Here is a 72,089-nt window from a genome sequence, read left to right as displayed (position 1 = left end):
TATTTCTCCAATTTGACAAAAAATCGATTGAGAGTCATGGGCTTTGTTTAAGAAACCCTAACTAAGCATGAACATTTACACTAAAAGGAGCAATCACTTCCAAGACATGCAAATGAAATCTCCCTTGTATGATTAACTAGTAAGACTTATGGCCATTTGAGGATCAAGATGTAATGCAAATTTGAAAGGCTCCATGTTTTAGGACCATCACATACCAGTGGAGTTCACCTACACCCCTATGAATTAGATTAGATGCATTTTTTCACAAAATACTATTTTGCAAAGAGTTCTAAGCATGAGGTCTTACTACAAGGCTATGCATGCTCTCTTGGGTAGCACTAGAGCATGTGCACTCCACCAAGAGGGAATGTTTGCATGTTGTTATGCTGAAGTTGAGGCCATAGATCTCACAATTACAAGATAAGTACCTCTTCCTCAAACCACAATGGCATACCAAATCATTGTTAAGAAAAGCATGAATACTTCATCATTGGGAAATTGTGATACATTGACTATGTAAAATATAGAAGCAGCCGTTCAAGCTAACCTTAGAATTTGGACGATCAAGCCAATGGATCTTGAAAATTGCATGACATGTCGTCAACTACCATCTTCAATAGACCTCTCTTTACAATCCCTATAGAACCTCTAGCATTAGCTCGTGACAAATTTAGTGATATAAATAATTGGATACAAACTTTGACAATCACAAAACTCAAACCCATCACTACTATAGGTAAGTGAAAGATTGCATAGTTAACCCACATAGTCAAGATGAAGAGCCTAAAGAATCGGGGATAGAAACTTTCATGATGGAGGTTGAATGGGATAGTGACGTGTAAGTGGCCATCATAAAAGGGTATGAAGCAAATGCAATATGGATCAAGACAATAAAGTTAATAATGCCCAATTCAAAAGACAAGTATGGGAAAATAATCTAACCATATTGCAAGCTGTACTAGTAGTAGGATTCCCAATCCTAGGTCCACCAAAATGAATATGTAGAAAAGTAAAGTTTAAAAAAGAGAGGAGGAGGAGAGCCACCATTGAAAGTCCAAAATATTAAACTGTACATGCATCGACTAACTCCAACTTTAGAATTATCCACACTTGAATGGTATGTACAGGTACTTAGGGGAGTTTGCACCATAGATGAACCCCTTCTTGAAGGTTCTCCAATAGGCAACACCAATGACCACACGAGGCCAAATAAGGAACAAATTCAACAGATCATGAAAATGAAGAAGAATAGAATTCAAAAAAAGGTAGGGCTCAAACCTTCGAATACTCATACAGAAAGCCCCTTGGACAAGAGAGTTCTTGAAAGGAAGAAAGTAGATGCAAGCAACACATCTCACTCTACAATAAATCTAAGGGAGTACGTAAGTCAAAGAGTTAGATGTAGAAGAAATGAAGGGCCTATGAGAACCTTCGGTGTATGAAGGTCCAATACTCATGCGTGCGTGCACACACATAGACACACTCACTCTTCCCTTCTCTCTAATATACCGACAATTTTACACTCTTCCCTTCTCTCATATATTGACTACAAACCCCCCCCACACACACACACACTCACACACTTTTTTTTACCCTTTATCTTGATTGTTTACTCTTAATTTTTTTACATTCCCAACCCCCCGCCCCCCCCAAACTAATTTTCAAATCCCCTCTCTGCATGAATTATTCAATTCTTCCCCCTTTTTTTACACTTATTAATTCCACAATTCCCCTCGCTTTTATCTCTCCCCTTTTTTTTTCCTCCCTCTTTAATAAGGTGATGGTATTTATAAATCCCCAAAGGAAATCCAAGAAGGAATTTGTAAGTTAGAATACTTTTCCTTTTTTATGGGATTTACGGTAAATAAACTCAACCCCTCTTTTTGCCCCTTACTTATTTCATATATTAATTTTTTGGCATTATTGAAGGCATTTTGGACCCTATTTTTTTTAATGCGGTAATTTATTCCCCACCATTTCCCCGCTTAATACCTTTCTATCCACTCTTCTACATTCACTCTTCCCCTAGTTTTGTCTTGGCTTTACTTTTGAGCTCCAAAAATACACCCCTCTTTTTGCTGTCACAAACTCCCCCCCTTGTCAAGCTTTTTGTACTTTATCCCTTTTTTCCCCTCCCTCTTTGGTTAGCTATTAATTGATGGAATTTTTAATTCCCTACATGGGAATTTGTCCATTTAGTTTATCTTCACAAAATCCTTGTGATTGGATTCTTCCATGAAATTCTCACTTTAAAAATAGCACCCCAACCATTTTTCCCTTCCTCCCTTACTTCAATTTTCCCCTTATTAAAAAATTATTTTCCGTGTACGTTATGAATACCCACCCAGACTCAACCAACCCACGTTAATAACTAGCCCTCTCTAACCTAAACCAAGCCCCAAAAATGCCCTTTGTCACTTACCCAACCCACCATTATTAAACCTCGTTCACTTAAATCAAGAGAAATCCGAGCTTTCGCCCGACACCCCACCCTTCCTGTTATTGCCGTGAGCAATTCTTTATAGTCTGGCATTATTCTTTTGCGTTATATATAGTCTCTCATCTTCGCTCTTCCTCGGGACTACTACCTTGCCTCCAGCTGATCGCCCTCAGTCGCTTGTCTACCTCTCACCTGTTGGTCCTTCACTCGTAGCTCTTTGTCCGCAAGAACTTTTGGTTTGTGCCCTTTTTCAGCTCAAAGCCTCACTCCTCTATCAACTCTAGCTCTTGCAGCTGTCACCAACACCTTGTGCCTCTCGCTATCACCTACATCCTCCGTTAGCTCCACTACCTCATCACTTTTCTTGCACGTCACAAGCTCTCCTCATGGCCACCCCCAACACCCAAGTGCTGGTCCTCATGTGCTCGTCATCTTTTTGTCTCTCGCACATACATCAGCAGACACTTTTCCTTACACCTCGCACTGCTCTCAACTTATTTTCTTTAAGCTCTTCATGGCGGCATAGCTACGAATCAATGATTTGTCACCCATTTCTGTTCAAGTCTCCGCATTCGGACTCTTCTGCTTCTTACGTGCCACTTTTTACGTGCCTTCGAAGAGAGGGTCCTCCACCCCTGTATATATATGTATATATTGCCTCTATATACACAGGTAACCCTCCTTGTATGCTCGCCTTTTTTAGCTTCCCTGAGTACTAGTTAGGTAGCTATCATCACCCTTTAGTTCTCTGATTCACTCACATGAGCATCTCGGCTGTGCTTCGATTTACCTCACTGCTCTGCCCTTCCTGGCTCTTTGGGTGTGGCTGTTCAAGCCTTTCTATGCTTCGGAGAGTGCCATTATTGCTCTTGTTTCACTGGAAACCTTTACTTTTTCTTCTCCTTGAGTGGGCTCTCCCTTTCAGTTTGCCTGCCCTTTTTTCATCGGCTTTGTACTTACTGCCTGCCTCATGCGTTTCTTGCTTGTTGCTATACTGCCCCCTTGTCTATATAGGAACGTAAACCTCTTTATATAATTACATGCAATTGTCATTACCTATAAACGTCCTTCTTCCTTTTATATATTTTATTAGCACTACAGCGCTCTCCTTACACTTTTCTTAACAAGGTGAATGATATTTAAAATCATTCAGAAGGCCTTCCAAAGATAAAAAAAGCAAACGAGGGACATTATTTGGCTTGCTCAAGTCTAGGGGAAGTGAATACGACCATTCTATCACAACATGATCTAATATAGCTGTTTAGAAGGCCAACAAGCCACCAAACAAAGTAAGATACGTAAAAATGATTCAACCCGGAAACTTTAAACTTAGGAACTTTCCTTCAATTGTTCCATGTGAACCTTGATAAGGCATCATCTGAAATCATATCAACATATTTAGTTAAAGAATACCCTATGAAGGTCCTCCCAAGCCTTGGTTTTCTTTTGAAACCGATCCACCTTTGGATGAGATCTATCCTGGAGCCTTAAAGTCACATTCTAGTCACCTCCGATGATGGCATTTTGACCCTCCACTTGAGAAAGAACAAAGGACCAAAGCTTAGAAGGTCTTTAGAAAGTCTTGAACCGAGAACTGTGCCAACTAAGAAAGAGCAAGGACCTTTAGCCTCATTTACAAAAAGAGCTTCAGTATGCAAGATTAGAACAAAACCCCTAAAACAAGCAATTAGCATCAATCATATCCTTGTAATGTCATGTGTGCGCTTCACATTCTGTCTCCCCAACTAGCTGAAAAGAGGTACAAACTCCAAAGAATTCATGGAGGAAGGGCCTTCACCATTTCAATGTGATCCAACATCCTTCTTATCTTTTTCATTGACAACCCAACCGATCTAAAGGTGGGAAGATCTAAATCCATCTTGCTTTCATCTATGTAACTTGGAAAAGTTTAAAGGTAAGTGGTGTTCTTGTTTGAAAGTGTTTAAAGATATCCCTGTGTTGCTCACATAAAGTATGATTATTGCCTTGAATAATCAATAAAATGCTTAAGAAATCAAACTTTGTGCTTTTCTTAGCCTAAGGACTCCTAATAAAAGGTTTGGAAGTATCAAATCTAGTATGCACATTGTGCACTTTTATAGTTGTAAAATCCTTCAGGGTGTGGACTAACCCCCCCTTTTTTACCTCTCTCTTAAGGGTGTGGACTACCCCCCTTTTTTGGATCTCTCTTAAGGGTGTGGACTACCCTCTTGGGATTTAAATCCTAACTTCTTGTTTAAGGGTGTGGACTAAGAGGGGACTAACCCCCTTTGTAATATTTCATTAGAAAAAGGAGTTTAATCATTGCACTCTTTTAGCTATGAAATCATGACACTTTTATACTCTAGAATCTTCTTAGGTAAAGCAATGACAAGCCAAGGAAAATAGGCATTACATGTCTACCTAAATTAAGTTGTATTATTCTAATATATGGTTTATTTGGATGGTAGCAAGTAAGTGGACCGTAACCTCGGAACTTTGACTACCCGATGGATTCAACACTTTTTTACACTTCTGGTTTTTTTTTTTGCAAACTCTATATTAGTAAAACTTCTTATTTTGTCAAAACCCTTTGCAAACTCTATATTAAGAAAAACTTTCGATTATGTTACAATTTTGTCAAAATATTCAATTTAGTTGTCTCAAATCTTTTTGGCCATGTCTCGTATATTTAACTTTTTATCCAAATGATTTTATGGTTCATTTATTGATGGGACTATTAAATCTAAACACACACACACACACACAAGAAAGATAAATCTTGCACTAGATGGTGAGAAGGAAAAGCTAGTATTCATCAATGATCAGATAACAAAATATTACCTTAAGAAATAGTTGAGACCTATCAGTTGTCTACTTTGATTACACATGACATTTACAAGAGTCTACTAACAATTTTTATAAATTTAACATAGATTAGTTTTTGACAATATGGATTATTTCATCGTGTCTTCAGCAACAATACTATTGCAAACTATCACATCAGGTTTTTATCAAGTTTCTTGGGTTTTTACTCCCATTTTTCTACCATGGGTTATTTGTATACAAAGACATTCTTGTTAATATTTAAGATTGTATCCACTTTTGGTTAATACAATTAATGTAACATTTTGTTGTGGAATTTGACCACTTCATACAAACTGATAGATATGTAATTGTGGCATTCTTACATGGAACTAACTAAGTGATGTATAGAGTGCTTGCAATAGTCTTAGGCAACTACAACTCTTTCTCATACAAGCTTACCATTAGGGGAGAATTGGGGTCTCAAAAGGGCCTCATAAGGAATGGATTGAGAAATGGATTAGTCCTAATGAAAGGACCAAGTAGGTCCAAAAAGTCCTAACCCCCCCCCCCCACCTAGGTGGGTTAAGCGCAAAAGTGACCCCACCTCTTACACAACTCTTACTCCTAGGTGGGAACCAAAAAATTCAAAATTCAAAATTTGAATTTTGAATTCCCTCCCTCCTCCTCTCTTCTCCCTCCCTCCCTCCCTCCTCCTCCTCCCTCCCCCTCCCTCACTCCCTCCTTCCCCTCCCTCCTCCTCCCCCTCCCTCCCTCCCTCCTCCCCCTCCCCTCTCCTCCCCTCCCCCTCCCCCTCCTCACTCACTCCTCCCCCTTCCTCCTCCTCCCCCTCCCTCCCTCCCTCCCTCCTCCATGCCTACTCCTCCTGTCCTCCCCCTCCCTCCCTCCTCCACACCTTCTCCTCCTCCCCTCCCCCTCCCTCCTCCTCTACTACTACTCCTCCTCCCCCCTCCCTCCTGCTCCTCCCTCCCTCCTCCTCCACACCTACTCCTCCTCACCCTCCACACCTGCTGGTCTCTTCAACTACTGGTCCTCCCTCCCCCATCCCTCCTCCTCCTCGCCCTCCCTCGTCCTACGTGCCGCTCCTTCAAGCCTACATCTCCACACCTTCTCCTTCTCTACACTCCTTTAGTCATGGAACCATTCGAGGACATCTCCAACAAGGACCAAGTTCTCTTAGAGTTGGAGGCTAAATATGCAAGCACACGTAGTCTAGGATTGAGGGGAGCTTCCAAAATCCACAATCTTCGTTCACAAGGAAAGAAGCATCTTGACCTTTGGGTAGAAGGATCCTTGTATCCTTTAGATCTTGCCAACCAAAAGAGCCCTCCTTTCCATACAACGTAAATGTTGTGAACACCTAAATTCTCAAACCATGATGTGAGTTACGGCATGCTAAAATAACATGAAGGAATTTTGTCTAAAGAAACTTGTACATAATCTTGGGTAACACCAAAAACGTACAAAATGTATGGACTATGAAAAATAATAATGAATGCATATTGGTACACTATTGATAGAGGAGAGTCCAGGCTACAAGGTTGGTTATCAAATGTTCCAATGAGATTACACTCTTTTGTGCTACACTGTTTGTGACTAAGTTTTTATTGTGTTCTCCTTTAGGAACTTCATGGAAGATGTGATGGGAAGAACGAATGAGGATGATACTAACTGTTCATATGCTCTAGCTAGTTTATTGAAGTCAAGTGATGTCATTGGGATACTAAGGGGCCCAAGACGCAAGTGCCTATGTGTGCAAGTTGCTGAAGAGGTGATGAAGAACTTCAAGGATATTGTGGATGCAAAGGAGATGCTTGCCGCTTGTGAGACTACCAGTGTAAGTCATAAACCTTACACATCTGTTTTTAAAATTTTCAAGTCTGCTATTTTGGGAAAGTATAAGAAGCCTGCAGTGCCCTTACCCACACCTTGGTCTGTGAGACGTGCACGGCGAGAAACAAACCAATGTGTAAGAGAAATGCTTGGAGGGTACCATTGCATAAGGGGCACAATGACTTGGAAGAGTAAAAAGAAATCTGGCTTGCAAACCTTTGAGATGAATGCTTTCAACAATGTCTACTTAGATGTTGAGAAACTGCAACAAGCAATGGTCGAATTCTATGGCATGAGAGAAGATGGTAAGAGAAAATCCATTAGAGCATTGCACTTTACTTGGTTCATTTCCTATATTATGTTTATCCTAACGATTTCTCTCTTTTGTTATACAAATTGCAATGGAAAGCTCATATTTGTCATCAAAATGGATGAAGCTCAATTGGTGAAAGAACACAAGTTAGAGAGAGTTAGCATCTGCATTATAAATAAAGCCTTAGCCTTTGTTCAAGGGAATGAAGAAGTAGAGCAAGATTTCTCAGTGCAATCAGAGAAAGATATATGGTGGCTTGCAGCATTTAAGACTCCAAAAGAGTGCCATGAGACCTTGAAGTGGGTTCTAGATAGAACAGGAATCCCATCGACGATCCAAAGACAAGAGGAAGGGCAAACATTGATAGTTGAATGGCATCTTGCTGGTGATTTGAAAACCCTCAAGTGCTTGCATGGTTGTGATATAGGGGCAAATGCAATGAACACATGCCTTTATTGTATGTGTTCGCAACGTAAGCAAAAGGTTGGCTTACAATGGGAGAATGGCATTCTATCTTGCAGCCAAATGCACGCTCCCAATCGCGTGACAAGAAGGATCCAAAGTGGGATCCCATCTTGCCCATCCCACTTGAGAGAGTATACATATGTACTTTACACACAGAACTGCGCGTACTTGATAAGTTGTTGTATTTGCATCTTGTTTATGCTTAGAATTTAATTTCGCAAGAAGTATCCGCACGGTGCAGTAGAAGCTGAGAAGTTGCTGTCAAAGACGGGATTCCATGGAGGACATATCAAACCTAAGGAGGATAAGAAAATGTCTGGGGCAACACAAAATCTTCCTGCAAAAGTGTCCATGGGTAGAGGGAGGGCAAGGAGATTCCTATCGAACCACAATCTCGATAAAGATAAACATACATTGTCTCAAAGTAGTTTGGGTTGGGAATACTGGAAAGCATTGTGTGAATGCACGACCAATAAGGCTTCTCATCCTCAAGTAGCAACTCTGAGAGCTAAAGTATGGACAAAGGTAGATGCATTGATAAAATTGCTTTGCTACGTTCAAATCAATGAGATGTATTATGAAAGGTTCAAGATGGCTGTGAAAGAGTTTATGCAATTAATGGTAAAAGCATGGGGGGAGTCGCACATTACGCATTACATGGTAATCTTGGCACCATCGTAATATTTAGCACTTGCTTTATAAATAGTTTTGTTTTGCTGAAATGATTCTCATCATGTTTGCAGCATATTCTCGATGCACATGGACCATCGTTTGTACAAAATTGGGATCCTTTGTCCATTTGGAATACACAATGCATGGAGAAATCGCACTATAGAGTCAAGGAAGCCTACTTCAAGAACTCAAGGCATGGTGGTGGTGTCACTTGCAACAATGCATTGCATGAGATGTTCGATTGGTTTTTTAGATGTTTACTAGGAAGGACTTTGAAGTCTGAAAAGGCAAAGGCATCAGAACTTGCAAAAGCAGTTCAAATTGTATCAAAGAATAGAAGGCATAGTGCTTGGAAAGTATCCATAGGGACTCAAGGAGTCGCACATTGGTTGCAAGCTAGAGTGAGAGAAGGGAGCAGATGGGTCCAACCACCAACAAAAGCTATGGTGTAATTGTATACAAATATGAAATAAATATATTGCTTATTTTGACCACAATTTGTGTACTAAGTGTTTAATATCTTAGTTATTTTGACCACAATTTTTGTACTCACACAACGTTAGGGAAAGTGGGGACATGGTGAAGGAGGGGGGAGAGAAGGGAGGGGCATGGGGTGGGGCAAGGCGAGGGGTGGAGTGGTAGCAAGGGTGGGGGGAGGGGGGGATGGGGGGTATGGGGGAGGGCGACGGGTGTGGGCGGGGCAAGTAGGGGGAGGGCAATGGGAGGGGAGGGCGACGAGGGTGGAGGGGGGTTGGAGGGGTTAGGGCAGGGGCAAGGGGCACGATGAAACCCTAAATGTAAATAAAAGGAATGCCAAAACATGATGGGCCTATATAAAAAGTTTAAAAAATCCCTAACTCTCATTATTCAATGGCAAGAGTCAAGAACACTACTACAGCCACTGGACGCCGCCTCCACCCTTCCTTCTCTAGCTCCACCACCTCCATGGCATCTGTGCACACGGACCTATCCGGGTCTGGTGGCACCTCCCCCAACTCTTGTGAGCCCTCACCCAACTCTCGTGAGGTCTCCAAGGACTCTCGTGAGCCCTCCCCCAACTCTCGTGAGCCCTCCCCCAAGTCCCATGAGCCCACTCCCTAGTCTCGTGAGCCTTCTCCTCCTCCCAAGTCCTGTGAGCCCACTCCCCAGTCTCGTGAGGCCACTCCCAAGCCCCAAGAGCATGAGCCTTCCCCTCATCCTTCCCCCCACCTTCCCCTCAACCTTCCCCTCAGCCTGACCCTCAGCCTTCCCCTCAGCCAGACTTAGCCTGACCCTCAGCCTTCCCCTCCCCATGAGAGCACTCCCCCGATCAAAAAAATGTGTTCAATAACCTCCCAGACATAGAGAGGCTTCCTAAGGGCCAACAGACTGCTAGGAAGAGCACAATCTTCCCTCTCCCGGTGATACAGCCCATTGTAGAGATGATACCTGTGCCCATGAAGAGGGTAAAGCAGCCACCGAGGAAGCCCCATCCCAAAGAAGGACAAAGCTCAAGACGTCCATGAGAGGAGGATTTGGAGGAGGATCAACGCAGACAAGAGCAACAGAAGAAATTCAAGCCAAACAGGAGGCCATGGGATCGTGTTCGAGTACCTATAACATCTCGGACACTTTTCCCTTCTGTGCGACGGTCAAATTCCTTCATGATTTGATAGAAATGAACTTTCGATACCCAAAATTGGTGAAAATGATACTAAATTGGCTAGAAATGTATTAAATTAACACAATTAAAATGATAGTGAAAATATATCATCAACGACTTAAACAAAATACAATGGAATTCATGACGAGCAATGATAACTTAAACATATATGTTTATATATATAAAAGGCCTCACAGGCTATCTTTCTTCTTGGCTAGTTCGAGTACATCAAAAATAGGGGCCTTTGAATCCCCTAGTGGATTTCTAGAGGTAAATCTAGTCACAACAGCACTAACATTCTCCTCTCCTGCTGCCAAAGACATAGTCGTTGCCGTCAATGCCCTGCCATGAATGTTCGATCCAAAGGCATTGATAGTAGCCAAGCGGTGTACCAAAATGACTTTGTTGGCATTCTGAGTAATGTTGGAGTATCCGATAGCGCACGACAATGCCTTGCACTTCAGCAACTCCGAAGGACCTCGAGGAGAAAATTTGCTGTGAAAGACCACGATATGATCTGCGACTTTGCCAAAGAATGATCTCACCCAAATGCGCTGCGAACATTACCCCGTCGAGATGAGAACTCATCAAGCTCAAATGCATCCTGCAACAATTCAACAAACATTAGAAGACCAACAAAACAAATTATACTGAAAGAACATCAAAATAAAAAATATTGTTCAAACTTACCACTACAGTGTCATCGGCTTCTATCCCTTCCTCATTTGCAATGTTGATGGAACCAGGTGTTGTGTGATGTTCCATTTGGGAGGTGGACGCTTTCTCCTAACCTGTGTTGGAGGTGGAAGCTTCTACATAGAGGGTTGTGCATCGTATACAGACATGTCTGAATTCCTTATTGAAACCAACGTCGTCAAGAGAAAGTCTTCCATTGTTTGGTCTTCGGTACCTAAAACCCTGGGATCTTTGACACTTGTGTCAACATTGAACCCCGATAGGACTCCGAGTGCCTCATCCTCTCGTAGTCCAAAAAGAATCTCTATGTCATGGAGGAATACATACTCTTCTCCATTGATGATGAGGGGGGACAAGGACCATAATTCTGAGTTTGGGTCAGTGGTCTCCAGTGCAAATTCTTGCCCTACTGGGGGCTCTTGAATTAGGCTCAATGCTTGAGCTGATTCCATCTCCTCTATTGGATCATCAAGACTCTCTTCCATGTAGTCTAAGGATGACCAGATCAGCAGTTCTACTAGAGGGGGTGCTAGACGATGAGGCTTCTTCCTCTAAATTTCCTTCTTGGAGAAGGAAGATGAATGTCATCTCCCAGGAAAGGAATTTGGTGCATGTATTTCCTATGATCCCCGTGTCTAGGATGTCTGGAACTTCAACTGTCCTAAACCCTTTGTCTGTAAGGTTGTCACAAAAGCGGGTCAAGTGCTTTACAAACTTGGGTTCCTCTACGAACAGATACATTATGTAATCTATGGGAACCCATATCTTTGAAGAGTGGTCAAGTGTATAAGCAAAATTTGAGAAATTATCTTGCATGTAAAGGATGAGATCTGAGAAGTCATCCTTGGCTCACATATATGTGTCTAGGACATCTAAAGTCCTATCAAACACTAAAAATAGCTCTTCTGCACAAGCTGCAAATGCAATTCGTGAGATGAAGTCATGGAACGCAGTTCTAGCTGAATCCATGGCAAATAGCAGTTGATGGAGGGAGTAACTTCTGAGGACGAGAGTTTCTATGGCTCTCTAAACATGAAAGTGAGAATGTGATGTAAAAAGGGCTCTTACCTCTTAATATATATCAAAACCCTAAAAATTAAAATTAATCATAAAATCCCCAAATTTTTTGAAAAACATTTACCATGAACTGAAAGGAGAAAACATTAAAAGAAATAACATTTTAATTTAATTGTTCATCATCTTTTGAAGCAATAACTAGGATTTGACAGACAAAAAATTAAATGATGCACTAGTCAAACACTTTGTTAGCAATCTTCAAAGTTGCAGGAGGAATGAAATTGGCACTATGCATGCACTTCTCCACACAGCGACTGATCCTACCACCATTTAAGGTAAAGTAGAAGGACTTTGACATGCCATCCTCCATGACCAATCAATGTTCTCACACATCCTTTAGAGTCCATTGTGATGTGACATTCACATTCTTGACATCTCCCTCTTCAACATCAATAGACAAACTTACCCCCATATTGTCTTCATCATTAGACTCTAGGGAAAGCCACCAGCCATTTGTTTTCTTCCAACACCTGTATTGAAAAGCTAAATACAACATTTGACGTGACAAATGGTATCTAGTAACCACATTGTCTTTACATGCATGACATTGAAACACATCACCCTTTTGGTCGCTTGATCTAGTTTTCCAATTCATCCCAAGTAGATCTTCAAGGGCATTTTCATCTACATGCTTGCAGGACCACATAGTTTTTGTTCTATGCATATGTATATTCCGAAATAAAGAAGCAAAAATGTGCAGACGCATAAACCAAGATAACCTTGCCCATTTGGATCCAAATGTAAACTTCATGGCCATGCCCACATCCTTTGCAATCTTGTCCTTGTATGATTGCAATGTTCTCGAGTCCACATTGCTGCAATTCATGTGTTGAAGTTATGGTGGTGCAATGGTTTGCAGACGGCCAGCTTGATGATGTCATTGGAGTGATGTATGTTGCATTATACCAATACACATTCTTCATTCGCAAGGAGGCCAACTTCTAAACGGCATGCATTTGCTTACCTAAATCCTCATGAATCGCATTGAACTTGCCTATGAATGATTCAACTAATTCCCACTCCTCGAAGTCCGAAGGGAAAACATCTGCCACCATGAATAAGAGCTCTTAGAAACCAAACACAAAATTTCCAAATGGACTCATTACACTTATAGGTGAAACAGAGGCTAAAGCAACCACTCTTTCATGTAGTAAAGACACACATATTAGCTTTTATCTTATGATAATATTTTTAGATTTTCACCCTTCAAAAGTTCCATTAGAGGGACACAATGGTGACAATGAATGTTTTTCTATCAAAAGTCACGAATCACAAGGAAGTTTGTTAGCACTATCAAATCACAGATCTACATTAATATCTTGACAAAGTTTGTACCCTCAAGAAGTTTTTGAAAGTTAAAAGTTTCATGAAGTTTTCCTTGCAATTGTCCAGTCAAACTTTATATGAATCCTTAAGTAAAATCACATTGAGGAAGCCTTGTAATGTTCAATCGAATGACATATTCTGGTAAGGCACATTCATAATAAGTGGTACAAAAGGAAAGCCTCTAGAAGAGGATGGCAATGTGTAAAAAAGGGAGGATGACGAGAAGAAGTAAAAAAACAGCGTAGAGATATAAAGTTGCAAAAGATATGATAGATGACTAGAGTTGCTACTTTGTGTATGGACCTCACCTTTTGGTAAAGGATATGTTGGCGAGCTAATCATGTAATACTATTGCATGCAATGGAAAGCACAAGACATTTACTAACTGCAATCAACAATACATAGATGAAAGTAATGATAAGAAATTACTCCTAACAACTAAGCTTTATTCCATAAGCATCACAGACTCGACATTCATCTCCTCAACTCCATTGAGCTTGTTGAAGTTACATTGCAATAGATGAACTCTCTACCTAAACACTGAGCCATCAGAGATATAAATGAGATTAGCACGTATCGCCACTCTTCTCACGATCAACTATCATGGTGAAATAATAGCATAATCCATGGAGAGAACCGCGCCATTGATAGTCCGTGATCACAGCAAGACCACAGGCCTCCAAACCAGTCCTCCAAGCTATCCTCGTGCAACTAGCCATGCACTACTCCACGTGGCTGACTGATCTTCCAACCCCCTTGATTCACCCATGCTCTAAACCAGCACTACTTTGAGTTTGCCCTATCACCAATGGGATATAACTCAAGGAGTCTTATAAAAGGACCGAAGTTGTAATCCTGCTCCTTACATTATCAATTAGAAGCTTCACACAAAACTACAAACACTTATTGGCAAATATACATTCTCTTTAGTAACATGCACATGACATTATGAATGCTCATACATTGTGCTAATCGAATAAGCAAGGCAAGACTCACCATTTTTCATTCCATCAATTTGCCAACCTATTATGTAGGTGTTGCATCTGTTGTGCACTTCATGTCTCGACTTCGTTATTTTCTTGATGTGAAGCGCTTTGTTATCTATGTAAATCCAAATTTATCTCAGACGGTAGTTCCTCTATGTGCACCTTTTGCACTAGTGAAAGCATTTCCTTCTAAGTTCCTTCTCCTTTTGCTCTTGTTGGATAGTTGTTGGCTTAGTAGTTTGTTTTCCTTCATATTAGCAATGTCAATGTGTTGGCATTGTTATTTTTGTTTTTCTACTAGGTTATGCCTTGGATTGGATGGTCTCTCATCACCTAAGTGGTTTGTTGAGTTACTTTCTTGCATTTTTATTCTTATTTCATCTAATGCCAAAGTTTGCAAGCCCACCTAGAACCACTTCAATCATTTTGTTATGATGCACAAACCCACATTGAATTTCTCAAATACAAATGTAATTGTTGTCAATGTCTCATATGCAAATATTAAACCATTTCTCCTATTCTATCAAAAGTTGGAGAGTTGCATCTTATACCTATCCCAGGCTCTGTATAAAGGACATAACTTAGCATGAATGTCTACGCTAAAGAAGCAATAACTTCCAAGACATGGAGATGAAATCTCCTTTATTCGATCAACTAGTTAGACATAGCCATTTATACTTAGGCCATTTGAGTGGTCAACGTGTAATGACAAGCATACTCTATTGCAACTACAAGTGACCAAGGGATAGACTCCACCTAGCACATGGGAGGAGCCCCAACTATTCCAAGAGCATGCCCTTCATTTCACCCAAACGGCCACATCGTATGACCAAGATACCTTAGTGTCCACATCTCACATGTTTAATATGCACTCTCCTCTTCCTATGAACTTCTAAGCGTGAAAAAAGGATATCAAGAGCCACAACAAGACTAGTTAGCCTAGGCAAATGCAATCTAAATCAAATACAATCAAAGGGACTCTCTAGATTCAAATCCACCCAAACCAATGAAACTACTCAAGATCCATAATAAGCAACACTCCCTTACATCATTACCACAATCAAACCATCACGTCAACTAAGTATCATGCATTTCTAACCAACTTTTACAAGGAGATCCAATGTTTGTCATCTCTCGTCACTACATGGGTTATAGGGCAAGCGACAAGTGCACTCATGTTAGAGCACAAACACCACCTACCAATACCTTATTGACTAGTAACCAACAATTGATAAGCTGCATCCACTTAAAAAAGGTTGTAATAGTCTAGAGAGAATTTGGCGAACTACTGCAACTAACCTATATGCTCTCTCTCTCTCTCTCTCTCTCTCTCTCTCTCAATGGCACACAAGCATGCACTCAAGGGCATGATCCTCATAGATATTAAAAATCAAAAGAAGATGCAAATACAAAAAATATTTTTTGAATTGATAACCTTGAAGCTTATTCCTATAAGCCTCTTCACAAACCTTCAATGATGTAAATAAATGGCTACCATAGTTCTCCCTAAGATCACATTGTGTCATACCCTTCTGCCTTAGATACAAAGAAGCTTCCCTAGCATAGAGCCCTTATGGGGGTCTCTCACAACCCTAGCTACAAAACAAACAAAATTAATGTTCCAAGAGCTAGCCTAGTATCAACATTGACTTCAAAATGCCAGTGCAAGTCTGCACAAAATGTTCACAAAGCCTAAAGGAAATAACATCTGTCCAAACAGGTCCGTAAATTTGGGCAGTCAAAGGAACTATTTGTCACACAACAAGATACATCATTAAGCCTTCCTCCATTTTAAATAAAGAACTCGTAACAAGCTTTTCCTTCATTTTGTACTTAACTGTGGATCAACCGATAATGCATTAAAAATATTACTGTATTTTGCATCAATCCCTTCCCCAAAAGATGCCCCGACAAAAGTAAGCAGCAAAAAGCTTACCTACTGTTTAACATGTGCACCGGGATGATGGATCTTGCTAGTTCACCCCTCCAATACAATGCAAACTAGGCATCAGCTGATTTTAAATGTAAAAGTGTACAACCCGTGGCATCACAAGAACAACTAGAACAAGACTTTCCATAAATGCGAGTTCCAGTTTTATGAGAATGATCACAAATGAAACAGATTGTTTAAAGTGAGCTGAGCTAATTCAGTCTAATACCCATAAAAATTGCAACTAGGCCAGGACCTTTCTTAGGGCCCCTGGATGCAGGTTCGCGAACTTCATCCATACGGTGATGATCATAAATCAAAGACTCAATACCTTCTTAGGGCCCCTGGATGCAGGTTCGCGAACTTCATCCATACGGTGATGATCATAAATCAAAGACTCAATACCAATAAACGAATCACTGGCACAACACAATTGAAAAGGCTTTCAAAAATAGCTCGAATCAAAGACGATAGTGTGTAGACTTACTACTTGTGGCTAAACTTTCAGATAAAATTATTAACACTGCTCAAAAAGTTAGATCTACAATCCGCACTAGCAGACAAGATCTCCATCTGAATGTTGGGAGGTTAGATGGTTCAAAAAACAGAATTGCTTGCATCAATATTGAAAGGCTACTGTGGCTCATAAGAAAAGATGATCCAGGGAATCAATCAACACCAATGAACAATGCTAAGGGTTGCAAGTTCATAAAATTCAATATTGGTCAAGCAATAGAAATGAGCCAAATTCTACAAACCACCACCATAAAATGACATGGCAACGATAAAAGTGGCATTTCATCATTCAAGGCATGGAGAATATTTCAGCAGGTGTCAATACTGCAAGAGTAGTTGTTGCGCAACTCAGGGGAATGTCGCCCAATAGAATCCAAAAGAAAAATGCAAGTACAGAATAACACCAGTAAACATGAAATAAGGCTTCTTGTAATCAAAGAGTCCTGATATTTATCAAGTGTAATAAGCACAATTTTGAACCGACAGAGTTTCGATAAGTAGTTTACACTTGAATTCTTGTAACTATACTTTCTTGTAATTTCCCCAAATACAGTAAAAGAGGGTGCAAAAATCTAGATCTCCAAATAGTCCTATAGATAACCCGTCACATAATCATTTATGTCTCGTAACGGGTTTTAGCCCGCAAGTAATGCTTAGCAAAAAGCAAGGCCTCAAGTCTTTTTGTATCCATAGAGTCACAGTATACCGAAGGAGAAATTACAACCAGATTGCGATCTTCAGAATAAGAGACTCATAAAGCTGCCTCTTATCAAAATTGTCGATTGCTTTATTTCCCCCCTCTAAGAAAAGAATGGAATTCCAACAAAAGAGTGATCTACAAGTTGTGCCTATACCGGCTACCTCCAAAGCTACAAAACAAGGGAGGATTCCTAAATACCATCAACAATACTGCAAAAGCCTAAGGCATCTGGAATAAATGTGCAATTTACCCCAGAATATGCCGACAGCCACTCAGGAAACATGAGCAGATGAATATCAGACAGACTGGGGCAGGCTGTAGCTTCAACCACAGGGGTCAAGGACTTGCCGTGACCTGCTGTGCACGAGATAATAACAACCCAGTCCTTACAAAGGGCCAAAAACCAATGTCGAGCTCTCTAGTGCACAAACTTTACATTTACAGCAATTCAAATTTTTAATATTTTTACAATCCAGCTCTGTGCACCAAGGCATACCAAGAGATACTTGGGACTAGCAAGTGAGCAGCTCTGACATCCTGGAAACTTCCTTCGAAGGAGTCATGAAGCATATGCAATCACTCCACTGTGATTGGAATGGCAGGTATTGTGACTGGTAATTGTACAATGATGGAAAATGGTTTAGTTGTATATTTTTACAGCCTTCTCAAAGCTATGCCGGTTCTGCAAACATTCCAAAAAAACAAGTCAACTTGGCTTCTAGATCAACACACTTTACAAGACTGCACATGCATGTGTTGAATCTGGATCATACCCTTAACCTTGATTTTCATGGTCTTATCTATCTGTCAGATGCAGAAACTGGGGTCACAGTCGTGCACAATCATGCAAGTACCATGCAAACTCAGTTGCTTCCTTGCCCGCACAAGCCTGCCTATGCATGATTCATATGTTACCTGATTTGCCTGGTGTGACCTCTTTGGAGAAGAATCAGCATGCTCTAATCCAAGATAATGTTCCCAAGCACCATATGTCTCCTTTTTCTACACAGTTAAATAAAAAAGGGGAAAATATATTAACGTATATTACACTCTGACAAATATCACACAACATTGATGGACGAATTAAAATTTTGGGAAGTTCACGGCCAAGGAGAGAGAGGGGATGCCATAATTCCTCTTGAAAAAAAAGGTGAAACCTGAAATCTATTCGCAACAATGTCACAGTCTTGGAAGTACTCTGGACGTCCCAAGGATAGAAAAGCAAATTTCCACTGCACATTGCAAGAAGATTATGAGAAAATGCACTACCAAAAGCAATGTTTTCGCTGCTGACAGCACCACAACTACAAAAATGCAAAGGTTCAGGTTCACCTTGGAAAACTCCTCATCTGGAATTTCCAGCTTCTTTTGGATTCGTGGTTTTACATCAACCAATGTTTCATTCTCACGGACAACTAAGAAGAAGGGTTCTCCAAAGTTTTGTACCTGAATCCCCAAAGATATCACTGGGACAGCCCTTACATTGGCCTAGATCTAATCTAACTAATAGAATGAATTTTTATAAACTATGAAAGAGAATGAATTTTCATAGTATTACATAAAATTGCAAAAACTTTATATGGCCTCTCTAAAGCACGCACCATCTGATTTTGAGTTGCATCTCGAGTGAAGTGATAAACGTGTATTAGACGGTCATGTGTACCCAGATCCTTATCTTCATCAGGGATCTGAGCATGGCAAATAAGAATCCCATGAAGCACAACAGTAAATTTTAACTGCATATCTTGAATACACAAAAAATAAGGTCTTGCTGATACTCATAACACCATAGTCGGGTCAAAACAAGATCATTTCACCAAGTACCTAAATACAAAGAAAGAAGGTCCTTTCTGATACTTGAAATAACAACTGATCAAACACTCAAACCACCTACTACTTAAATACAAAGAAGGGCCTTTCTGCCCAAAGATACATATGCTCGGCATAGGTTTGCCTTTAGTGTGTTGCAAGTAAAAGGGTCCACCCACACACTGCTGGATTTCACCACAAGCTGTCCGAATTGTGAGGCTCCAAGGCCCGGGAAAACTAAGCGCTCAGCAGAGGCGATCAATCAAACACTCCATGCAACAGATATCCCTATTTCACTATCCAATCCAGGATTCGTACCCAGATCACATGATGCAGAGAGCTATGCTCTGCCACCAGCCTAAGATTTCTCTGCTGCTGCCAGCCTTCCTTTCCACAGCATCACAAGGACATGTCCTTATTGCTCTCTTTCCATTCGACTGCGTGTTTCTGGCAGGCCTGTGCAGACCCGCCACTGTCCATATATCCCCAGGCGATCTTTTTGGCATAAGCTGAGATGTTTCCACTGTCAACATGATCAAGTATCTCAAACAAAACTAAAAGTGTATTCCTGCTTCTTGAAAATGGCAGCTGAATCAAAATAAAATATCTGAACTCCACTGCTAATGTCGCGTACTGTGGGTAGCTGTGGGCGGAAGTCACAATCCTTCCCAAAGGAAGCTGGATAACCTTATAACAAAAACTGAAGAGAGACGGTTTTCGATTTCTGATTGAGAATTTGCTCAGCACCTTAGAAGTCAAGGATCACAGCAATGTACCTTCAGGATACTACATATACCTAGATGAATCCAGGAACATTCCCAAACTCATCCTCTAAAAACACAACATAGTGCAGTTTCAATCTGACACGACCCCGTAGGATCCGACCCTATCACTAACCTAGAATCTTGTCCTCAATCCAACCAGAATCATAGCGCAGGTGCCTCAATCCTCCCGACCACCCCCGAGCACGTGGGCTACAGCTCGACTCATCCATAGGCCCGTATCTAACCCAAGCATCCCATACCACCTGAGCCCGTCCAGAGGACCTTCGATACACCACCTATGATCCGCCATGTAGATGGCCAATGAAGTGAGAAAGAGAGAGAAATCCCGAGTATATAAATAGCCAGAAAGGGCCATCAAAAGCTAGGTGAATTTAGGGTGGGTGCTTGATTTAGAGCAAGTGCTTTCCTTGCTAGAGAAAAACAAAAAAGCAACCTGCTTTTTTTTAACCAAAAAACAGTCTCGCTTTTAATAGATCTGGTCCCGCTTTTCTCCAACCAGCCAAAAATAGCCAAAACGCGCTAGATTTAGAGCAAGTGCTTTCCTTGCTAGAGAAAAACAAAAAAGCAACCTGCTTTTTAACCAAAACACAGTCTCGCTTTTAATAGATCCTGTCCCGCTTTTCTCCAGCCATCCAAAAATAGCCAAAACGCGCTAAAATCAGGCCATACGCTCCTTCCCAAAGCCAAGCGCCTGCCCCCAATCATATCGCCCTTGTCTCTGATGCCCGAATCTCCTAGACAAGCCGCTTTCTAGGCTTATGAACGCTCTCTCTTTCCTTCTACTTCTCAACTGGAGAAAATCTAGGTCTCTAGGGTAGGAATCTCATCCTTGAGAACCTAGAGCGAATTCTTTCCCTAACCAGCCTACTGTCACACGTCCCCAACCAGCCAATCACATCAACCCCCCAAGCGTGGGAAGTTATAGGTCAGAACGATCCATCCTCATATCTATTGCTGAAAGCATCAAGTCTTCTCATCGCCTACCCTTCTCAGGGAATCACGATTTCCAAACACGTAGCAACCGAGAGAGCACACAGCCTATGGACTTCTATTTCTTCCACAACCCTCCCAATCATGAGCGCACATCATCAGCCAACGTGAGCGGAAATTCAGTTTTGCAAGAGCAATCTCAAAAAGCGTACCTGGAAGACATCCTTTTTGCATACCTCGTGTTGAATTCAATTGTGATAGGACGGCTCTTATACCAGATGACACGACCCCGCAGGATCCGACCCTATCATTGACCTAGAATCTCGTCCGCAATCCAACCAGAATCATAGCACAGGTGCCTCGATCCTCCCGACCACCCCCGAGCACGTGGGCTACAGCTTGACTCTTCCATAGGCCCTTATCTAACCCAGGCGTCCCATACCACCTGAGCCCGTCCAGAGGACCTTCGATACACCACCTATGATCCGCCATGTAGATGGCCAAAGTCCCGGCCTGGGTCCAAGCCCCATCCATCAGTTGAGGAGCGCTCAACTGATCTACACAATAGCACTAGCCCTCCCTCTATATAGAAGGAAGCCCGCTATAGATAGCACAATGCTATGAATAGCTCCCTCCATATAAAGCGAGCATTATATATGAATCAATCTCTATATATAGCGATCTCGGCTAAAAATAGCCATCCAACCCTATGCTATCCTGTAACCCATGTTCACCTGATATCCAACCCTAGGTACACCATGCACATGACACAATCTCACGAGAGTCACTCATAAAATTGAAAACCATAAACTCCATCACGCATAGCAGGGTACTATGACATCCCCACTAACGTCATCAGCGCCCAACAGTGGGTGTAGACCATAGTATAAAAGTATGCTCTCACACATACAAATCCACACACCCACACATACTTGAGCATCCATTTATACAAAGTCTTCGTACTGAGTTTCTGTCGGCACTCCGGAGGTGAAGGGCAAACTCAGCCATGACGAAGGCTAGCACTAAAGGAGAAGGCTACACTTCACGATACTACATGTCCATCAAGGAGTTCTCAGGCTGCTACTAGGCAAGACCTAGAACAAATAAAAAGGACTCAGAAGCAAGATTAATTGTCACATTGCTAATCACTGGCTCTATCCAGCCTTAAGCCAAAGTGTGAAAGAGTGCAACCTTCCACCTACTAGCAGAAGTAAATCCGCACGAGGAAACTGCAGAGGCAGAGGCTTTCCGATTTGTGCACCTCCGAAGGCAATGGATATTCATTGGTAGACCCCCGAAATTGCTATAATGTATAAAAACTAGAAAGGAATTATTTCAGGGCTTAAATAGGTGACATCAAACATTGCCAGAATGCACATGGCAGTAAATACAGGTGGCAAGACAGGCATCTTTAACAGTGAACTCCCAAGTAAGACTACATGTCCCACACCACGCAGGGCCTGCCTATGTCTGAGGCTGCGACCTTAGGGGACTCCAAGATAGCACCAAATCTAGCACCAATCAAAGATCAAGGTCACAGGTATCTAGGGATTTGATGGAGGAAAGAAAACAAAAAATGGCCCTAAGTACACCAGGCATCTCTTTAGCAGTGTCTAGGAGGTCTCAATGGCCAATCATTTGGAACACGAGGACTCCACATCCATAGATTGTTACCTCATGGACTGATCTTCATCTAATGAAAGGCTCATGTGTACCCAATCTCACACCTATCATTGAGCGGGAGTAAGATACAAAGGCACCCAAAGACAGATTTGTCATTGAGGTCCTGCCCTAGTTGCTCAACTTGCTTCTTGTCCCCAAAGGAAAGTGAGGCATGATTCGAGGATGCTTCCATATGACCTCCTTTGGCCAAACCCTGGGGGGGTCACCTACTGAGCCACGAGAAACACCCTAGGTGAGCCACAACAACCTCTAGGTTGTGTGCTAGCTACTCAAGAAAGATAAAGGCAAAGGAGGGTGTAGGAAAGGGAAGAGAGGGAAAGCAAGAAGGAAAGTGAAAAGGCCAGAAAGGAGCAAGGGCAAGAGCTGGCAAAAGGAACGAGAGAAAGAGAGATTGAGAAGAGAAATGGGACCGGAGCAGACAGAGAGAGAGAGAGAGAGAGAGAGGACTGAAAAGCATCCGAAGAGGGAAGGGGAGCCCATGCTGCCAAGCAAAGCTCTAGGGCTGCACCGAAAGTCAGGTGGCAGCCTTAACACCAGCGACAACCTCGGAAGGGGCTTGACATCGCAGCAGGCCAACCCAAATGGGCAGCAATGACTGGCCTTGTGGTCTGGAAACAAGACCTTGGCAGAGATGAGAGCCACCAAAGGGGAGGTGGGAAGAAATACCCTGAGGGAAGGGTTCACGTACACATCAGAAATAAAGACAAAAGGAGATAGGGCGGGCTGGGCACATCCCTTGCTCAAAGCAAGCATAGCAGGAGGAAGGATGGTGATGAGAGAGAGAGAGGGGGAGCTAGCAAAAGCAGCAGGGGCCCATATCTAATGAGCTGTCGGGCCCTGATTACAGAAATCTCTAAAACAAAAGTTCCATACACATTTATGCAAATATAATAAGAAAAATGATGACACCCCTACTGTTAAACCATCAGCAACTTCTGCAAATGTAAAATGAGATTATCTTACCACAGGAGGAGAGATTAAAGAGGCATGGCTAGCCATCTCACCTACATGCTATTACAGTTTCTTGACTTCAAAAAGAAAACCCCTTTTTTCCTTTTATGCACAATGCACATGGCTATACGTGTCTGTGCACAACGTTGAATGCCACAGACACTGGCATCAGCATAGACAGGTGGTGGTGTCCCAAAGAACATGTAATCAAACTCAGCTTGATTGATATTGAAAAGACTCACAAAAAAAACACATGCAGGCAAAAAAGGTAGGGTAAGCTGTTTGCCTCTTCGGCTCGAAGAGTCCAGTACTGATCATTTATATTTTCGATCTTTTCATTCAATGGAAAAATCTGCAGAACAGTGGAGATAAGGCTCAGTCTCATGAGAAACTGCACAAGAGTAACAGTTAAAGCATCCACCAACACAAACACTTTCTCAAAAATATGCTGGCTAACCTTGTATATTTTGTGGTAGAAGACTTCCAAAATCCGAAGTTCTGCTTTTGGACTGGACAGCTCCACCTGTTTCACATACACCCAAAATACATCAACATCTATGTCAAGGGAATCAATGCTTGGCATTGCTTAACCGCAAGAAGGAATAACTCCAGTAAGTTTGAAAGAAAAATAAAGAGCCAAAGCTATGATTTACCTTTTTCTTCAACTCAATTATCACATCTCCAACAGTGCTTTGCTTTGGTAGTCTAATGTTGTGCACTGAAACCTGGAAGTTCATTAATACAGAACAATCAGCTGCACCAGTAGGGATTAGAAACTTGACCACGTTCATAGCAATAGGATTAGCCAACACTATGATAGGCTACCCGTTTGTAATGTTCTGAACATGGAAACCTTCTTGAGTACCACAAATACTAAACAGACACATTCACATACCTCCTCTGTTTTAGAATTGTGGAAGGCCACTTTTAAGGTCTTCAAACCTTGTAATTCTGGTAAGGGGAGATCCAATACTTCATAATAAAGGATATCTGACATCTGAGAAAATGCACACATTGGCATGAGTTATTTGCAAGGAATATTGTCAATCAATCATCAGCTTAAACTCTCCAGGACTCCCCTACTGAAAATACAAAATAATTCATTACTAAATCCGGCACCTGGTTGTAATGGACAAGCATATCACTGAGACGCTCTGCACCACGATATTTGATAGGTTGCGGCTTGGGCTGCTGAGCATAGCAGTTATGTGACGTCAACCTTATCTTAGATGGATCATCTAAGCCTACCTGCTGAGCTACTCTCTCAGTGACATCATCATAAAAATGTTGCTTCGACCTGGCATAAAAGTGAGTCAAGACGAGGATGAATTTATGGCAAGAAATCAACAACACAATTTTTTAAATGATTGAAAGTATGGATCACAAATACAAGTCACAATCATCGGACATCTCCTCTGGCATTTTGTCACATGCTTAATTTATTTGTACTACCACAAAAAAGGGAAACAAAACAATTTAAATGGAAGGTAAATTCAAAATGAAGCAAGACTTACAGTTCCAAGCAGAAATCATCTTCTTTGGGCTTGTCGAGTCGCCGAAAGTGTACTACCTTAATTTATTAAAAAAATACAGAGTTTATGAATATTCAACCAAAACATGTGGCTTAATATACTACCTGTTTTTAAAAAAAAACTGCATCCGAACTCAACCCTGATTGGACATAAAAGTACAGTGTAAATGTACGCACCTATATAACAATACAGTCCTACATGGAACTAAGCTAAAGGTCAAGTACTAATGGACAAAATCGAGAAACTAAGAAGCCAGGTAAGCCTCTCCAGACACAAATGCACTCTTGTAAATAGCAGCAATCTAGTTTCCCATATTTCTCCAGTGCATAGTCATACTTCTTCAAGCTTTTTGACAAGAGAAGTATAAGTTGGGTTCTTTCCACCAACTATTACCAGTCAACACGTCTTTAAGACTTTTCAGTTTTAAGCCATCCGAGCTATTTCCCACTCAAAAGGTAATAACTAGTCACTGTCTTCCTTGCACAAACTATCATGTACAATATCTCTATATTCACCATGCCTTACACAACTGAACCCAACATGAGAATTGGGAAAAGACCTACTTCTATTTCCTGGACAGTATGAGCCATCTACGTCAAGCATAGGCTTGGACTGGAGGTAGCCAACCAGTTATCTTTTTAAATTTTAAAATTTTTACAAAAGGACTCCTTGCACATCCGTCCCTACCTTGGCATGAAAAAAACACGCGCGGCGACTTGTGACCCATCCTATCGTGCCAATTCACCTTGAACCACAGAGCATTTACATCATGTCTTCAACCTTTGTAACCTTTCTAGTCCCTTGAATGTAGACAAGACAGTTATAAGTGACCAGTCCAATCCTATCAATTGATTACTGCAACTCCAGTCAAAAGGTAGCCATTATTTCTATCGTGGAAACCCAAGATGCCTAGCCATAACTCCACCTTGTACTCAAATTGAGTAAGTTGTTTATTAATCCTCTCATGAAAGCCTATGATGCCTAGCCATACCTCCATCTTAAACTTAAATTGAAAGAGACGTGTATCCTCAATTGCTCAGCTCTAGAATTAAAACTCCAAGGCTCCTCATCCTTCAACGATTGACACCCTCCAACATTTCAAGGTGGAACAGGAAAACTTGTACTCAATGTTATGAAATAACAAGAGCATCCTTTGCTGCCCTTCCACTTTCCTAGTGTCACAAAAACAAGTAGTCATATAGAAATACTATTGTCACGTCACTAGGAAACATGTCTCCTAAAAAAGAAGTGTCCATAAATGAGCAAAGGGCCTGCAAAGAATGCCTTTGTCTTTATGTTTGCTTATGATCCTCCGTCGAGCACAAAGGGGGTCTTCTTGCCAGATGCCAGCTAAATTTAAGGCAAGGAGAGAGGAGAGTGTGACCCAGTCTTCACAGCTGAGCAAACAGCTTTTATGTGAATGCATGGATTCAATGCATGGGTCCACACATCAGTGAATTTACATGCGTGTGGGATATATATGCCTACTGACAACAGAGACTATTGTGACAACCTGGAAAAACATGTTAACCCAACATAAGCTAAAGAACACTCAGACAACTTTCAGATAAAGAAACAACTCAGGCAACACTCTCATCACCAACAAATATCCCCGCAGGCTGAGACTGATCTGAACCTAACTAGAATATGTTTACAGACAAGTGTGAAATTACCTGACGGTTGTGCACATATTCCAAGAAAGAGGGAACATCAGGGTAGCGGAACTGCTGTTCCTTTTCCCTGGTCAATGCTTTTTGATAGCAGATAATATCCCCATCCTCGAGCTGGGTAGTCAAGAATCAACATTACTAGAGAAAACAGAAGACGAGACAGGAATTCAAGAAAAACACTGCCTTGTCATGCATGTATCCATTATTAGCTTATCAGACAATTGGCAAGAGCAAAAGAAAACCATATTTAAAAAACAAATCCACCTGACTTGCCCTAAAGGTTGCTCGCTTTTCAACAGGCTCACACATCACATTCGGTTCAAATTTAATTTCCTGCATGCATTGAAAGAACAAAAATTTATAAGACCTTATACAAATGAGTTTCGCAAAGAATGTGGATAGCAGAGAAATATTATTAAACCTGGTGGGAATGCTTTTCTCAAAGTAGATGTCTCAATATTCTCTGCCACCTAAATAATAACAAGCATACCTCATAAAGCTGGATCTCCTCATGGGGTGCAAATCCAGCCATCTCATTTAATTTATCCAATATATCAAGAGGCCTACCATTCGCTTTCGCAAAAGTTCTTCCAACATAACTGTATGCAACAAATCAATACATTTTAATTCCAAGAAGTAAAATATCTCTCTCTCTCTCTCTCTCTCTCTCTCTCTCTCTCTCGCAACAAATCAATACATTTTAATTCCAAGAAGTAAAATCTCTCTCTCTCTCTCTCTCTCTCTCTCTCTCTCTCTCTCTCTCACTCACACACACTCATAGCAGCTTCCGCCTTAGGTCACACAACAGCTCCAGCTCCTAGCTCATAGACCCAGCTTGCAGGTTCAGCTCCAGCTCAGCTCCAGCCAGTTCCAGTTAGCAGCCCACGTCGCAGCTAGCATCAGGATTCAGCTCAAAGGGAGGTCGCAGCTCCAGTCGCACCACTCAGGTCTGGTTATTCTAGCTCGCAGGCAGCTCCATCACCACACCGGGTTGGGCTGAACCCCGGCCCAATGCAGGGGTTAGCTTCAAGGAAGGAATACCCAGTTTATTGCAGGCCACTATTGTTAAGACAGGCAATCTCCAAACGCAGAGGCCATGGCCAAACAAATGGCCAGAAAGGCCAAAACTGGCCAATCTCCAAACACAGAGGTCAGGGCCAAACAAATGGCCAGAAAGGCCATAACTGGCCAACCAGATCTGGCCGACCAGATGGGTCAGGCCTATAAAAGGCAGTAGCCCCCTGGCTACTCACTCACCTTTTTTGGAACAGGCTGCTGCACACCTGCGCTCCAGCATTTCTGCCGCCTCTGCCTCCTCTGCCTTCACTCCTGCATCCTCTCCAGCCTCCTCTCCCTCCACTCCTGCATCCTCTCCAGCATCCTCTGCCTCCACTCCTGCTTCCGCTCCAGCATCTCTGCCTCCTCTGCTTCAGCTCCAGCATCTCTGCCTCCTCTGTCTCCGCTTCATCATCCTCTCCTGCTGCTGCTCCAGCAGATCAGCATCGACTTATTTCTCTACTGCTGCTGTATTATTTCCGATCTGCAGCAAACCTTTGCTCTTCTGGCAATAGGTTGCTGACCCAGATCTGGTTCAGTTCCAGCTAGTGGACCTAGTGCAAAGCCCACTTCAGTTGGCTGTTCTGGAGGACTGCTGTTTGCTCCCTCCACAGTTTCTTTCTCAGATATCTCTTATCTTGTATTGAGTTCCTTTGGTGATATATATTTCTTCTTCAGCTATCATTAGTCTTCAGTGTTGTTTTATTTGTCTCCAAGTACTTTCTTTATATGGTATCAGAGCAAGGTGTGCCTATCGACACTTGAGCCTTGACCTGGAAAGCTTGGAAGATAGATCATCAACTGGAGATGTCTTCTCCTTCTTCCCCGAAGCGATCTCAGCCCGAATTGACCTCTATTCAAACACCACCCTCGTCATATGTCGAGAGAGAGTCTGCAAGGATCGAAGGTGATGAATACCTCTCCAAACTCTTTAAAGAATTTGCTGAATTTCAGAAATGGAAGGAACTTGAAGCAGGTACCCGCACACCCCGTGCTTCTTCTTCTCCACGGTTTTCTCCGATACGTCAACAAGGACCTCTATTCAACTCGGAAGAAGCAGAGCAACATTTCAAGTTCGGTGCCGACGAAGAACAAGTATACCCTAACGAAAGAGGACAGGCCGGCATGAGGACAATGGGTTATTCGACAATGCCTATCCCACAAGAATCAGTGCAAGGTATGTTGCCCTATTCCCTTGGTGCAACTCCGTCTGTTATGCAAGGCATAGGAACGAGTAATCACGAGGACACAGATCCATACATGCATGTGAACACTCGTAAACGAGAAAGGAGAAATGCGTCAGACAATGAGTTTGCTTTCGGTTCTCATTCTTCCTTCCCTCCCATCCCTCTCATATCTTCCGCTGCCATCTTTCCTTCAGTGGCTTCTCATCCTCCGTCTTCTCCCATGCCACTGGGCTCCTATAGTTTATTTCCCTCTCTCTCTCCCGCTGCCCCTTTTTCCCCTCTCATGTCGTATCCCGCCTCTCATGTTTATCCCTCCCCCTCAAAACCTTCTCCGAATCCTTTTGTTCCTCCGGTGGTGCCGCCTCTCCCTCCTTCTCACTCCACTCCTGTTCTCAGTCCTCTCATGCATCCACCGGTTGCTTCTCCCTATCATTCCCTTTCTTCCTCTCACCCTGTCTCTGCAACAGCCAAACATGCTTTTACTGATATGACTCGTTTTAACGGGTCTAATTATACCACTTGGTCAAATCTCATGCGCCATGTGCTTGATTCTCAAGACCTATAAGAACTCGTTCAAGGTACTGAACCACAACCTGATCCTCATGTTTATCCTTATCAGGTAGTTCGCTCGTGGCGACATCGTAATGCCACTACCATTGTCGAAATCATGCAAGGTCTTTTGCCTGAATTTCACTCTCAATTACAGCATTTTGACCTTGCCTCTGAGCGATGGGCACATCTCACTGACCGCTATGCGGCCCAAGATTGTACTCGTCGCATCAATCTTGACCACGATCTCCAGCATTTCCAGATCACTGTTGACGATGATCTCAAGGTCAAACTGGCAGACTACCGGCGGTTAATTGCTGAATTTGCCACAACTGGTCCTCCCAAATCCAAGGATGACCAAGTTACTTTCTTTTTTAACAAACTCCCGCCCAAGTATTTTAGTTTTATGCAGCAAATCATTTCTCAACCCACCCTCCCTACTTTTAATGAGTTCGAATGTCAACTCTTGAGTTATGCTCCTCTCTACTGTCAGGTCCACCAAAAACATAGTGTTCCTGCTTCAGAGGGGGCTCTTCTCTCCGAGATTCAAAAAGATCAACTCAGCTCCGGGAAGCCCTCTCCCAATCCTAACTCCAATAATTCCTCTGGTACTAAACCCGCCTGGCACAACCTTCCCAAAAAGATCCGGTTTTGTCGGCATTGCCAGAAAGTTGGGCATGTTGATGACGAATATCGCTCCAAAGCCAAAGGCATTCTCCCACAGCCCCCCACCACGACTCCTCTGCCACCTCGTTGGCGCCCTAGGAGTGGTCCTCCTCCACCTAATGCTCGCCCTTGGAGACCACACGGCCATGTCACTAATCATTTCACCCCATCCCCTCCCTTCATCACTCCCGAAAGCATGTCTGACTGGTCCACTGGAGATTCTCTAGACTTCACTTCTCAAGCCTTGATCCATATCACAGAGCTTGACTCCTCCCCATCCATATCTGGATCAGCTTTCATACTCTTCCATGTGGCCCTAAAGCCCCTTGGATTGTGGATAGTGGAGCCTCTCATCATATGACCCCTCATCGTGATCTCTTCATTTCTCACCAACCGGCAACAAGGAGTCCATTGTGGCAATAAATCTGTCGCTCCTATTTGTGGCATTGGTTCAATCACATTTGACACCGACAAAGGCCCCAATCTAACTCAGTTGGATCAAGTGTTTTATGTCCCCCAATTAGGGGTCGGTCTTCTTTCCGTCCATCAACTTTGCCTTCTTGGCCGCGCGGTGCTATTTACAAAGATGCATGTCGAAATCATAGATGAGACATCGGGACTCCTTTTAGCTCGGGGTGAAGCCCAACCTCATGGTCTATACCTCATGACACAATTTCTTGAGATTCCCTCCAATACCGGCTCTGAGTTTCATCGGCTTCATGGTCTTGCTACCCTAAAAGATCCAACTGACACAGAACGATTATGGCATTATCATCTGGGACATTTGTCCTATGACTCTTTATATGAAATGTCTCGGGATCATTTGGTTGATGGCCTACCTCAATTATCGCGAGCCAAAGATATTTCCCGTCCTTGCCAATTAGGCAAACAAAGCCGAACTCCTTTTCCTTCTCATTCCACTTCTCGAGCCAGTGAGATATCGCATCTAATCCACCTCGATATTAGTGGCAAATCTCATGTTCCTTATCAATGGGTGTTCTTCATGAAAGAGAAATCTAACACTTTTTCCTTCTTTGCTACTTGGGCTCGATTGGTCATGAATCAAACGGGGAAGCCTATTCGTAGTGATAATGGTGGTGAATTCATTTCCCATGAGTTTACTCACTTCCTTCACGAGCATGGTATCCAACGCCATCTTACATCTCCCAATTCGCCCTCCCAAAATGCTCGTGTCGAAAGGAGACAGCGCACAGTCATGAACATGGCACGCTCCATGCTTTTTGCAGCCGAGTTCCCCGAACGTCTCTGGCCAGAAGCCGTGAACACTTCTGTCTATCTCCTTAATCGTTGCCCTACTGAGCCCATCCCGAACATGACGCCTTTTGAGGCTTTCTATGGCTACCGACCCTCTATTTCTCATATCCGCATCTTTGGATGCCGCGCGTACACTCATACTCCCAATGATACTCGCGGTAAACTAGAACCTCGTGCTGAACTTCTACTTCTCGTTGGCTACTCAGCGGAAGCCAAAGCTTATCGCTTATTTGATCTTCGCACAAACAAAGTTTTGGTTCACCGTGATGTGGTCTTCGATGAAAGAGATGTTCTTAAAAATTCATCTAATCTCCCTGCTGATGATGCACCTACTCCCGTTCCCCCCGAAACCTCTTTCTCTCCCCCCGAAACTTCTTTCTCTCCCCCCGAAACTTCTCTCTCCACCCATTGCTTCTCTCATTCCTCGATCCTCTTCTCAAACCCGTTGCCACGCTGGTATCGACAAACTATGAAGGATTCCGGGATTGTTCCCTTAGAACTTCCTCCTCTCGGTCCTCGACGCTCTACCCGGACAGCTTCTTCCACTACCACTGCCTCCATTTTTACCACAGCCTATATCGTACATTATGAACCTGCCACTTGGCAGGAGGTAGTTCAACATCCTGAGTGGCATCGTGCCATGGAACAGGAGCTTGAGAGCATTGATTGCAATGAGGCCTGGATTTTGGTCGATCGACCCAATCGCAAGGATTTCGCCAAAAACATGGTATCGATTATGAGGAAACCTTTGCACCTACTGCTCCATTGATATCCTCTCGCCTTCTCCTCGCCCTAGCCGCTCATCACAGCTAGTCTATCTATCAGATGGATGTCAAGAGTGCCTTTTTTAATGGCTACCTCGATGAGGAAGTCTATGTGGCTCCCCCACCAGGTTTTTCTCCTCCTGGCCATGAAAATAAGGTATTCCCTCTCCACAAAGCTCTTTATGGGCTTAAACAAGCACCTCGGTCCTGGTTCCACCGAATAGACACCTTTCTCAAAACTAATGGGTTTCATTCTACTCCTTTTGATCCGAATTTATATATACATCAATCTTCAGAGGGGGTCTGTTTTATCTTACTTTACGTGGATGATCTTTTGCTTTTGGGCTCTACCACCACCACACTTCAATTCATTAAAACACAACTCAGCACCACATTCGAGATGACCGATCTCGGTCTTCTCTTCTATTTCTTGGGCATGGAAGCTGTCCAGCATTCTGGTGGTATCTTTGTTTCTCAACAGAAATATGCTCTTCAACTCCTTGATCAGATCATCCCCCACGAGCCTAAGCCAGCTGCCACTCCCTTGGATCCCACAGTCAAGCTCTCAAAGGACTTGGAGTCTCCTCCCTTTGATGAACATCTCATTGTCAGGTTGTTGGCAAGCTGCTCTGGCTCATTCACACTCGTCCGGATCTTTCTTACTCAGTTTCTATTCTCAGTCAGTACTTTAATGAACCCAAGCACACTCATTGGCATGCATGTATTCGTATCTTGCGGTTCATACGTGGTACTTACTCTTATGATTTACATTTCAGACCAAGACTAACACTACAGGGATACACTGGTTCCGATGGGGCTGGCGACTCGGACAATCGCCATTCTCATGGCGGCTACATTTTCTCGTTCGGCTCGGCACCTGTTTCTTGGTCCAACCGTAAACAAGAAATTGTTGTTGGATCTTCTACTGAGGCTGAATACCGGGCCTTGTATGATTGTACCACAGAGGCCATATATCTCCGGCGGTTTCAGGCAGAGCTACACTTTCCTTGTACTGAACCAACAGTCCTCTACGTCGACAACAAAAGTGTCATCGCTCTCGAGGCTGATGAAGAAGATAGATCACTCCTGGAACCATTTTTTGATTACCCCTAGAACCATTCTACCTTGGACATTGAGAGGGGGTGTTAAGACAGGCAATCTCCAAACGCATAGGCCATGGCCATACAAATGGCCAGAAAGGCCAAAACTGGCCAATCTCCAAACACAGAGGTCAGGGCCAAACAAATGGCCAGAAAGGCCATGACTGGCCGACCAGAACTGGCCGACCAGATGGGTCAGGCCTATAAAAGGCAGTAGCCCCCTGGCTACTCACTCACCTTTTTTGGAACAGGCTGCTGCACACCTGCGCTCCAGCATTTCTGCCGCCTCTGCTTCCTCTGCCTTCACTCCTGCATCCTCTCCAGCCTCCTCTCCCTCCACTCCTGCATCCTCTCCAACATCCTCTGCCTCCACTCCTGCTTCCTCTCCAGCATCTCTGCCTCCTCTGCTTCAGCTCCAGCATCTCTGCCTCCTCTGTCTCCGCTTCATCATCCTCTCCTGCTGCTGCTCCAGATCAGCATCGACTTATTTCTCTACTGCTGCTGTATTATTTCCTCCAGATCTGCAGCAAACCTTTGCTCTTTTGGCAATAGGTTGCTGACCCAGATCTGGTTCAGTTCCAGCTAGTGGAGCTAGTGCAGAGCCCACTTCAGTTGGCTGTTCTGGAGGACTGCTGTTTGCTCCCTCCACAGTTTCTCTCAGATATCTCTTATTTTGTATTGAGTTCCTTTGGTGATATATATTTCTTCTTCAGCTATCGTTAGTCTTTAGTGTTGTTTTATTTGTCTCCAAGTTCTTTCTTTATAACTATCGTGTTTCCAAAAGAGGAGACATTTGCTTATTCAACCCCAACCAGCAAGTTGTCTTACTCAGCCATTGCAGCTACCCCGACACCTACCCTTTACGCAGACATATCAAACACAGAAGACTATCTCAGGCACAAAGCAGGGGACCCCATGGACACTAAGAACTACTGCACTCTTATGATTGGCCACGTTTTGGCCAACATTTATGGATCGGTACTAGACAAGGAGATCAGTGGCCACTCTGACATGACCCCGCAGGATCTAACCCTATCACTGACCTAGAATCTCATCCTCAATCCAACCAGAATCATAGCGCAGGCGCCTCAATCCTCCCGACCACCCCCGAGCACGTGGGCTACAGCTCAACTCATCCATAGCCCCGTATCTAACCCAGGTGTCCCATACCACCTGAGCCCGTCCAAAGGTCCTTCGATACACCACCTATGATCCGCCATGTAGATGGCCAGAGTCCCGTCCTAGGTCCAAGCCCCATCCAATAGTTGAGGAGCGCTCAACTGGTCTACACAATAGCATTGGACCTCCCTCTATATAGAAGGAAACCCGCTATAGATAGCACGATGCTATGAATAGCTCCCTCCATATAAAGCGAGCACTATATATCAATCAATCTCTATATATAGCAATCTCGGCTAAAAATAGCCATCCAGCCCTATGCTATCCCATAACCCACGTTCCCTGCTATCCGACCCTAGGTACACCATGCACATGACACACACAGAGGCTCATGGACAGCCGGCTCTAAGGCAAGCAGGAGTTCGGAGGCAGCACTCCACCCTATACCACATCTTCACCCCGAGGGCTCTCATTGAGGAGGCGAGGTCGAGACATCATAAAGTCTACGCATGCTTTGTAGACTTGCCGAAGGCCTTCGACACTCTGCCATGATTCTGCCTAATCAAGAGATTACAGGAGATGCAGATTCCAGAGATTATGATTTGGGGAGTGATGAGCCTATACAAGTCCGTCAGGGGAAAGTTCGTGCCCCAGGAGGCCCATCGGATTGGGTTGAGATCACGATCGGGGTGTTGAGAGCATGATCGGGGTGAAGCAGGGATGCCCCCTTTCACCGACTCTCTTTGGACTCTACATTGATGAGATCACATCCTTTATAGACCGCCTAGGAGGCAAGGGATCACTATTGGCTGACCTGATGATACAAATACTACTATATGCAGACGACATAGTCCTCCTATCAGAGGGATTGCAAAGACATCTGGAGGCCCTAGAGGTGTTCTGTAGGGAGAGAGAGACCTGATAGTTAACCTTGGATAGACCAAGGTTATGGTCTTCTACACCTCATGTGCAGTGCTTCACCGACATGGCTTTACTTACCGGCTTTGGGCTGACTAGAGAGGCACTGCTTCCATGTGCAAGTTAAAGATCCACCGACCAAGGGCTAGCTTTTCGACACCCTAGAGGGGCCAATTGTCATGTATGCAGCACCTTGCTAGGGGAGTGACCTCTCGCCGACAAAGTGGAGGAGCTTTGAGCGACTACAGGTGACTACGGGTTATGGGATGATTCGGAGTAAGCCCTCACTCCCTGATCACATAGTACAGACAGAGTTCGCCGTGATACCTCATGCCATTTTTCAGGCAAAGACATTCCTCCACAGAGTTTGAGCCCTACCCCACTGGAGAGTTTGGGCCGTATCCCACTAGAGTCAGACGGCTGGCAGAGAGCGGGATTGACATAGTATGGTATGTATGCATATCCACACGGTTTGCTAGTCCAGTATTCAGATGGACAGGCTTCCCCCCTTTCAGTACAACATGGATGCACCGCCCGAATCGATCCCATGAGATGAGATTAACCGTATATGAGATTAACCGTATCATACCGTTAGATCTCTTCCAACTCCATACGTCTCGGACTGGGGGGCAGGGGGGGAGGAGGGGGGACCAGGAGTTCCCCACCAAGATCTAGTTCTATCATGACCGCTTTTTGAGAGTATCGGAGGATGGACTCATCATCAGACCCCAATACCTCAACAACAAAGGAGTCTCACATGCACTGAGGATTGCCATTGGACAAATGCGGATCTCGTCCCATCAAACGAGGCTTGAAGCAAAGAGAGCTACAAGTATACCAAGAGAGTAGTGGATCTGCAAGGTATGCACGTTGGGGCAAGGTCAACACAAAGAAGCATTTTCTATGTATCTGCCCAACCTGCCACAGGTTATTGAGGTAGACCGAGAACAGAGACATGTCACAAATTCTTATGCATTTGAATCAGCTGCACTACGTAGTGGGGTGGAGGAGGAGATAGCTGATATGAGGGCAATATGGCCCAGCAAAGAGAGCCGACAAGACGCTATTGAGCGAGGGGCGTAGAGACCACACACAACATGGAGAGTGACCAAGGCATATACGATCGAGGTCCGCCCTATCTCAGCTCTCCTCAGAGGGGACTACCAAAGATGAGACATCACTCTTGACATAGCCCATCGTCGAGGGGACCACGTCCTCCACCACAACGCGAGACAGCTCGAAAGACGAAGATCTGGGATATCCTCGAAGCCCTGGTGTCAGGTTTTGGCTTCTGCGTCTCAACTTTCAGTTTGTTTGTGTTTTGTTTGAGCTCTTTTGCTCTTTAGCTTAGCATAGCACTCAGCAAGGGCCCTAGCGCGCCCTTTGCTTCAGCCTTCCAACGCTTATCTGAGCTGTTTTCACTTGATGTACTTTGTCCCATAGGCCTAGGAGGCCTCCCTAGGACGCGTTTCTCCCTCCCTCCTGTTGGAAATGGACCAATAGAGGGTACGCACAGCGGAAGACTAATAGAATAGCTCACACTGTGAGTGTGTGGGAGTGGAATCACAAACTTCTTAAGTTAATGTGCATCAAATAGATGTGCAAACTCATCAATAGACAAGCAACCAGCCACATATGGAAACCACCAAATAAATATATTTCCGTTCAAAGATACGGACACAATACGAAAGAGATAGATCCAAAGTCCCACCAATGGTGTGGTCCTCTGATCTTACCACAAGGTAGTTCTACCATCTGCCAGATATCTCTAGACTCGAGCCCGCGTGCTCCACCTTGAGTGTATGTAAAACTTTCTGTCTAGATCTCAGCTTCTTGCTGCCCTAGAAGACAGCCAAAATCCCAGCCCTCTGTGAGCTCAGTCTGCAGCTCTTCTTGTTCTCCTCTGCCTCCTGAATGTAGGCCTGAGGGAGTGTATGCTGCTGCTATTGCTGCTCCCAAGTGTGCTGGCTGCTGGATGATCAGGCCTGAGGCCTTTCCTTTTATAGGGGCTGAGCCCCGTCCAATTCACTGACCAGCCAGCCCTAAATGGGCCGACTGGCTGGTTGGTTGCAGCCCTAACCAACCAACTGGTCGGCTGCTTTCCAAGCCCTATATAAGGGCCTCTCACACCAGGCCCTTTTGGGCTGCTGCCAGGCCAAGGGCAGCCCCCATTGGACCCCACACTTTGGCACATCTATGGCCAGGTGGCTGGCCCACCAAAGCCTCCACCTCTGCCCCTTTGCAGGCGTCTTTTGCTGTGCCACATGCAGCCTCTGTTGCAGATCATGTACCTGCCCACAAGCAATGCCACATGGCTCGCCTTTTAGTCACCTTTCTCCTGGGTATTCTCTGCCATTTGATGCTGCTCCAAACATGTCTCTGTCAGGCCAGATCCAGGCTGAAGCTCCATAGCCAACGTTCCGTCCATGAGCTTTGTTTGTTGCAGCCACCATGGCTCTTCCAGGTTCTTCTTTATTTCTCTGATCTTTGCCCCCATGGCAGCCATAGTGCTGCCCATGTGGCCTTCTCTCAGGGCCTCTCTCTCTCTCTCTCTCTCTCTCTCTCTCTCTCTCTCTCTCTCTCTCGCGCGGATACCAGGGAGCAACGGCTATGTATGCTTGGCACACTAGGAGTGACTGAGACAAAGGAGCCTTTCTTATGTGTTTGCATGAGATCGAGGGATGATAACATTGCCTCTACCAGGAGGAGAGCGGCTTCGGTCCACTCTCACGATTGATCCACTTCCAAGATCACGTTTGCATTGGGCTATATCTACTTGAGATGCGCCGACACAGGGAGACCCTACTACGACAGATCAGAGAGCAGCAGAAGGCAATCAGGTGGAGGAGATAGCTGACATGCAGACAGCTTGGATTACTAAGAAAGGGATGCAGAGACCACCTGCAGCACAGAATGTGATCAGAGCACACTCTATTGAGGTCCGAGACCACCTGCAGCACGGAATGTGATCAGAGCACACTCTATTGAGGTCCGTCCTATCACAGCTTTCCTCAGAGGAGACCACCCGAGGCATGGGGTTACTCTGAACATAGCCTAGTGGGTTCAGAGATCAAGGAGACCATGTCCCCTTCAGCCACAACAACATGACACAGCTCGACAGACATAGATCGAAGACACTTTCACCGCTCACAAGTGAGCCACCATGGTGCCAAGCTTTGCCTTCGGAGCTTGAGTCTCATATCTCAGCATGCTACAGCTCTGAAATAGTCACTAGTCTCTTGGTTATATCTGATTTTGCAGGTTATATTTGATTTTGCTCGAGCTATTAAGCTCTGTAGAGTTATAAGCTTATCAGTTTTTCAATCTTAGCACTCAGCAAGGGCCTTAGTGCGCCCTTTGCTCCAGCCCACTGGGGGTTGTATGAGATCATCCTTTTGGTGTACTTTGTACCTCGTCCCATAGGCCCATGAGGTACGTGAATCTCTCTCTCTCTCTCTCTCTCTCTCTCTCTCTCTCTCTCTCTCTCTCACAGGAGTTCCCCACCAAGATCTAATTCTACCGCGACCGCTTTCTGAGAGTATCGCAGGATGGACTCATTATCAGACCCCAGTACCTCCACGACAGAGAAGTCATGCATTGAAAATCGCTATTGGGCAGATACGGGTCTCATCACACCAGCTAAGGATTGAGGCAAGGAGGGCGGCAGGCATACCCAGGAAGCAGCGCTTTGCAGGCTATGCACACTAGGTGAGGTCGAGACAAAGGAGCATTTTCTATGCACATGTCCAGCCTACTATGAGATCCAGGGACGATACCACTGTCTCTTCCAAGAGGGACACGGCTTTGGCCCAGTCTCACGGCTGATGCACTTCGAGAACCACGTTTGTACCATACTCTATCTGATTGAGATGCGACGGCACAGAGAAACACTATTGCAACAGATCAGAGAGCAATAGAAGGGGACCATGCCACATGCTATAGAGGCAGACCGAGCACAGAGGCGCGTCACAGACTACTATGCATTTGAGTCAACTCAAAGACACAGTGGGGTGGAGGAGGAGCTAGCCGCTACGAGGGCAGCATGGATCCGCAGAGAGAGACAACACAACGCGACCAAACAAGAGGGCACAGAACCATATCCGATACGGTGAGGGACCAGAGCACACGCGATAGAAGTCAGGCCTATCCACGCTCTCCTCAGAGGGGACCACCAGAGACAAGGCATCATCCTTGATATAGCCCATCAGATCCAAAGATCAAGACAACCACGTCCCTAGCCACAACGTGAGACAACTTGATAGACGCAGATCTGAGATATTATCGCAGCCCACCGGAAAGCCACTACAGTGCCCGGTTTTGGTTTTTGAGTCTTTAGCTTCAGCTTGTATTTTGAGTTTTGTTTGAGCTCTTTGACAGGTTTTTTCCAGCATAGTCTAGTTCTCAGCAAGGGCCCTAGCACGCCCTTTGCTTCAGTCCTTCGAGGCTTGTATGAGTTCCACTTTGCTTGATGTACTTTGTCCGTTAGGCCCGCAAGGCCTCCCACGGACATTAATATTTCTTTCTTTCCTTCTTTCTCTTCCTTCCTCCCTCCCTCTGCCCCCCCCCCCCAAAAAAAAAGCCCCACCATGATCCAGTTCCACCACAACCGCTTTTTGAGAATATCGGAGGATGGAGTGATTATCAAACCCCACATCTGAAGGACAAGCGAGTCTCGCACACCCTAAGGATTTCCATCGGACGGATGCGAGTCTCGTCCCATCAGCTGAGGATCAAGGCAGGGAGGGCCACAAGTACGCCTAGAGAGCATCAAATATGTAGATTATGCATGTTGGCAGAGGTGGAGACATAGGAGCATTTCTTGTGTACCTACCTAGTTTACCATCAAATCCAAGGATGGTACCACTGTCTCTTTCAGAAGGGGCATAGTTTAGGGCCTCTCTCTTGGCTGATTCACTTCCATGACCAAATCTCTATCTGATGGAGACATGACGACACACAGAGACCCTATTGCACCAGATCAGATAGCATGAGGGGACGGTGCCACGGGAGATGGAGATGGATTGAGCTCAGGGACACATCACAGATTTCAATGCATTCGAGTCTGCCCCTGGACATAGCGGACTAGAGGAGGAGGAGATAGATGGTATGAGAGCTCATGGGTCAGTGGGATAAGACGACGAGGAGAGACACAACATGAGATACAAGGACCATGCACGATGCAGAGGCAGACCGGAGCACACACAATGGAGGTTCAGCTCATCACAACTCTACTCAGAGGGGACCGCTCGAGCAAAGGCGTCACTCTCGATATAGCCCACCGAATACAGGATAGGGAGTTTGCGTCCCCCGCCACAACGAGAGACGACCCAACAAACACTTCGCAGCTCACAGGAGAGCCACCATGGCACCTGGCTACGTGTTTTGACTCTGAGATTTGAGTACTTGTTTTGAGATTTGAGTTTTAAGTTGAGTTGAGTTTAGCATAGTACTCAGCAAAGGGCCTTAGCGAAACCTCTGCTTCAGCCCACAGTGGCTTGTATGAGCTGACCTTGGCTTATGCTTTGTCTCATAGGCCCACGAAGCCTCCCGAAGACAGTAATGCATCTCTCTCTCTCTCTCTCTCTCTCTCTCTCTCTCTCTACTTAGACATCAATATAAATGGTGCATCAATACATGCATAAAAAACCACAAAGGGAGTCAGATTTACCGCAGCTCTTCTTTCTCTGGGTTGTAAAGCTTAAAGAAAAGTAATATGTCATCCTTAGTCTTCTCAGAAGGGGAGAGAGGTGTTCGTAGATCCTGCTTTGCAAAAAGAACATTGATTTTATTCCTCAAAAAAACAAGTTACACCACAGTAGACCTAGGAGGCATGAAGTCAGGCAATAAAATATTACAACCAAAACAATGAAACATTGACAAAACCAAACAAAAAAAATACAGATTATTCTTCAAGCACAAATTCCATTCCAAAAACACACAGAAAAACAACAAATTACAAATGAAAAATAGAACAAAGCCAAATTAAAAGCTAAGCACCCACCAGTAACAGCCTACCCATTACCTCAGAGCATTATTGATACTAGACTAACAAACATAAAAGTCGATGCCATGAAGAAAAGCCAAAGATAATAATACAAAAAGTACATATAAAATAGTAGAGAGGAATATTTAAAATTTCTGAGAATACATATGCAAACGTGCAGGAACAGGTAAAGTGATAGAAGGAGATAGTAATGTGACATCAAACAGGATTCAGGATTCCAAAAAGTCACAGAAATACTCACACCTTACAATTGGGTGTGCATGCTCTATGCATAAGCTTAATATCAATGATTCCCCTTTTACTCTTTTACAAGAAACAACTTCAATCTTCAACTAGCAACACTCTTCAATCTTGTAATGAAAGGTGAAAAAAGCCAATTACAGAATCGTGAAAAAGACTGAACTCAAAGTCTAAAGCCATGACCATGAATGGACATACTTGAGTAGGAAGAACCTCCAGTAAAAGTTTCAGCTCCGCATTATGGGCTTTGTTTGAAGCTTCCTTCAAGTGGCCAACCTACCAAAAAAAAACACAGTGGAAGAATAAAACTGCTAGAGTTACACTTTCATGTCCGACCCCCCAAAAAAAGGAACAATCTGAATCAAGGAAATAGCTTCATTTTACAGAAAAAGAGATGTAGTGTACCGTTTGAAGTTCTTCCTGTTCTGTTAGCGGCCTATTTGGGCGGTAAGTGTGATTCTGGCGTTTGGCCCAAAGCCAAAATCTCTGAGACTGAACAGGGATTCCCAGCTCCTTGCTAACCTCTTCCTAAAAGTATTTTGACAGTACCTTTTAAGTATTCCAAACTGCTTGGGAGACAGCAGTGTAGCAACACGGTAGTTTTTCTCACCTTGAATTGGGTAAAGGGAGTCTGTTTCTGTATTCGAAAGCTCTGTACTTTATCATGGTCAACAAGGTCAAAATGAATGTCTTTACCAATTTGGTTTGCAAGATCTTGGTCTCGAGCTACCTATTCACGCCCATAACAACCAATTTCAGTCACAGCACCAGACTTCACAGTACGGATATTGAGAAAATGAGCCACCCCTCAATTCAAAAACCTAATCCTTAAAAAAAATGCAGACCATGAAGATCGTGGGAATTTATTTCAACCTTGATGATTGTGTAGAGATGGGCCTCAGCCTTTTCTTTCCTTTTACGTTCCTTTTCCTCCTGCTCCTTCTTGAGCCGCATCTACAAACAGATTGATAAAAGATGATGGAAAATATAGTTACAGTAGAAGATGATATTTCAACATGACAGAACAGCAGTACCAGCATCTACAACAGTTCTAAATGTCTTCAAAAAGAAAAACCCACCTGGAGGTGCTCTGCAATGTCTTTCTCATCTACATTGCAGATTATCTTATCCTTATCACTTTCCCTTATGTATACAAGCATGTATGCATTTGAATACTTTGTAAATTTAAACGGAGTGTTGTTGAAGCCTGGATTGGTCTGCGGTAACTGCAAGTCCAATCCAATTCACATTAAAACAGGGTCTCACATCTCTTTACTTACTCTCCCTTTTATAGCATTAGCACTCTTTCAACATGTCACAAAAGAAAGTAACCTTGCAAAGACATCACCAACCCACACAATTATACAAGGTAGCTGACACAAAAACTACCAAAGAAAAAAAAAACCTGCCCCCTAAGGACAGAGCAGTAAATATAGATCAAATGTAAAACATCGCGGCAAACATATACATCAGGGAAACAAAATGTCCAATATACCTCCTCTTCACCTCCATATTGCTCTTCCAAAGCAGTCTTTGACTTTTCTTTGGTTACTCTTTCATCATCAAATTTATACCTGCATATGACAGAACATAAACACTTTGAAAAGTTACAAATTGAGACCATTAACCTGATAGACTGATGCAATTAATTCACACTGACTGGAATTATATATCCTTATAACACCAAGGAAGGGCTCCAGTTTCCTCCCAGACTTAGCATTATACCCGCTACCACCCAATCCTCCTGCCTTCAAAAACGCTATTCAACCAAGCTTTCTACAAAAGACTTTCCTGTACCTTGGATCATCAACATTGGGGAACACGAGAGAGAAGACACAACTGCACACAACTTATTAATGAGTCTCATTCATGGGTTCATTTGGTTAAAATTGGGATACAGTGTGTTTCAAATCCACTTTATCGCAATCACTCCTCCTTCATTCTCAAGCTCTTTTCATCACGACAGTATCATGGGAGAGATACTGGGAGATTGAAAGCGACGCACATGTACAATGTGAGATTCAAAGGGGGAGAGCCACCCTTGTTATTACCACAGTCTTCTTTTAAAAATGTCAACTTTAAGAACTTATTCAACCAATGCCTTATTTCTATATTTGCTGACTTTCACAATCTCACCAACATTTGGCCTCGTAATCTTGCTAACAAACTACCCCTAAATATTTGCAGGAGAGAGTGGGTCCTAATTGTCTGCATGTCAATTCTTGTAGTGTATTTTTTGCATGCACTTTCTCAGCTTCTAATGCCGTAAAAACAAATTTACTAGCTCTTTAAGAAGCTCATTTTGTTAAGCTCGAGCCCTTGAGAAGGTCGTCCCTATGAATAAAATGTGAAGCGATCGATTCTATTGAGAATTGCATGAATCTATTACTACAAAATGAAAAGAATAAAACCCAGCGTATATCAATTCTATATAGTTATGTGAAATAAACCTCATAAAACCAGTCGCGATCTTATAAACGCTGCATATACATATATGGTCGCATAGTGACCACCAAGTACAACTGAGCCGACAGGACATCTAAACTGAGATCCCCCTTGGGAATGAACCAAGGGCCCTGCTGCTGGGAGCTGCTGATGACTGCTGTTGCTTCATGCTTCAATAAGGCCCCAAACCAATGCTTACACAGCTCTAAGGTCCTCTCAGGGAAGGACTGAATTTTAGGGCTACATTCTGCCCTAGACTGGCCAACTGCTGGCCCCCACCTGGACCCGGCTGGGCTGCTTCTCTGGCCGACCTGATCTAGCTTGACCTCTCCGCTTGCTCACCCCATGAAAGGCTCCTGTATGCTGCTGTCATGGCCTCCATAGTACAGCGGCACAGTGCCTGTCTCTGACAGCCTGTGGGCTACTGCTGCTGCTGCTGCTGTTCTGGCTGTCTGCATGCAAGCTGTGGCTGCTTGCTGCCCGTCCATGACTGTGGAAGCCCTACAGGAGAGCTATGCCTTGTCATCCATGAGGGGGACAAAGTACCAGGCTCTAGACCTACTTGAACTCTGTTCTATCATGTTACACACTCAGGTGCAGGCCTCCCGAAAAAACCTTCACAGAGAAGAGGCAATGGCTAGACAGTCATTATAAGTAGCACTACAGAACTTCCAAACCCGTGGACTGAGTTATCTAGTTTCAAGTTGCCAACAGGAAGAGTACGAATATCCAAACCCTGTTTAAACTCATTGTTGTACACCAAATACTCAGTCTATTTCAAAACCCTCTGCAAAGTCGAGGGAAGGTGAGTAATAGGCAGTAAAGAATTGGCAAATCATACATGCAAATAGATGAACACTGTACTACAAAAGTTAGAGATACTCAAAGCACAACCCCTCTCGAAGAGTACGAATATCCAAACCCTGTTTAAACTCATTGTTGTGCACTAAATACTCGGTCTCTTTCAAAACCCTCTGCAAAGTGGAAGGAAGGTGAGTAATAGGCAGTAAAGAATTGGCAAATCATACATGCAAATAGATAAGCACTGTACTACAAAAGTTAGAGATACTCAAAGCACAACCCCCCTCATTAGAAGGAGAATGCACAATCAGTTTGAGCATAAGTTCTGAGGGCATTCTGTACAATGCCACATATTGTTGCTATTCTAGAGTTCCAATGCTAGAAGCCACAAAACCAAGAAGTCAAAAAGATTATTGCTTATGCTTCTGATGGAAGTATACCTATTATTGTACAAAAGCAGCTGGTTGGTGAATTTCTACATACAAAATCACATTGATTTTTGCACAGGGTCTATGAATGTATCCGTCGTAAGGCATGCTCTCGAGAGATATAGCTATCATATACTAGGGCATACCCCTGTAACCATATTTCCGTGCTGCAAGTCCACTAGAAAAAAGCTTCCTTAGGTAAATACTTGATTTCCAGACAAGCGAATTTCTGTTTTAAGTTCAGATAGTTAGCCCTGATTGCAGAAGAGGAGATACCACTTGTCCACAATGCCATATAACCAAATGCCAATGAAATTGTACTTTGCAATTGAGGTATGCGACCTGGACAAACCCTAAGGAGTACTACAAATTGGACAAACTATGTGTATAAAGGAAATACAACTTTAGCACCATGGACCAAACCAGAATAAGCAGAGCCCCTTAATGTATTGGTGCCGAATTGAACATCAAACTATTCTAACATTTACATCAATCTTTCAGAGACCTTATTCCTAGGCAGCCTCCCCTATTTCATTAGATAAGTGGGGACATGATAAACCATGTAACCCTACCTCGTGTGCAACACCTGCCACTCATCTCACGACTTCAATTCAGACTGGTTTATCTAGCTATCATAAAAAGAATTTGATACAGTACCACAAATTGTACATGTCTCCTGCTATCTACCTAATCTCTCCAGAATTCATTCACACATCCATGTCACAGATCCAATAGTCACAGCATAACATTCCCAGCCGCTTATTTTCTGCATTTAACCAGCACTCCCTAACAATGCCCAGACAGAAGACCTCTTTGAAGGAAATATAACCATACCACCCATACCACACAAGCAGGCTATCCCATTTTCATGTTGAGATGAAAAGGAGAGCAGGAAAAAGGTTAAAGCAGCAATAATTAACTACTTATTCTTATTGCACTTGAAACAAAAGAGCGCCCGGAACAGGGTGGTACCATTGATCTGACAGTGTTGGCCTGATAAAAGCATAATAATGGCCACCGTGTACTCCTCCACTATGAACTAAGACACTGGAAAATGTTGAAGACAGAATCAGATTCTAACCCATTTGCCTTTTTGAAAATTACAAGACAAAGAAGCCTGGAGTGCTAAAGAGCAAAATGGGGAACCTTACAATACTGTCATTTCTTACCTGTGGAGAGTATACAGATTTCGCACACTCCTGTCCGCATCAGGTGAAAGATATCGCCCATTTTCTCTGTCCAGATCAAGTTGCAGAGGGAACTCATACCTGTCATTAATCTGATGCCAGAGCCCATCACAAATCAATGAACTTCTTTTAAAAGAACTCTCCAGGACTTGTTATAACTTGGAAACCTCTTGTATACCTTGCACAACGAGAACTCACCTTAACCATAGTGTCCCGTGTAAAGTCATATTCAAAACGCTTAAGCTGAAGTTGAAGCACAGGTGGGAAATCAATAAAGAGGACACCTTTTCTTGCATCCTGCAAAGTTTGCGGGTCAATGTCAACACAAACATAGATCACTGCATCTAACATTAAGATGAGACTCCACAAAAACCTTAAAAATGTACAATGCATGAAAAATTCAGACTTATAACAGAACATGTATCGTATGTTAACAAAACTTCCGCTGATATGCTGAGTTAAAAGAAGTTCTCTAGTTAACCTGCAAGCCAAACTGCTCTGCATGATACTTGTTATCACCCTCTAATTTTTCCACCTCCACGTATTTGTTGAAGGACTCATAAACATCCTTGCAACCTTTAACATCAAGTTGCAAATCTGCCAGATTTTCCATCCATCAATGAGGTTTCAATGAGCAATACCTAAGCAGCATGCGTGCAACACAAATCTCACAAGCTATGACTATTTAGAATGGCATTTACCATAAAACGATTCTTTGCGGGTGGATTTGTAGTCCACATTGATACACTCAATGTAATTCATATGGTGTCCTTCAAACAGCTGCTCAATTGTTCCCTCAACAGCTGTGCCCTGTGCATCATACAACTTCAATGCTCAATAAAATCTTTTGAAAGAAGATGTGATGCCATGCCACACAAGTTCACCAAGGTCAAGGAGTGAGTAAGGCTCACTTTCATTTTATCTTCAAGCTTCTCACACAATACACGGTTCAGCTCTTGTACGTCATGCTGCATGAAAGAGTCATAAGTATCCCAGCCAAAAGACTTCGTTAAGTCTTTTGTGGATGCACTCGAGTCACTGTACTGAATTTTGTAAAAAAGGCTCTGAAGGGCTAGAGGAATGCTATTGGAAGGAACATCATTCTCCGTGGTTGGCATATGATATACTGCCTGCATACATGCCAAAGGTACACCCAAGGTATAGCCTCAGTGAATCCAGAACATCACCAAGTAAAATTGAATTGAAGTGCCCTTGACCCCTACGACAGCCATCAACTAGGTTCCAAACCATCACCTTTATCGTGCAATGCAGGTATTAGATACTACTACGTCCACACCAGTAACATACTGAACGTAAATCAGTCTCACATACAGGAACAGAAACACACGGACAAAAGCTCCTATGCTGAGATTGGGCCAAAGTTCCAAAGATGCAGGGCAGACTGTAGGGGAAGGCTAACAAAAATTTGGCCCACGTTCTCTTCATCCAAGCTTCGAGTGCTTGTAAATTAGAAATAAAATTGCGTCAAAATTCATAGCAATTGCTTTACTGTTAGGGAGGCAGGGGTATTTCTCACAACTGAAAAAGCACATACCTTCCGAAAATACGGAATGTGATATAGTGTTTGAAGAAGAGAATTCATATAGCAAGTGGCGCCTTGGTTTTTCAAACCCACAAACCCAGTCTCTTTCTTTGAATCATACGCCCAATAGTCAACCATTTTGCGCACATTCACATCGGCCTCCAAAAGCAGCGTATCATTTACCAAGTAACCCTTAGTAGGATCATACACATCTTGGAGAGGCATGAACGATGTAAAACCCCAGTCATTCTCTCGTGTGTTGAACTGATGCTGTGTGTCTGCGCAAATCAAAAATTTAACCCTTTAAGACAACTATTGGAGCAACGCTACACCTACAAACAGCTAACGCAGATGTATGCTTTAAGCTTCTGTTTTTTATGATGAGTTAGAGCTTGTTCTAGCGTGTCCCGATCATGGTACTATTTTCCAGTCGCTAGGTTATCGATATCAACCTTTTCTCACAGTCAGCTTTGGATCGAACTGGTTAACAACAGCCAGACTGAAATGAGCATATCTCGTCCAGCCATAGGGCAGAGTGGCTGCGTCGGCCACGTCTAGATAAATTGACAAGTAATCCACATTATTGCCTTTCGGAAACAAGAGCACCCGCCTGCGATTGCACATCAAAAAGTCAGATTTCCCGGGCATGAGAACCTATTTTCAACACTTCAGAGCTTCGAACAGTGTGGACGGCTTGAAGGCATTGTATAGAGGAATGTAAAATCCTTTAATGCAGAGCATTGCTCTCTCGCAGACGATTGCCAATTACAGTCCTTGTCAATGAGGATTTCTGCGTCCTTACCATTTGTAACCGCCGATTACGAACGTGTCGGAGTAATGTTTCCTAACATTGATCTTAGAGAAATTCTCGAGAGGCCACGCGAATTTGCCAAACAGAGGGTCATCCGGCTGCTGATTCTCCACGGTGGCGACGCCATCGCCGTGTCCGACGACTGCATCGAGGGAAACGGGATTCAGAAGGCGGAGCGGGAAAGAGGGGGAAAGGAAACCAAAAAAAAAAAGAGGGATGAATGGAAAGGGGGCAAGGGGCAAACCTTCCATAGGTTCGGAGTCGTTGATATCGGCGGGGGTAACGAGCATCTCGTCGTCTTCCTGGGGAGGAAGGGGGGGAAGGGGTGAGATCAAAATGGGAAAAGAGGAAAAGGGGGGAAGAAGAAGGAGAGGGGAGACTTACTTCGAGGGGGGCAGCGATCATGGTCATGGAGGGACGTTGGAAGCAATCGAATCGGTTGGGGGAGGGAGCCAGAATGGAGCTGGGAAGGGAGAAAGGGAGGGGAGCTTGGGGTGGAGGTCGGCTATGGCGATGCAGCAGAGGCCGTTTCAGAGCCAAAAATTTACAACACAGACCAAAATGAGGAGGTGCAAAATGAAAGAGATGATGAAGAAGAAGAAGAAGAAGAAGAAGAAGAGGAGGCCTAGCAAGCAGCCAGCCCCGCCTCCTTGGCCCCCCCTCCCCTCACCGCGTGACCCCCCCTTCCTGCCACGCTCCTCAACAACCGACTCTCTCTCTCTCTCTCTCTCTCTCTCTCTCTCTCTCTCTCTCTTTCTCTCTCTCTCTCTCTCTGCACATGAAGGAAATTTCCTCCCATCCTGCGTGTTTTCGGCTCACTCACTGCTGCAATGCCTCATGTGGCCATCTTCAGCTCACCCCCTCTGCCTCTCGGCTGCACACCCACTCCGAGTGCACAACCCAATATGACCACCTTGCCATCCTAACTCCCATCAATATAGCTTCTCGCTCCCTCCCCCACTACAATCAACTGCCTTCCTCCCGGATTTTCCATGTGCCCATCATTTAGCTACGGTTCGGCCAACCTCTGGTAACTATGTGCCCGTAAGTTCGATAGCATCAGATAGGCGACCTAACTAATGGAATGCTATCTTCGACGGGCATGTGCCCCCCCCCCCCCCCCCCTCTCTCTCTCTCTCTCTCTCTCTCTCTCTCTCTCTCTCTCTCTCTCTCTCTCTCTCTCTCTCTCTGTGCGCATGTGTTTACAAGGCTCACATAAGCACCTTCACACCACTCTACAACAAGCATCGGCCTCTTATAGACACATTAGTTAAGATGGGCAGGGCCTCGTTGTAGGAGGAGGGCGCATCATGTTCAACTCAATGCGCTACTTAACGCATCTCGTACAAACAAGCCTTCCATAATGCGATCACATGCTCCACATGCACAATGGAACCTCCACCCCTCACCCGTACACATATATTTGTTGAGTAAGCGGGCATCATAACCCCCTAAACCATGTTCCCCATCCTACATGACCATGATAAGCCTTTTACAAGGTCATTGCCTTCCTATAAGCATGACAGGATCAGCATCCTCATGCCAAAGTAAGGGCAAAAGAACCTATAGCCCTAGGCTCAATGTCTAACGTGGATGCAATACTAATTAATAACCTAGCTAACCTAATTATGTAAAGGCTAACACTAATGTAGTTGAATTGAGTAAACTCGTGATGTCCATTGTGCTATTGATGGAGGCTATGGCGTCACTGATATTAGCATTAGATGGGATGAGGAAGTAAGGACAACAAGGTGGCAACCCCACCATCATTACTCACCCCATTCCATGCCCATGAAAGCTATGGTCTAAGGTTGTATTACTTATAGAACCTTATGACATGGTTAGGCTCCTTTCACTCCCTCAATTACACTACATTCTGCCTCTAAGCTCTTACTCCCTCCATATTTTTGAGAGTCACCTGCTTTTAATGACATATTTTAACAAGGCCACAATGCATTCTCTCATGCTCCCTTAGAGATACCAAGGCCACAAGATGTGTCGATCATTGGCCACTCTTTATAAATGGCCTCCCAATGAATGGCTCCCATCAAAGATACAACAATATTATCTCACTTCATCATCAATGAGGCCCTTGATACAGCTTGTGCAAAACCCTTAATGTAATGGCTCCATATATCCCTCGCTTTTTATTACCTTCTTATTACATCAGATCATCACACGGGACAATCAATGCATTGCTTACTTTCTCATACAAGACCCTTGGTGCAACACAACATAAAAGTTTCCCACCAGGCATTTGGTCTTGGTAATTGTGCCCCCATAGAAGAAGAGGAAACTCTCTTTTTTGGGTAAGCATTTGATCTTGGTAATGGTGCCCCCATAGAAGAAGAGGAAACTTGGGTGTTGAGCCTTTCTAATGGTCCTTCATACTAATGCTCACACCTTGAATGCGTGAAATCCTAGAGCCAAAGCCTATGCCACCACTATGAAAGGACTACAATTCACAATTCCATATGAAGCTCTTCACATATTTCTTCATGCTTTCAATTTACTCATGCATCCCATGTTAATGTGCCACTACACTCCAGATAGCACTTTCTTGAGTTGCCTTTGTTGTTGAGCAATCCACCTTCTATTGTCCATCTAGTCACTTTCTCTTTTGGTACTATACCTCGTAATGTAATTCCATTTGATCATTCCACCTCTTAGTATTTATTGACTCATTTTTTAATATGCAATAATCTTACTTTAGTATAGAGTGCCTCTTTTCTAATTACATTGTCTTGTTTTTATGGCATCTCTCTTTGTTAACAAATTCAAGGTAGCACTCAAATGCATATACAATTTACATAGGCATCTTTTGTTCAGTAAAAGTTAAAGACTTGGATGAAAATGATACAAGATATGAAAGACAAGGCTAGCATGGGGCTAGAAGAAAAAAGATGCTTAAAAAAATATTTGGAAGCCTCCAACGGTTATAGATATCTTGCGTGAAGACTCTTGAAAGACGAAAAGGCATGCACATAATCCTCACTTTGCATAATAATTAAGATACCATGCACATTGATTAGTAATTGAGTAATCCATTACAAAAATCTCCATCCACTACGCTTGACCTACAACAAATCTCAAAATATCTTTTATGAGAGTGAAGCATTATTCATTATTGAAATGATGTTATTGCTATGACTCTATCAAATACATAATTCCAGTACTCAAGATGCAAATCTCCAAATGCAAGGAGATGACTTGCAATAGACATCAAAGTGGCCTCACTAGAGTCCCTCTCCCTATCAAAGTGCATAGCTCTAATAGGAGATGTCCCTACTTAAGTCATTCCAATTAAAATTTTGGATAAACATCTCAAGATTTATGGTCAATGACCAACACTGTTTAGATTTTTTACATACCACCGACCTAGGCTTAGGCTTATTTGTGCGTTCAACTATAAGGGCATCCAAAAAATTCATCCCCACCACAATGTACAAAAGATACTTGACCCACATACAAGTGTGAGCACAAGCATGTACTCTAAAAATAGCTATATTCACCTACTAGGTCCCATGAAGGAGAGGGGGATTCCCTCCCCCTACTAGGTCCCATGGAAGGAGAGGTGGGATTTCCTTCCCCAATGTACCACCACATGAATGCCTAGGAGTAGTTGAGCATCCATAGGAAGAGGGAATTCCCCAATCTTCCTTGTGTAATTGGGACATAACCCCTCTTTTTGACCCCTATCAATGGAATCTTAATTGTTTTAAAACTTGGATACACATAACAATGCAAGTTGTCAAAATATTTTCACCATCTTTTAGGCTATGTTAGAGTGTTCATAATACTAGGGCATGGGGACCTAACCCCAAGACCCTATTGAATGTACAGTCTTTTAAATAAAGTTATATGTACATTTGTAGGTCAATTTGATGCATGCTTTCTATCTCACAATTGTGATTTTCATTGTCATCTCCCTAATTTCTACTTCAATAATGCTATGGAGAGTTTCCATGATGTTGAGGCACATGCGAATATGGCATTAGAGCTAGACTTATAGCCTCATAGCTCCTTTTCTTGTGAGCATGAAGAGGTAAGAGGTAAACTGGGAAACCACAGAGACTTAAAAGAGATCCTTCATAGCTCTAGAAGGACTCTCATTAAGGGAGTCCTGACAACTATAGAGGTTGAGAAGAAGTCATTACTATAGGTAATAAAAGTTCAGACAATGGTTTCTCAAAGGTCTCAAGTTGGAGGTTGATGGCTACTCACAAGTGTTGGTTGGAAGGAAATCCCATTATATTTGAGAAGCTAACAAGAAAATGAACTAGCAAAGACGGGCTCAACTCATCATAGCTCCCAAGTATACAACACAAAACACTAAGCATCCTAAGGTAGCTTAGTCACCTCTGATGACCCTTAGGCACACATGCATTGGGAACCATAGTCTGGGCTCTAATTTAATAAGTTAGACTAAGAAATTAGGCTCCAAAAAGGCAAGAGGAAGGCGAACAGAACCTACACAACCATCAAGAATGGATTCATTGTAGAGGCCTATAGAGGTGAATAGATCCAAAACGACCACTCTCAATGCCAGTGATAGCAGAGACACAAAGAGCTTGGAATGTGCAGTGTATTAAGGGCACCAAGACTCAAGGAAAAACTGAATTTAGGCAATGGGTAATAGAGAGGAAAAGATGTGATGAGACCATAGGGCAACATAACAAAGCTTGCAACAAAGGGTGATGGATGGATTTAGAAAATTAGATGAGACTAAGATAATTGTTTTATTTAGACTGTCATTGATCTAACCAAATTTACTTTGAAACTACTACACTAGCAATTTTCCTATACATGGAGATTAGAAATATTTACATGGCATGAAGTTCTTCTACACAAGGTAAATAAATTGAGTTGAATGATCTACAAGATGTTTGAGTCTATGTAGATTTGCAAGGAATAAGCTTGGGAAGAAAGCTCACAACCCTAAAAACTGGCTACACTAGAAGGTGAGACCATTGGAAAAGAAGCCAAAGTAGGTCATCAAATTTCAGAAATGCAGGTCACAGAATGTGGGAGATCAATTCAAGTTACCAAATAACTCTACCTATGTGAATTATTAAGGTAAACAATCATTCACATACCTTAGCTTTTGATGTAAAAAATGTAGGATGATTAAATAGCTTTGAAGATGGATCTGGAGGCCTCTTTAGAACTTAGAATATAGTTTATTTCTCAACAAGGATTTTGCTCACCTTCTCTTTCTTTCAAGTAATGATGTAGATTTCTTAAACAAAATTGCATGGATTTGTTTTGATTTGGAGATCTAATGGGAACCATCTGTCTTTTCTTATTGATTCCTAGAATATGGTGGACAATCAAGAACCTATAAATACCAAAAGGCCTTTGAAGGATACTAATATGGAGGAAGATAAAATATTCAAACTAAAGCACAAATTACAAAAGCTTCGAGACATGGTCAAGTAGGCTAATGATAGTCGGCTTCTCCATGATGTATGGGGTGATCATTCTTTTGTTCTCAAGATGTTTGGTGGAGAAAAGGAGAAACATGCTGATTATATGGAAGCTTGGCTGAATAGGTTGACAAGCTATTTGACTTGTATAATTTCAATTATCAATGGCAATAAACCATTGTACAAAGATACTAAAAGGGAAGGTCCTCATTTGTCAGTGAGCTTTGAACACTAAACCTCTCAGTTGGGACAAATTCCAATATTGATTTTGTATAAGAAGGAGATGAATTTCATCATTTTAATCACTAACAAGATTGTAAATCAAACACATGGGGATTGGTTTGCTACATGTAATGATTTCATGATCTGAGTAAAAAATTATCGAGTATGGACCCTCTTAGGATTCATGATATGTTTATAAGTGGGCTTCAGTCAGATTATTTGAACAAAGTTCTCTCATTTTAAGAAGGGCAATTCAAACCCGACACATTCAAAGAAGAAAAGTGATCCTACAAAGTTGGCCGGAGAGGTCTTATCTTTTAAATGGATGCAATAAGAATATTTGAACAAGGACTTCCCCATGAAGGCCAACAAAACTATCCAAATGATAGAAATCATAGGTGAGTTTGCAACTTCCTCCATTGAAAATCTTTATTTGGAATCTACTTAATGTTGTGATTGTAAAATTAGTGCAATTTTTAGAGCATAATGGTTTAATTAAAATGAATTTTTTCACATCCTTTTTCGCATTGTTAAACTCATAACTTGTAAATTGCCATACCTAGTGATCACTTGTCTAGAGCCTCGATGGTGGGTGAACAATGGATTTGGACCAAAAGGTGGTGAATTTTCCTTTACAAATTCATAACTTATGAACTAGTGCAGAAACTGGAATATTGACCATACGAGTCTAGAGGGTGGGTGAACAATAGATTTGGATCAAAAGGTTTTGAATCTTCCTTTATAGATTGAAAATTATGCGGAAGATTTGTGTTTTGTAGTGATGAATGTAATATGGTAACTTGTAATAGTCCAGAAGATGTAAGAATAAATTTCATGATATTATAAGATAGATAATTTTATGATATTTCAAGACAATAGTCGATGATTGTAATATATTTATTTATAATGTACAAGATATTGTATTATATTCTATGTGAAGTGGTTGTGAGGCTCACTATGATGGTCTTGATTAACGCTTTCATCGTCTACATTGATTTACAAGATAGATAACATTATAATATTTCAAGATAGTAATCCAATGAATGTAAAATATATATTTCCAAGGCAAAAGATATTGTACAATATTTGACTTGAACTAGCTAATGCATCCAGTAGGTGTACTAGCAGCACAACCAACAAGATGAAAAAGGGCAAGAGAGACAATAGCTTATACACAGAGGATATATTTCTATTGAGCAAAGTCATTAGGAATTGCATGGTAGTTTTACGATGACTTTGGAATTCCATGGTAGTTTTACAAATCAACTTGCTAGGAAATGAAAGAGAAAGGATCATACAAAGTTATATTGCAGTCTTTCAATAGATAGGGTGCAAAGGTTTGAAGAAAGTTGAATAATATGTAGAGATGAGATGTTCTATTTACTTCAAATTGAGATATAGAAGGGTACTAGAGAGATTGAATGCCTACATTGGTGGGATTTAAAAATTATATCACCAAATCTTTCCCTTTTACATGGTAGCAAGTAAACAAGGCCAAATTAGATACTAGAATTAGCTATGGTTGGAGAGAAAGTCCCAAAAATGTAACGTGTCCATCAAAAAGATTAAGATACTTGAGATAACACATAAGGGCTGTACACATTTTACATAGATTGTTCTAGTTTCCACAAACTAGTTTCAACATCAAATGGGACCTATAGCTCAAACAGTGCGAATATTAGAAATTGATGATGTGTATGAGGTTAAATATTTTTGCAGATTTAGCAACGAGTTAATGTAGATAGGTGAAAGAATTGAAAATGCGGCACACAACACAACGATTAAGGTTAGGATAAAGTGTGTCAAGGTTGCATGTACATATATACTTCGTGGGCAAGAATTTCTATGGAGGTAATTAGAAACATATTCACAAAATTCTTGGGGTCCTAGCTATTGCAATCTCATACCCTATTTTATGGTGAATCAATTGATTCCTTTGTTTTTTTTTCAATGAAAAACTTGATGGTGCTAAAGCATGCTTGGAATGCCTTATGTCACCTCTTTTGACAATATGCAAGCTTTTGCAAACTTACTTGCTAGAAAGGAGGATCAAACACCAGAAAGAAGGAGGTATCTTACCACTTTTAAAAGTCTCATCATCATAGTACAAATTATATTGATTGCAACATATCATAATGATGGGCCATGATTCTAGGAGAGCTCAAAATTTAAAACGTCTATAATTCCATGGAACTACTACTTTAAATCATCCTCAATCCTAGTCATAGGAGATAGTAACTCGATGGTAACAAGGCTCTAAGCTTATCATCCTCACTAATAAACCCTCTTGTTTTATGGGCATGCATTCCAATGTGCTTATACATTGGGCTTCACAAACGTAGAATGCTTGTTTCCAAATTACCTAACGGAAGCTCTACTATTTATAGGATGGACTTAGATCTTACTATTCATGCAAAATGCTCTTTCTTATGCAAAGTGGGACAATGAATGAAAGCGACTTCATATAAAGTGAGATATAAAAGGGCCAAATGACTTCGATAATGTTCATAATATTCTGCACAAGCTAGTACAAATGACTTTTCACTACACTTCACATACTTGAAACAACCAATCACATAATTCTCAGAGCTATCAGACTATCAAAATTACCAAAATCGTTTACAAATGAACACTTATCCTTTTCATACTCTCTCTCCCTCAAGTCTTGGTCTGGTGTTAGGCATTTCTCTTTTGATGAAGCCCAATTGCCATTGTAGATTTTTCTTGAGAGAATTTCTTGTCAAACCTATAAGTGGGACTTTCGAGAACCTCTCACTCAGTGTGCTGCTTCATCACTTTCAAGCCTTTGTGATGGTTTGATCTAGCTGATTTAAGTTTTGGACCTTGGCTTAATTCACCCTTTGTTCATTTTTCTTGGACCTTCAGTTCATTGTTGGTTTGGGGGTTCAACACTGTCGTAGTTGGGGTCTATGGATCATTCAACAAGTTCCAAGTTTGTATGGTTTCAAACTCTAAGATAATACATTTTGTAGCAATTTTCCTTAGCCAACTTATAGTAAATAACCCACTCCGTCTCCATTTGTGCATTCCATATTTACAATAATGTCTAGGGGTGTGGTTTGGTGTTGTGCTCCCATCCCATGATCTTCTTTGCTTTTGCAATGTAGATCTTGAGGGCCATACAACACGCTTGCTCAATGCTCAGTATGCTCATTGGTACTCTTAGGGTGATGGAAGACACCAAATCCCTTTGTTACACCTTTCATTGTCCCAATTAATGGGAAACTAGTAGGGTCTATTGCCTAGTGTGTGGCACATTGGCACCATATGTTGTGTGGTTGGCTTTACTTTAGCTCTAACCTGAGCTTTGTTGAGGGCAATCACCCAAGTTGATTCTTGTTCTTGTTGCTCTATTACGTGCTACAACACTAATATCATCGTGTACACTACATTCCAATTATTACTGAGCCATCTACTAGTAGCTTGATCAAGGCTATCCATTATCAGCTTGCTTTTCTAGTCACAACTATCCATTGTGTCCACACACTATGACTATGTGAAAGAAATGCATCAAGATGGTGGCTTGTTAAATTCATGGGAGTGTCTTTGTTTAGAGGAGTATGTCATGGAATTGCTATTGAAACCCCAAACCAAAGGGTTCCAACAATGAAGTCTTGACAAATGCATAAAGGGCAAAGTGAGCCGTGTCCGAATTATCTAGAGCAAACTGCAATGAAGGCCCAAAAGCAATGAAGGTAGCACATGGAGTGGGAGTGGTCAACCAGTAGTTTTGATGAGAATTTCTCTTGAGAGGAATATTTGATGACATTTAGGTTTCAACACAGGCAAAATGCATGACATAAAGTACATGCCAAGAGTTGAGGGGGAGCCTATAAAAAAGGATACGTACTCATTTCTTAAGGTTTTGGATAATTTCGATGGTTCTAATCATCTGAAGAGTTGTGTGAATTGGTTGTTTCAGAGTGTGACTATGAGCATTGGCATGTTATTTAGTTGGTTCTTTGAGTAAATAGGACTCAACAATAATCCAGTGAGGGATGGGTATCGTTAGTGTTAAATACACATGCTATATTCATGAGTATTTGGGAGATGATGAAAGGAATGGGTGTGTCAAGTGTGGGAAGAAGTAATTTGTACCATCTTCTGCAGAATTGGAGTAACGAATGGAATGTGCCTTTATTCCAAACACTATCTAAGCCATTTAGACCTTGTTGCATCTTGGAATTATAAGAACGAACTTACTTTGTTGTTGTCCCTCTTCGCATATGACTAATAATTTTTATGATTAGCAAGAGCTAATTCCATCCTTTGAATAGCAAGAGCTTTCATTTAGAAATCTTTGAAAAACATAATACCTTCCCATAACCCAAAGGGAAGGCAATTTGAATGCACATCCATCCAAGCAAATGAAGCAACATGTTAGTAGCAACGTTTTCTAGCTAGCATTTTTGGTGATCCTAGTAGGGAATGTCTATGTTAGATATGCCAATGAAGAAGATGGCGGGATCAAGTTTGCAAGAATGGCAAAAAAACCCTAGTACTAATGAGAGAGAAAGATGGGAAAAAGTCCAACAACTTCTATAAGTCTTGAATTGGTGCTAGGATGTAAGAAGCAGTGAAGCCATTATAGAAGTTTCCCAAGTAAACAAGTCTATGAAGTTAGTGTGTCCCAAATGGCTCTTCAACCAAAAAAGTTGTTACTCTTCCACTACACCCTGCATCTTGGGAAGATTGAGTTTTGTGCCTACATCAAATTTTGGAAGGGAAGTTAATTGCATCCTAATGAATTCATCGAATTAGCATTGATGCAATTACCAAGAGATGATCTATGGGTCAAGTGCATGAAACAAACACCTTAACACTAAGGGCGCTAAAGATGAAGGTCATATAAGGTCAAAAAGCAAGCAGTGTGAATTAGCATGAAACAAATATTAGCATAGAGGAGGATGCAAGTACTCATCAATGACAAAGATATCAATAGAAGTGATATGTGGGAGTGAATAAACCAACTCGTGGAATCTTGTCATCGAATGATGAGGAGACCTAAACCAATGTAGAATGTGGTAAAATTGAGCAATCAACACTAGATACAATGACAAGGACAACAAATAGGTGGCAAAAGCAGGCCAAGAGACTCAATACTGCACCTCTAAAGGGAATCTAGGCATAAAGAATTGTGAATTAGAAACCCAACAATCCACAAAGGCAAGAGCGAGATCCAAATTCAACAAGACATTTCAAGAAAATGAAAGATTCATCAAAGAGTCCATCCACTAGCAACTCCATGAGTGAAATGGTAGGATAGAAAGCAAAGATCAAATTTCAAAGGTACATGGGATGAGAGGGGTGAACATCCTCATTCCCATTTGTAAGCTTCCTATGATTAGTGGTGATATTGGATTGCAATAAAAAGGAGTAGTACTTCCCTACAAAATTTGTGGGACTAAAGCTATTGAGTCGTTGGACTAGAATCCTACAAATAATGTCATGACATGGAATGCATTGAGGTAAGCCTTCTTTAAAAGATTTCAACATAAGTTCAATAAGGAAGATGTGACACTGAAGCGCAACAAAATCAAGCAAAACTTAGAAAATTATTGTATAATCTTGCAGCTCGAATGAGGATGCTCACCGATCAACTTGTACTTGTGAAGACAAAATGATGCATTGTTTATTGTTGTTGAGTGGTCTCACCAATGGTGTTGATTTGAGAAACATGGAGATCATGAACTTGACAAGGATGTACAATGAATTGCTATGCAAGACCGTTATGGTAAAGAAGGGATCCATAAGTGTGCCTAAAAGCAAGAAAAAGGTAGTCTTTGTGGATAGCAAAGATGGAGAAGAAGAAGAGTAGCTGGTTGTAAAAAAGGCTTATCGAAGATCGAAAGGATAAGGAGCTTAAAAAAGTAGAGAAGCTTTGGCACACCAATTCCAATGTGCAAATTGGATGGACATACTAGCAATGAATGTCGATCAAGACGATACTGTAACATATACAATTGTTCAGACCACAAAACCAAAGTGTGCTAGTTCAACAAAAGCAAAAGGACCATAGAGGTCCACCAGGTAGAGAAGGTAGAAGGCCCTATCAAATAGACAAACCCAAAATTGCCAATATTACATGTTTCTTTACTCTCAATGAACATTTTATTTTGTAGCAAGATTGATGCCATGAAAGTGTTTGTACATAGACATCAGTGGGGAGCCAAAATTGGCATTTCCAAAAGGATACACCAAAGGTGACAAAGAGAGACAAAGGAAGATCTAGGCGGAACTGATGCATCACATCAACAAAATCAATAGTAATGGCAGTATCACTAAGGGGCAGGCCATCAAATAACTTAATGTGGGTTTAAAAGGATAGTTGAAGCTGATATAAATCCATGAAGATTGCCTAAAGAGTTCAATGAACGAAGAAGCTTAAGAACTCTTTTCAAAATACAAATATGCCTTCACAGGGGAGTAACTAGACATGAAGTGTGTACTTTGATTCAACACCAAACCCCCTCGATCCCAGATGGAAAGCCAATTAGATAGCATAGATATCTATCAATCCTAAGTCTACAAAAGTGGTCAAAGCTAGAATTAATCAGCTACTAAGGGTAGGATTCATCTATGTGCTGGACTGAAGTGAATCATTGTTCCCCATCATTAGTATGCACAAGAACAATGGAAATCTAAGGGTGTGTGTGGACAGTAGGAAGTTGGATGCATATATAATCAAAGACCCATTCCACTACTTTTCACATTAAAGACCATTTCCCACTACCCTACATAGATAGTGTCCTAGAATCAAATAGTGGCTACAATCAAATCATACTACTTGACGAGGGCAAAGAGAAGTCCTCCTTCATCATCACTAAATGCGGGGCATATTCAAGCAAGATGATGCCATTTGGGCTCAAAAATGCATGGCCACATTTTAAAGGTTCATGATGGAAACCTTTTATATGTATATTGATGAATGCTTAACCATTTTTCTTGATTATTTTTCAGTGTGTGATACAAATTTATTGCACATAGCATGCTTGAAGAGAGTTATCTAAAAATGTAGGTGGCCTAAATCTCACTCAACCCATACAACGCATGTGTGTTCTATGCCTTTTTAGGAGCATTGTTGGGGCACACCATTTCAAACGAAGGGATAGAGAAATCAAAGATTGACACCATTTAAGAAATGGAGCCAAGAAATGTTAAGCAAGCTCACTCAATCATAGGGATCTTGAGCCTCACCAAATGGGTCGAAGCAAAAACCTTGAGAGATAACACAACATGAACTACAATAAGGTTTTTGTATGAGAATATCACATGCAGGTTTGGATGCCTAATCAAAATTTGTGTTAGATCAAGGAGTGCTACAAATCATGACAAAGGAATTCTTGATTTAGCATAGAAAGTCAATGGCTTACCACTCAATTGTGAATGAGCAAGTAGAAGCCCAAACAAATTACTTACAAGCATTCTCAAACATAAGCTCCTATCACAATTATTGTACTAAGAAAGTTATAGATGAATTATTGTACTACAACCTCCATAAAGAGATTATGATGATACATAATCTCCCTCGCACAATTATTCTCAAACATAAGCTATAGGCCTATCACAATCCTTTAAGGTCACCATGACGGATATCCCTTCTAATTGGCATTCATCTTAAACTAGTCGTACTAGTAGAATTTCTCATGCCTAGCTTAGGGGAGAATCAAAAAAGATAATTGAATTGTACTTGAGGGCAACCTTGTCATCACAAAGCATAATCCAAAGGTGGAGGAAGATCTGGCATTGCCACCAATTTACAAAGAAAAAACTCATAGAAGACATATTGGTTTTGCTATATAGGACCAAGCTAGCGGCAAAGAATCAAACTCTTCATCGACTTTGGGATGGGCCATAGAAGATAAGAATTATGATGATAATGGGATAGTCATTGTTGAAGACTTGAAAGGGAGGAAAATTGCCGAACATGTTGAAGCACAGTTTTTTGTAGTGGAGAAGGGACTCAAATTATAACCAAATGGGCACAATTGGTAGTTGTCCATTAGACATCAAATGAAAATGAATGACATGAAGAGATGTGATTAAGGAAGAGAGAGGTGCTAAATCTACCCAAGTTTCTTCAAAAGCTAGAGGCATTAAAAGATGAAGATGCCACGAAAGGAAAGAATCCCATGATGAATTAGACATCATGAATTTAAGTGAATTAAGCTGGCAATGAGTGGGTAGGTGCACAAGGGTAACCTAAACTCACTATCATCTAAGCTCACAGCATTTAGACACATCATTTTTCATAATCAAAGAGAGCAATGCTCATTCATGCTTTTGCATTCATGATTCAACAATCTCTTAGCACCCCAATATTTGAATAAGCTAATGTTATAAGAAGTAGAAGTAGAATTTTGTAGTATGTCAAATGCCTCATCTAAAAGTTTCAATCAAGAGAGAGAAACACCCTAGCTCCAAAGAAGGCAAAACTATGGAGAAGTCCAAAACAATTGACATCCACCACCTTCAAAATAAAGATGTAAGCATCAAAAAGCTAATATCTCAAATAATTGAGAGCCTTCAAATGATTGGCAAGACCTTCTTTGTGAGACAGATTTTGCTCATTGTTTGAGTAGTCACTATCGAAGTCTTGCTTTGTGGGGAGGGTCCTTTGATTGGACATACATTTTCTTGCAAATCTTTTTTGGGGATAGCTTGTGCATTTTGCTCAGTGTTTCAGTAAAGCCATCTTGTCATTAACACTTGTAGGGATGTGGTTCTTGCTAAGCATGCCCCTTTACCTTGGCCAGACTATAAAACATATCCTTCAGTGGAAGCCTCTGATGTGTTTGATTCTATTCTGATACAAATGACACAGTGTAGAGCACCATGCCACATGCTTCTAGTAGCTCCAATCCTCCTCCCGTTGCTCCTGCTCAGCCTAATTTCCCACTGCCAAATGGCCATGCTATCAAGTAACCAGTTCAAGAGGATAGGGCTGTCATGAGACCGCAAAAACTAGTCCCTTGTTGGCTTTTGGATACCCACAAGGATAGCAAGCAGGTTGAACCTTGGACTGCCCACAGTATAGGTGCACACAAATAGATGCAAGACAATTTTTTGGCTATAGCTTTGATTGCCATTGCTTGTAAATGAAGAGCCACTATGGCATAAGGATGCTTTTAACAACAGATAATGCATGGATGCTATGAATGCTAAACTTGAGTCCATTCATACAAATGGCACTTGGGAGTTGTATGACTTGCCTATAGACAAACGTGCTATAGGCACAAAATGGGTTTACAAGGTTAAATGGAAAGTTGATGGCAACATTGGCTAGTTCATTGCTCATTTTGTTGCAAACGGTTATGCACAACAACATGGCATCGATTTTGAAAAGACCTTTGCTCCCACCTCATGCATCATAGCCATACCCTACATCATTGCTATTGCAGCCCACAGACATCGGGAGGTGCATCAGTTGGATATGAAGACAACCTTCCTTCATGGTGATTTACAGGAAGAGATCTATGTCACTCAGGCTCCTCGCTTTGAGAAAAAAGGTTCTGAAAATTAGGTTTGCTGGCTCAAAAAGGCCCTTTATGGATTGAAGCAGGTACCCTAGGCATGGTATAACAAGGTACATGCATATTTGACACAACCCGTGGCTTTTAGAATAGCCATACAAAAGCAACTCTTTATGTCCAAAAGAGTGTTGCACAATTTTAAATTCTTATTTTTTATGTGGACGACATGCTTGTTGTTGGGCCAGGTATGGACAAAATTGCAGATTTCAAAGCTGATTTGCAGAAATCATTTGCAATGATAGACATGGGCCGGTTGCACTATTACTTAGGCATCCAGTTTGCATATGCTTAGGGGGGTATAATGATGGGTCAGTCCAAGTACATTGGATAGCTCTTAAACCGCTTCTAGTTTGAAGATTGCAAGCTAGTTTCTGTGAGAGAGGAGAGCACACACAAAGGAATACGGAGACACCAAAAGTGGTGGAGCAAAAGCTACTCCAGCTTATTCCTCTATCATATATATATGAGTATACATGGGCACTGTACAAGTGGGTGGGCACACTGCCCTTTACCCCAACAACCTCCCACTTAAAGGCAGTGTGCCTTTAAGGGAGTATAGTACACATATAATACAATCAGCCATAGGCTGAAAAACAAGATGACCAGACCATCATCCTATGCCCATTGGCACTTTACAATGTGCAAAGTGCATAGAGGATAAGCTGCTAGCAGACATTAGGTTTGCAGGATAGAAAATGACAAGCTGTAGATGCATGTCAACCAAGATCTCATGCCGGATCTCACTGGGAGAGTGAACTCTCACCACCACGTGCTCCTGTGCTAAGTCCATAGCACTCGAACTGTCACTGTGCAGAGAAAATGTCTCTGTACCACCTGTGACCATAAGCACATAACCTACAATAGACCTCTGCTAGTCTACCCAACCTGCATCACCTGCATGTTGCTCCTGGAAGCATAAGGACCTGATGTCCACAACTGCTTCCCTACTGCCAAAATCTACCATAATCATGCTACCAACTCCCACTGCAACGGAAGCAAGAACTGGAAGTGAAGCCCCAATGGCAAACATGTGAGAACCAAGTCTCAACACAGTCATGGATGCATGAAGTACTATGGCTGCCATATCAACCATAACTTGCTGCTCAACTGATCTGTGATCGTCAAACCTACTGTGTTTCAAGTATGGAGCCAATACAGGCAATGGAGTACTCAGTAACTTCCCCCTCTCCATACTGAAACAACCAAGGATCTGACAAACATCATCAAGACCATGCAGCTCCCACTACAAAGCATCCCTGTCCATAAGGAACCATATGGCAAGTAACCTCAGAAGGATAGCGACCTCCTGAATACTGAGACCATAACCTGTCTCACTGCGCATCACATCCTGAGCTCTCATAACGGTATCAAACCTATGAAGCCAAGCTCGAGGGGATTGCTTCTGGCCATGGAGGCACTTACGAAGTAAACATACCAATGATTCCTGCCCATGCGCAATATGACCCGAGTCAATAACTGCAGAAACCACATCTGTCCTAGCATAACCAGCCAATGGATCATACCGGGCATCATTAGCCAAGGTATCCTTCTCACCATGCATAGCCTCATCCTCATCTGCAAGAGGCACTCCGCATCCTGGGAGTAAACTGTAACTATCCATAGAAGATGCATCAACAATCTCCATAGGAGTATAAACCTGTGGAATACTCGAGACATCTGATTGTCTCTGACCAAAATCAGGAAGTAATCGTGGCTGTCCCAACTTTATAACCTGCTCATCGTGGGAAAAACCTCCCACTCCAAGGGATATGGGCTGCCCCTGCAAAGAATTCGGAGGTATTAGTGCACTTACACCCTCCTGGAATACCACTCTCCTGCTATCCACAGTCCTGGGCTGTCTAAACATAGCATCCTCTCTGAAATAGACATTATGGCTGCGTATCAATTCTCTAGTTGAAGAATCCCATAACCTGTAGTCCTTACTAGACTCACTATATCCAAGGAAGATACACCTCCTCGATCGGGAACCATGAGCATAAGCCTCGCAGCCAAACACACGTAAATGCTCATAACATGGTGCCTTGCCTGTCAAGAAGTCAAATGGCACTCTACCATTCAGAGATCTCCTAGGTGACCTGTTAAGCAAGTATGCAGCTGTCTTACATGCCTCAGCCCAATAGCATTCGGTAAGACCTGCATACCGTAGCATGCTACCCATCCTGTCCAATAGAATCCGATTTATGCCTTCTGCTAAGGCATCGTGAGCAGAAAGATGAGGAGTGGTCAACACCCTCCTGATACCAAGTGTATCACATAGATGCTAAAATCTAGAAGAGGTAAACTCTGCATCACCATCAGTCATCAAGCTCAATAGCTTCTTTCTTGATTGATTTTCAGCATTACCCAAGAAGCGTTGAAATGTATCATATACATCATGCTTCTGCCAAATCGGATAGACCCATATGTACTTTGTAGCAGCATCAATAAATGTCACAAAGTAAGAGGCACCACCTAGTGAAACGGTAGGCATAGGCCCACAAACTGCACTATGAACCAACTGCAATGGCTCAACATACCTCTCACTGACAGTCTTCCTCACAAAGGAGGATCCTGACTGCTGACCATCATCACAATCATGACATAAAATTTGAGAGACATCCATAACAGGAATGTATCTCAATGTTGTAAGGGCTTCCATACCTGGAGTAGACATATGTCCAAGTCTGGCATACCATAAACTAGCTGATGGCTGCTTACTAATCATAAGCATCTTATCCTGGACACCTGATACATGCAATGCATAAGAGAATCCAACCCGTGATCCCCTAGCCATAACCAGATTGCCTCTAGCAATCTTCCATGCATGATCACCCAAAGAGACATGATAACCTGCCTCAACCAACTGTCCAGTACTGATCTTGCTCATAGCAAGTCCTGGTATATGTCTAACCCTCTGTAGAACAAGAATAGAGCCACTAGGCATAACAAGGTGGATATCCCCATAACCATAGACATCCATAGAATGATCAATGCCCATCAAACCACTCTCCACAATGCATTCCTGATATGCACTGAACCATGACCTATGAGGGGTCATATGACATGAAGCACATGGATCTAACATCCAATCACCAAGAATGGGTACATCAGTGGCCAAGAAGGAGGTGTCAGACATAGACAAAAGAATGCCTTCATCACTGCTACTGTCAGTGGAAACCCTGGCATCCACGCCTTGAAGCTCAACATGCTTCTTCTCCTTCTTCCTGTCATTCTTAACCTTGCTCTTCTTCTTGTATTTTCTCAGCCATTTCCAGCAATACTTTTTCATGTGGCCATACTTTCCACAATAGAAACATCTAACACAAGTCCGAGAGCTAGACTTGCTCCTGGAATTCCCCCTTGAACATGACCTGTTTCTACCAATTGATCGACCTTTGGAGTGCATATCAAGGCTATATTTCAGCCCATTAGGACATTTTAGCCCATCATGCTGTAACATAACACTATCATGGTCATACATCCGGCATATACGAGTATAAAACTCATATGCATGGCAATCTATACCCTGTACACCATCCTGTACTTGCAAGTAGATTGACTTCGAGAGTGATGACTGAATGATAGAACATGCTTGCTCATCCATGTCATCCCAATCACTCTGTTTAATGCTATTAGGCTTGACACCTTTGCATTGAATGGGATTATGCTACCTCTTCTGCACTAACACATCATAAATCTGCTCTTTCCAATACTGAAAGTTTGATCCATCCAACCTCTCAATATCAAAGACGGCACTATCGACTGTAGATGCCATATCTGTGGCACAATAGCTTACAACCAAAGAGCAGTATAGTGCAATAGGCAACCCAAATGACCAAAAAATTATAGTGTTGTCCAGACCAATCAGGTCTCCAAATAAACTGGCTGATCCAATGCTCAAAAGCACTCAGCCATAAAGAGGCATAAACAAGAATATATGCAGCCCAGTAACCTGCCAATGCTTGGCAATCCAAGTAAGAAATGCACTGAACCAAATGAGCAATGCCTGCTCAACCGATGGCAATAGTAGCCTAGCTCAACTATCCATAAACATCAGTGCAGCATCCACCAATGCAAATCCATAATGCATCGAAATGGCATTTACTGCATCACCAATGCATCACCTCAAGTGTGCAATCCTTTGGCAACAAAATCAAGCATTCACCACTTGCCAAATGTGCCAAAGTGACTTGCCAAAATGCCAATAATGCCCTTGGACTGAAGTGAGATCCCAATCACTTTCTGTAATTTACTGTGAGTTCCCAATTCACTGTTGTGCAAGAGAAATCCCTACAACAATACCTCACAGCCACTTTGGGCAAAATAACACGCTGTCCCTGTTTTTGAACAGCGATATCTTTTCACTGAAAGACCGAATGCCAAAGCTGTAAACAGCAAAGTTGTAGCTGGTAGAAAGATCTACAACTTGTTAGTTGACCTCAAGAGCCAAATCCTTGTGGATTCTCAGATATTCTCACCTAAAAAACAGCTTCCTGCACATTAGTTACAAATAGACAGTAGACTGCAACTTTTTGTGGTTTTGCAGAGGCTTTAACTCCTGCAGCTTATACCGGATCAACTTGCTTCCAAAAGCAAAGTTGTAGTATGTTCTGTGAACTACAACTTTCCAGTTCGGCACAAAGTGCAATTCCGCACCAGGAAAGAGATATTCAGTCCTGAAAATGACTGTTTTGTCATTAAAAAAAAAAAGCAGCAACTATTCAATGACCTGTCAGTCAAGAATATCAATCATTTTCTCGTGGGCTTCAAAGCATAACCAGATATTGAACATCCAATTTCTGAGCAAAATACTTGCATATACTGTGGCATCCAATGCATAAACCGCTTTCTGGAAATTGCATACCAGAGAATAAAAAATGCCTTTCAAGAGTCCCCAAAATGCATTTACTGCATGTATATGGCATCATTATATTGGCATTCAAGTGAACATCAAATTGTATGCATTTGCCACTCACTTATGCATCCAAAATGCATCACCAATGGCATATACCAAGTGACATTTACTGCATCATTTTGCCAAAATGCATCAACTTGCCAAAGTGTATCAACATGTATGCATTTGCCAATATACAGTCTGCAAAATGGCTGTCTACACACTGATCATGAACTGTCCCTATTTTGGACAGTAAATAACTCTGTACTATAAACTCGGATGACCGAGCTGTCAACAGAGAAAACGTAGCCCTTCCAAAGTTCTCCGACTCCTTTGTTGGGCACACCGAGCCTAAATCCTTATGGATTTGCAAATACTTGTTGTCGAAAATGGCATTCTGCTCACTTTTACTGTCTGAAATACTGTCAGATTTCCAGACTAAAAACAAAGAACTCACTCTTTTTCTCCAAAGTGGATGTTGTTGCTATCACTGGGCTGCTCTTCCTTTGCTCACGAGAAGGAGAAGAGTATGGAGAGAAAGAGACTCCTATCTACTCCATCTAGGAGCTCGCAGTGGCTCACGAGCCATCTGCAGCAGCTGCATCTACAAAGAGCTTCTTCAATGACCTCTAGGCCTCAAATAATGATGAGCAATGCCTAGGCTCCTCCAACTGAGCGTCAACTCTTACAATGGCCTCAGATGCCATAGCTTGACTCTCCAAGTCCAACGGATTCAACCGGCTGCAAGTTGGCCAGGCCACTCCAACTGCTCTACGACTCTAGAAGCCTTTCACGACTGTGCCCAAAGCTCCAAGCACATACGCTTCAACCACAGCTCCTCTGCCATACGGACAGCTCCAACAATATCCACTCGTGAGTTGCGAAACACCAATGTCAACGATCTCCAGCAAGTATCTACGAAGCAATGCCTCCAACAAGCACACAACGGCCAGCCACTTGCTGCAAAGGATGCATCAACAGCCAACGATAGGCTCCCATGAGACAACGTCAAGACCAACGGACAGCAATCTCCTTCCAACGCTAGGTTGCTAGAGCACTGGAGCGCTGGAAGATAACCCAAAGTGATTCTTGCAGTTGCATTGTAGAGCAAACAGATTTGGATGATGTCTACCCAAAATCTCTCCGTGAATGAGAGAATCAAGCTCTCCAAAGCTCCCGGTAGATCTCTCGAAGCAGTGCCCGTTCTCCTCTCACCGAGCTCCTCGTAGATCGAACGCCATGGGCTCTGATACCAGTTGTGAGAGAGGAGAGCACACACAAAGGAATACGGAGACACCAAAAGTGGTGGAGCAAAAGCTACTCCAGCTTATTCCTCTATCATATATATATGAGTATACATGGGCACTGTACAAGTGGGTGGGCACACTGCCCTTTACCCCAACAGTTTCTACACCATTGGAGCTTGGCTTTCGGTTCTCCTCTGAGGATGGGAGTGCACCCTTTGATGCCACCCTTTATTAGCAGGCTATGAGCGGCCTTATTTATTTATATCATACCTAGCTTGATCTTTGATATGCCATCTCCCAGTTGAGCAGGTACATGCACATGCCTAGTACACAACATTGGCAAGCAATGAAGCGGGTCTTCCATTACTTGAAGGCCACACAAAATTTGGGACTGTTCTATGTGAGATATCTTGACAACGGAACTGGAATGGAAGAAGGTGAGAGAAAGAGAGAGCTAACAGAGAGAAACACACAAGTTTTGGTGGGTTTAGAACACCCTAATCTTCTATTGCATTCGTATATGTGTGTGTGTGTGTGTGTATGCAAAACACACTAATCTTCTATGTCATCCATATATATATATGTGTGTGTGTGCGCATGTTTGTGTGTGTTTGAGTATTGTACATAACCAGGGTTAAGGCATAGTGGCCTTTAACCCTCACAACCTACCACTTAAAGGCCAATGTGTCAAAGCATCAAAAAATATTTCGGGCATATCATCCATCAAATATGAACTTTCTGTTTGTGAAACCACCTCAATGAGTGATGCTTTTGGAACATTGTCTACATCATTTTCTTCACTCAATAAATGAACTGAATTCAATCGTACTTTGCAATTTGAAATCTAAATTTCTATCAACATTTTTGGTTGCATTTCATTTGACTCAAATAGACTCTTTGAGCCCTCGACCATGTTTAGGAATTCATGTGAATAAACTGATTGTGCTCAAAAGAAAGGAGAAACTTCATAATTTCATTATCCTCACCATTAAACAATTGGTCTTTAGCCTTCTTTATATCTGACTTCTTTTCTTTGCTTACGTCTTCTTTGTCATTTTGAATTTGGACCATCTTGTAGCCCTTTTATCAATGCATGTATCATTAACATTGGAAATAGATGCTTCATTGGCTAGACTAACTCCTTGACTATTTAGTACGGATGTAGCCGCATTTGAATTGATCATTGAAACAAATTTGTTGTCTGATATTTTATCATCATCCTTGATGGACAATATAAATTGCTGAATAACTGCATCTTCTTCACACATATGCTTATCAACTTTAACATTACCATTAGAAACATCATGATTTGAAATAGTATCTTCAACATTGATATCAAACCTTTGGATAATTTTTGATTTGGGTTGTTGATTCATTTGTCCATCCTCAATTAGACATGCTAAACAAAACGTTCGCTTCCCACAAGCACCACAAGCAGATTGTAGCATTGTAAGAGTACTAACTTGCCAACAATGATGATTGAATTTTTACGGACATTGAATGTTTAGCTTAAAGAGAAAACTGTCATGATCTTCTTGATGGGATAGAACCAAGGCATGCATTGTGATCAAGTCTGAAATGGTCTTTCAATATGCTGATAACTTTACCAAATCACATTGAAGACAGGCTAGATCTCATCCAAAATTGGAATTCATTGCACTTACAATATTCGGATGATGCACATACATTTCCATTATACTAGCTAGCAATTTGTCTCGTTTGTGTCTACTTATGATCATTTGTTGATGCACCACAAGGTCTTCTCTGTCCCCAAGTTCTACCTCTTTCCAAAAACAATCTGCCCAACTACAATCGTCCCCATAAATCAAATGCATGAATTGATTACCGTTGTTGCTTAAATCAAATGGTTATGGTCAACCTTTTGACAACAG

At 42.4% G+C, this 72,089-nt stretch overlaps 1 protein-coding gene across 3 annotated transcripts; it reads right to left on the bottom strand.

Annotated features, from left to right (window-relative positions):
* Positions 1-15,768: 15,768 nt before the first annotated feature.
* Positions 15,769-49,418, bottom strand: LOC147881103 (ubiquitin C-terminal hydrolase 12-like). 3 transcript variants are annotated; one of them, XR_015543991.1, is made up of 34 exons: positions 49,239-49,418; positions 49,099-49,156; positions 48,846-48,996; positions 48,496-48,653; positions 48,056-48,321; positions 47,412-47,630; positions 47,202-47,310; positions 46,982-47,097; positions 46,699-46,797; positions 46,483-46,592; positions 46,286-46,360; positions 43,135-43,213; positions 42,719-42,865; positions 42,513-42,593; positions 42,250-42,369; positions 42,045-42,167; positions 41,838-41,915; positions 41,064-41,155; positions 27,252-27,360; positions 27,026-27,094; positions 26,765-26,875; positions 25,074-25,129; positions 24,679-24,856; positions 24,455-24,556; positions 24,213-24,284; positions 24,017-24,082; positions 23,846-23,911; positions 19,003-19,089; positions 18,734-18,847; positions 18,559-18,633; positions 18,317-18,403; positions 17,898-18,083; positions 16,192-16,239; positions 15,769-15,847 (listed from the first exon to the last, which is right to left on the bottom strand). XR_015543991.1 is itself a non-coding variant. In XM_087402174.1 (32 exons), exons 1-32 carry the CDS (start codon positions 49,263-49,265, stop codon positions 18,042-18,044), a joined length of 3,342 nt encoding a protein of 1,113 aa, XP_087258300.1. In that variant the 5' UTR covers positions 49,266-49,418; the 3' UTR covers positions 17,468-18,041. The 3 variants fall into 3 exon arrangements, 1 of the variants encoding a protein (XP_087258300.1); XR_015543992.1 differs by having other exon boundaries at positions 15,785-15,851; XM_087402174.1 differs by lacking the exons at positions 15,769-15,847; positions 16,192-16,239 and having other exon boundaries at positions 17,468-18,083.
* Positions 49,419-72,089: the final 22,671 nt, after the last annotated feature.

This window comes from Dipteris shenzhenensis, chromosome 31 (genome assembly GCF_047967505.1).
Source record: "Dipteris shenzhenensis isolate YYH24624 ecotype China chromosome 31, Dip_SZ_1.0, whole genome shotgun sequence".
Classification (NCBI taxonomy): domain Eukaryota; kingdom Viridiplantae; phylum Streptophyta; class Polypodiopsida; order Gleicheniales; family Dipteridaceae; genus Dipteris; species Dipteris shenzhenensis.
Note: the sequence above shows the minus strand (reverse complement) of the source record. Positions and strands in the feature narration are given on the sequence as shown.

Excerpts from the sequence above, each read along its gene's own strand:
- LOC147881103 (XM_087402174.1), bottom strand. The coding sequence starts at position 49,265 with ATGACCATGATCGCTGCCCCCCTCGAA. Across the intron at positions 46,593-46,698 it reads CACGGGACACTATGGTTAAG|ATTAATGACAGGTATGAGTT; the intron begins GTGAGTTCTCGT and ends CTCTGGCATCAG. Across the intron at positions 27,361-41,063 it reads CCAGAGAAAGAAGAGCTGCG|TTATGTTGGAAGAACTTTTG; the intron begins GTAAATCTGACT and ends TGTTGCATACAG.